A 70,984-nucleotide genomic window follows, 5' to 3' on the forward strand; every position below is an offset into this window, starting at 1 on the left:
GGTTCCGGGTGCCTGCCGAGGGTTTATGATTCCTCTGGGAAATGAGGCATAGTGGAGACTGTGGTGTCTTTATAATATATGGTTTATTTCCACCTATATACAACCTGAGCCTACAATGGACGGGCTCACAGTGTAAACACCCCAAAAGGGCCTTGTTTCTCCCATAGCTGCAACCTTGGATTCAAACAGAAATCAAACATTGCTCTCGAATATTGCTCTCCCTCTCTTTCTCCATATTGCTTCTTTCCTTGCTAGGTCACATCACTGCTCCTGTTACCTCTAAACTCTGGTTTTATCTGTTGAGGGAGGGCATATTTGCTGTCTCACACCGAGCCCCTTAAACACCCTTAATGTCTCATCGCCCACCCAGGCTATCACCTGCCAGTGAGAACTGTTTGACAGCAGAAGTTGGGGACTCTCCTTCCTTTAAGGTTTTAAGCAGGGGTAGGATGGCCATCTGTCATCTATGCTTTAGCTGAGATTTCTGCATTGCAGGGGGTTGGACTAGATGACCCTTGGGGTTCCTTCCAACTCTATGATTCTATGAGCTCACCAGGAGGCTAGCCTGGCTATTCCAAGAGTTAGGAATTTTGATTAAATTCTAACACCTGCTGGATCCAGTGATTAGAGTGGGCTGGCACCCAGGTTAAGACCCCAAACAATATTTTAAAGTTCCCTGAGAAAAAAAATTAGAAAAGGACGCTAATATATATTTCTCCTGGGCAGCGAATCTGCAAACATCTCTAAAGCATATTCAAGGATCAGAATAGGTGCTCCTGAATACAAAGTGAGCAGGAACTTCTGTCCAGAATATTTTTTTTTCTTCCCACAAGAGAGTAAAGATTTCTCCTAATTGGACTGTTTTGTTCAAATAATCCTCTCTTGCCACTAATCACACCCTGAGCCATTAAGTGGAAATTACCGTCAAGACAACTTTGACAGAGAATAAAAAGGAATGGGGGAATCTACAGGTAAAGGCAAGTAGACCAGTTCGGTTTCCATCACGCTGCTACCACCTGCCAGAAAACCTTTTGGATGAGTACCTGATATCATATCTGACTCACAGGCTGAATCAAATGAGGGTTATTTTCTGCCCATCATCAATCAGCAGAGTAAAAACACAAAAAGAATAAAATACATGGGTTATTTTTTAAAAAACAACCACAACAACAAAGTACACAGAGCTAAAATCTTATGATGAGTTTTGTAAACTGGCCAAGAAAGTTCATCAAACTAAGATGGATTGATCATTCCCTCTAACAGCCAACTCCAGTGGCTGAGTGCCTATCAGTCTGGAATCATATGGTTCCCCTTGAAAATAAGGTTGCTTTTAGAGACATGTGTATAGCAGGGGTGGCTCACCTGTGATCTTCCAGATATTGCTGGATTCTCATTATCCCTGACAATTGGTCTGACTGGGGCTGATGGGAGTTAATCTAAGCAGCTGTACTTCATGTTCATTTATTTCATTTCATTTACAGTGGTACCTCGGGTTACAGACGCTTCAGGTTACAGACTCCACTAACCCAGAAATAGTACCTCAGGTTAAGAACTTTGCTTCAGGATGAGAACAGAAATCATGCAGCGGTGGCACAGCAGCAGTGGGAGGCCCCATTAGCTAAAGTGGTGCTTCAGGTTAAGAACAGTTTCAGGTTAAGAATGGACCTCCAGAACAAATTAAGTTCTAAACCTGAGGTACCACTGTATTAAATTCCTTCATCTGAGGATTCCCCCCCCCCGGGGGGGTTACAATATAAAAAAGGGGGAAAGTACATAACATAGTCACAAACAGAAACAATAACCCCCACAGCATTTCATTAGCAGTAACTGGGAATTGCAATGGCTGTTTTGTGTGAGCCACCCTCAAACATAGAGCTGCAATCTTAGGTCTTGGATTGTGCTGTTGCACAAGCAGAATTTAAAAGATATTGCCCACTGAATTCACCTTTCTGGGTCAGCAGAAACAGAGGAAAGCCTTTCTCCTTCAGACAAGATTATCTCTTTGTTCCTGAGGTAGCCGTTACTGATTACAGTAGAGGAACCTAAACTTGGATCCTGCCCTAGCACCAAGATCCTAACATGAGATCTTGAAATGACACTAGATGGATTCATTCTGCAGCTCCACTCCCCTGGCTTCTAACCAAGTAGGTCAAAGTTTTCTACATTCCTCATTACCCATATAACATGAGTGAGAGCCATTCATATCCTTCAAAGTGCCAAAATATATGAAATCTAAGTACCACAATGCAATTGGGTTGTGCCTTGGTGTACAACTGGGCAGGAGACAGAGCAGACTTCCTTCTCACTGCAGTTCAAGTTCTGAAGCAGAGGTGGGGGGGGTGTTGAAACAGGGACGTTAGCAATCCTACTGCCTAGCAAATGAATGTCCTTGTCCATCTCTGTGGCATTTAGCAACTGAGCCTGGAAATAGTACATGATGGAGAAAGCAAGGAAAAAGTTTGCAGACCAGCAACCCAAGATTGATTTCTCTGCATCTGCATTATCAATGGCATAAGCATTTCGTGCAGCCAAGTCACACAGCTTGTGCAATCATTTGCAAATTTGATGTCTCTATCTATCTATCATCTATCTATCTATCTATCTATCTATCATCTCCTGATCTAGCGGTTTATTTAGGGCTTTGTAAAGAAGAAGTCATCCTTCCACTCCTTGAAGCGAGGCCTTGAGGCCCCTCATCTTCAAACCAAGCAGGGCCTGGCATCCAAAAACGTCTTCACAAAGTCACCCCGGATGAGTCACTGAGATCTGCTTTGATGATTCATCGGGGGCCTCCTGGGACAATGGCACAAGAGGCATCTTGGGGAGGCCTGGAAGGAGAGGGCTCCTTCCTACGTAGATACAAACCCCATATTGCATCATCTGGAAAAACCACACGGAAGACGGCTCTCTGTGTGCGGACTCTCAAGTAGGGGGCCACCCCCCAAAAGAAGGAAGGAAGGAAGCGAGCGAGCCCTGAGGTGACTGGATGCTGATCCGTCTCCATCACGCCTTGGGGTGGCCTGTGCGGGTGGGGTCTTCTCATGTGACTCACATGATAAATACCAGGGAGCAATTAGGCTGAGGCAGAGGAAGCTCTCTGGCCCTCCCCACCGCCAGGAATATAAAGTGGAGAGGCTTGGCTTGGTGTGCATTCATTGAGCCCCACACCCAGGAAAGCAGCAGCGTCCTCTCTCAGTAAGTGCCCTCTCCCTGCTTCAGCGTTGGCTCCTTGCCTTAGGCATCACTTGCATCCAGGTTCCTGCATCTCTCCACAGCATCCAGCGGGAGGACCAGCCGCCTTTGCTTTCTTTTCATCTCGTCTAGGCTGAGATGCGCTGGCAAGGAGGGGAAAGCCTGTATTCAACACACGCCCACCCCTCACTTTTCTCTCTCTCTGTCTCTGTCTCTTTGCTACAGCTTCTCAGAACTTTTCAGCAGCCGTAGGGCGAGAGGAGGGGACGACGGTCCGGGCTTTTCCTCGACGGCATCCTCTCCACCTCCTGCCGTCCCCACCAAGGGTTCCTCGGGTTGCTCCTCGACGTGGAGGAAAGCGGGCGGCGGCGACGATGAAATTCCTGGCGGTTTTGACCGTGCTGTTCCTAGTCTCGGCTCAAGCCTTTGCGGAAGAGCTGGGAGACAACGAGGAGCTGAATTACTGGTCGGACTGGTCCGATGGCGACCAAAACAAGGTGAGCGAAAGATGCTTTTCAAGCCCCGACGGCTAAGTCCGGTGGTGGCTTTTTTTTTTTCGACGGTGGCGCACGGGCGGTGGGGCGTTACTGGGATCGTGCTGGTTTTTGCTGTTGAGTTTGAACTGGTTCTAAAACCAGAGATCACGTCTGGGGAAAGTCCTGGACTTCACGGGTGCACAGCGATTTTCTCCGGGGGGTGTCTGTGTGTGTGTTTATTAGACAGTGAGAGGGAGGCAAATCCACAGGGTTGGTTTTTTCTCAAAACCCTCGTCTGCCAATGCAACTTGCCAACATGTTTCTCCCCAGCAAAGGAATTCACAGCGTCGTCGGAGAAACTGCGGTTCTGTGGATGCCCCGTTAAAGATTAGAAGCAAAGGAGACCGAGAGAGAAAGATGTATTTTTTTTCATCGCTAGCTATACTCAGAGCAGATCCCTTAAAAGTAACGGGCATGGCTCCCGTATGTACATTAATTTCAACGGATCTACTCTGAGTAGGGCTTAGTTGGACGCCACCCAGTGCTCTTGCTTCTTATTTCTTCTTTCATATTAAAGCTGCCGTCCTTTCCTTGCAAATGGTCAAGCCCCGATGAACGCAGGTGGGGTTTATGCATCGGACAGCGCCGCAAAACTGCAATCCGATGCACGCTTAATCTGAGAGTAAATCCGAGCCAAGGGGGCGGGAGTTTACTTCGGAGTTAGGCGTGTTTTAGATCGGGCTGGCTGCGCAGCCAGAGCTGAGAAAATGGGAAAATTTTATTCGTTTCGGACACCGAAGATGCAGTGTGTTTTATAAGAACTCCTATACCATCCTAGTGGAACTTAACTTCTGAGCGGATTGCACTGGAAAGCGGGGCGCAGGGGTCATTTGGAGTTTGATCCTTAAAAATTCCCATTTCTTTCCCTGCCAGACCCCACCAGGGATGATAGATAACAAAGTTAAGAGGCTACTTCTTTGAGATTTGAACTTCCTTCCTCATCCTCCCAAGACTGGTTACATTAGCTCATGGGGCAAAAGTGTCACACAGGTTCCAGGTATAGGGTAGAGGGATAGAAATACATCAGGTTACAGATGCTTCAGGTTACAGGCACTTCAGGTTACAGACTCCACTAACCCAGAAATAGTACCCCGGTTTAAGAACTTTAACTCAGGTTAAGAACTTTACCTCAGGATGAGAACAGAAATCGTGCGGTGGCGGTGCGGCAGCAGCAGGAGGTCCCACTAGCTAAAGTGGTGTCTCAGGTTAAGAACAGTTTCAGGTTAAGAACAGACCTCCAGAACGAATTAAGTTCTTAACCAGAGGTACCACTATAGAGAAAAGTCAGCTCTAAAGCGCTCCTGTACTGTGGAATAACATTTCTGTCAAGCTCCACAGGTGCCCACTATCTTTACCTTCTAGAAAGATGCATTTGCTCCAACAGCCTTTCCCAGCCAGATAGGTGGGTCTTTGCCCTTAGTGTCTATTTTGCATTGCATTACTTTTGTACTAAATGTATTGGTTGGTTGTGTGTTTGTGTTTCGCTGTTTTTTGCTGCTTTTATTGTGCATCACCTTGGGGCGATTGCTTGGAAGGCAAATAATAAATTATTATTGAGAAGAATAACAACAGCTCTGCCGGGTAGTGCCTGAATATAGGGATAAGAATCTGTGGGTCTCCCAGGTGGTATTCAGTTTGCTTATCTGCAAGCCACCTGCATGCCAAGGTTAGAGTGCATTCCCCACATTCAGGGTTGCCTGCAACAGCAGGATGTGGGAAAACACAGTATCTAGACCAGGGTAGACAGAGGTTGCTGAACTCCAAATCCCACCATCCTCAATCATTGGTCTTCTGGCTGGAGCTGATGGGAGTTGGAGTCCCAACAGGATCTGTAGGGCACCACATTGACTATTCCTGATCTAGACTATGCCGGTAGCACGGTGCCCATAAAATGGAAAGATGCTTCGGAGCCTATGAAACATGTGTCCTCCTGCAACAGTTCCTGGTCTTGCTTCCAACTTTGCACCAGAAAATATGAAGCAGGAGGCTTCTGGGCAGACATGCATCCAAATTATTTAAAGACTCCAAGGTCCTTTCCATCCTTTCAGGTCAATTCCACCCATGCCCTGCTCTGTTTCAGATTGGAGTGGTGGCAGTGGTGGTTTTCTCTTGCTGTCATTTCTCCCTTCTTTTTTCCAGTACTGGATACAACATCAGTCTTTGGGGGTCTTTAAGGGTGATGGGAGGCAATGACAAGGATTCTTCTCTATCTGCATACTGATGGGCAGCTATTCACTAACGCACTAACACAAACAACAGCAAAGTGCTCCTGAACTGTAATGCAAATTATAATGGGATGAGAAATAGGGAGTGATTACCAGTGGGCACAGGATAAAAGAGGAAAATATCAAGGGCAAGCTATATCTTTCTTAATAAATACAGTATGTAGGCTGAGCTGCAACTGTCTGTTTCTCTGAACTATGTTGTTTTACCTTGTCATACTGGAGTTCTGTGAAAACTTCCATAGCAATGGAATTTTCAAATCTTTTTTGGCATGTGTATACAGGATTCCAGTAGGGTTCAATACCATAAAATCAATCATCAAAAAGCTGCATCTAACAATTAAGTTAGTGTTGGATAACATCCATGAATCCTCACTGTGTGTTATCCCCATTCTGAGTAAACATAAGGAAGGCTACCTTACATTCGTCTGCATGCCATTCCCTACTAACAACCAACTCATTAATAAACTTAGATCAAATTGTCTGATAGCAGGGGCAGTGCAAAAGAACATGCGCAACTGATTCTATTTGTCTCTGCCCACAGTAACAATGGATATAGCCAATAGGTGCAATGGGGTCTTAAGTTTGCTCTGCAGCGCTGCTCTCCAAAGGCATGCTTCTTAAGCAAATAATGTGAGATTGTGTGAGATTTTGTCAGTTTCAAGACTTCCTCTGCAGTTTGCTCAAATAATACAGTTTTAGAATGTGAAATTGGGTGCATCCGTACCACATATCACTCCAGAGTTCCCCACCCTGCAAAACGCAATGAGGTGGGATCTGGACTGAACACCAGGGTTTGCTTGCTATTTGTTCCCCAGTAGTTTAGAACAGGGAAATTGAGTCTCTTTTACCTCCCTACAATGGGGGGGAGGGAGGGTTAGAAACCTAGCTCAGTTGGTAGAGCATGGGTTGTGGGTTCGAGCCCCACATTGGGCAAAAGATTCCTGTGTTGCAGGAGGCTGGACTAGATGACTCTCGTGGCCCCTTCCAACTCTACAATTCTATGATTCTATGTGACTTTCCAGGCATTGTTGTACTACTACTCCCGTCATCTCTGACCCTTGCCCATGCTGGCTGGAGTTGGAGTCCAGCAACATCTGGAGAGCCACAGATTCCTCACCCGTGGAATAAGACCATCTTCTGCTAGTTGGTTAGGTTGCTTGGGCTTGACAGGGAAGATGGCACCAACACAGAATTTAAGACTCAGAATCATACTTCAGTTTAGTGTCATACATGCTAGTCTCTAATTTTTGTTAGACTCTGACCTCTTAGTGATGGGGTTTTTTTTAGTGCTGATGAGGAAATGCTAGGGATTCTGCTACACCTTGAGTAAATGCCTGCTAATTTCAGGGCAGCAAAAGTACATCATTATTACATAGTCATCAAAAATAATGATGAGTAAAGATAAAGATTAAAAGTTGCTTGGGGGGGGGGGAGGAGTAAAAGGTCATCTCCCAAAGATTTGGAGAGATGGAGCTCCTAGAGAGACATAGCATCCATTGTCCATTTTCACAGGATCCTTAATCCTCAATTATCTTTTTCCTAAACTAGCCAACACACATTCAAATGTTATCATATTTAAAGTGAGCTTACACACCAAGTGATTGCTGAAACAACCACCACAGACCAGATACAACAGCTTTCATATCATACCCCACAAAACCTTAAGTATGGGACTCAAAAGAATCAGCTGATAGACATCAAGTGACAGTTGACTGAGGGATGAGAAATCAAGCAATGTGCATGTATGGAGCCGGCTTCATCCTGACCAAAAGCCACCTGGGTTGATTAGAAATGGTTGGGCAGCACAACTGAGCAGAAATAGATTGTTGTTAGGTCTTGTTCTGAACCACTAACAACACCTTGTGATGTCTGAAGGCTTAAAGAAGAAGTTTTAAGTTAATTTGAAGCAAGAGACAGTCTACCTATTCCTTCGGTTCTCTCTGTCTCAACATCCACTTTTAAAATTTGGTGGATGATCAAAACTGATCATGGACTTTAGAATTTTATACTAGCTGCAGCATTCAACTTTCTGAGAATCTTGAATTTTAAGAAATTCTCTGTCTAGTCTGGTTGGTTGGTTGGTTGGTTGGTTGGTTGGTTGGTTGGTTGGTTTGTTTGTTTGTTTATATCCCACCATTTCTCCCAAAGGACCACAGTCTACACTGACAGACAGACAGGTTTTCAATATAACCTCAGCAGTTAGTGGGTGCCTAAGGGTTTGACACATTACCAGTGGCTGGAGGAAGAAAGTCTTTGTTGTTGTGCCCCTCTCCGTAAAAGAATTAACAAGTGTGACTTGCCATGAAGTGTTGCAGTGTGCTGTGTGTCAGGGCTGGCCTGCATCACCAGGCAGAGTGAGCTGGCTGCCTGGAAAGTGGGAAGCAGTGGCAAGATGTTGGAAAACAGAGCTGTGCATCCTGCACAGCTTGCCCAGTTGCCCCTCACCTGTCCTGCTCAGGTGCTGTTAGAAGGTGTGGTTCCATTGCCAGTGCTGAATAAGCTTCAGTCGCCAATATGTTTGCCTTTGGTACATGGAAAGGGAAGGGATGCTATTGTCTCATTTGCCTCAGGTAGCAAAACACCATGTGGATGAGCCCTGTGCTCACAGTTCTGGTCAGCCAGCCATGCCATTTCCCCTCGCTGTTCCATTCCATTCCCTCCCCTCTCCAACATTTGTTGGTTTTTCTGTTTGTTTTCCTCCCAAATCAGTCAGCATACCAAGATGCTAATATTCAATCCACACTGGACTACTTTTGGAGCTTCTCATAATCTGAAAATCGTGGGGTTCCCCAGAGCCTGCTGTTACCTCCCTCTTGTGTACGGGTGGTACTATTTTGGCCACATGAACAGCGGCACTCTCCCCTGAACTTTGGGAATAGAGGGAGTCGTGCTAAAATAAGCAACTTGTTTTTAATAAATTAAAAAATAGCGACATTGGGATCATTGTGGCACAGAATGCTGTGTTGGTGTTGGTGTTGGTTTTATTTATTTATTTATTTATTTAAGTGTTAATACATGCCTAACCACTGCGTATGAGAAGTAACGCAAATCTAAATTGTGGCTTGAGTGCCGCATGTGAGTCACACCTTCGTTCCAGCACTTCCTTTGAATTGATTGATTTGGGGAACATCTGGATTAATTGTGAAAAAAGCTCCTCTGTGCGTGTCTAGAGTGCCTCTCCCAAAACCCCGAGCAGCAATATATTTTGGTTTCAGGCTAGAAAACACGCTACGTCCAGCATGCTCCTACTTTTTAAAAACCGAAGACCCAGCAGGGATGGTTTTGTGTATATTTGGTGTTCAGTGGTGAGCCTTGTTGCATGTGAGCTCACACAGAAGAACATAGGAAGCTGCCTCGTTTAGACTAGAGCATCTCAAAGTGGGGTGGGGGGGTGCTTCAGAGTTTGATTCAGTGCCATGGGAGTTGTTATGTAGTCTCCCCCATGCTGTTTAAAATCTATATGAAGCCTCTGGGAGCTGCCATCAGGAAATCTGGAGTGCATTGCCATCAATATACAGGTGACACCCAGCATTATCTATCTGCTCCAACTGAACGAAGAGAGAAAGTTGAGGTGTTAGACCAATGCTTGCAGGCAGTGATGGGTCAGATATGGGCCAGCAAACTGAAGCTGAATCTTGAAAAGACAGAGGTGTTACGTGTTATAAGTTCTGAGTCCTTACATTTGGGAAGTGGCCTGCCCTGGAAGGGGCAAGTTTGCAGTTTGGGGTATACTTTTCTGAATTCAACAGTGTCACTGAAGCCTCAGGTGGCCTCAGTGCCTTTTTCCAGCTCTGGTTGGTTCGCCAGCTACAGCCCCCTTTGGATAGAAATGACTGGACTGCAGGACTCTATGGTCTGGTAACTTCCAAACTGGATCATTGTAATGTGCTCTACGTGGGGCTGTTCTTGAAAGATGACTTGGAAACTTCAATGGGTCCAAAATTCAGCAGCTGGATTACTGGCTGGTATACCCTTCAGATTTCATATAACACTATTTTGAAAACAGTTGCACTGGTTGCCAGTTCCTTTTCAGGCCCAGTTCAAGGGGTCCACATTAACTGAGACGACTCAGGTCTCAAATGCCTGGAAAATGGCCTCCTTTCCTGCAGACCCTCTCAGGTGCTAAAATCAGCAGAGGGAGCCCTCTTGGTGGTGGGGTGGTGGCCCTAGAGAGGGCATTCTCTGGGGCTGCCCCTAAATTGTGGGGCTGCCTCCCCACAGCGCTGTATCTGGCACCTCTTTAGATTTTGGTAAACACTGAAGATGCACCTCTTTACCTCTGGGTTTTGACACTTGAAATGCATATTTTTGGGACCACTTTATTTCTGTATTTTAAAGTTAATTTAAACTGTTTTTAATATTGTGTTTTACCTGCCCTTGGGACCCTGAGGTGAAGGACTGGTAATGAATAGTAATCATCATCGTCATAGTAATGTCTACAATGGTTGACAGCACCTTTCTAGAGTTCGAGTTCCTAGCAACCCTTAAACTACAGGGACCAGAATTCTTCAAAGGAAAGAATGTACTTTTAACGTGCTTTTATGTGCACAAGTCTTGACTGCCAACAACTTCCATCCAGGAAACATGTTTTCTGTATCATCCATTGTATGTTGGGCTCAGCTTTTGGCCCAGCATAACCAAACTTCCTAAATATAAAACAGTGGTGGCTTTTATGTGTCCCGTGTGACAGTGGATCAAGTTTAAATCCACATGACATGGGAATATGAAAGCTCCATTGCTTACCACACCCATTTAATTTCCCTTCCATGTCAACTCTCACATTTGCACCTGCCACAAACAGTGCCAGAAAGGTTCAAAAGCACACATAAGCTTCTCATGTGAAAGCTCCTCAAGAGACCTATTAGCACATCCCTTAATGAATGCATCCCCATAGGGCCAAACCACATGTGACTCACCTGATGTTCTAAAGCAAATTTAAAGTGTGCTGCAAATTTAAAGCAATGCAATGCTGTGTGGTGATAAGGATAATGATGCTAATAGTTGGATATTTTCATGAGATTCTAAATTTAGCTGAAACACTGGAGCACTGGAGGAAATTGCATCTTACACTTCCAAACATATACATTCCTCTGATCTAAATTGTCCATCCTTGTTCTTATGTTTGCCTCTTCACGCCTGTTTCAAAATGCTCATCACAGATCTTCAGCATCAGGTGTAGTTTGCCCCTAGTTTGGGGATTTTCTGACTTTGTATTTCCACTGCCCCCTTGTGGCCTCCTTGTGACAGAACATAGGGTAACTCGATTCCAGATTGGATTTTGATTGGAGTTCTGTCTGGATTCTGTTTGGTTCATAATCTGGCCTTAGAGGAAAAGACATTTTCCTTTGCAACAGGATCATTTCTCCCTGGAGACTTTGGGAAAAGGCAGACAAGAAAAGTGAGGAAACCAAGGCACCATATGCTGAGTGATACTTAATACGTCCAGACTGAAGGGCTTCTTTTTTTGTTCACCCAACATTGCGCTGTCAGTATCGCACACCGAGTGCTCCGCTAATGATACAATATCTCTGTTTCAGGAGGAGTTGCCTTTACCCTTCGAGCACTTCCTCCAGAGAATTGCCAGGCGACCAAGACCTCAGCAATTCTACGGCTTAATGGGCAAACGAGATTCTGGTGAGAACCCTTTTCCGAACTCACTCTTTCATGCAGCTCACTTGATTTATATGCAAGATGATTTCAGCTAAAACTGTCGGCTCTTTTACCGGAATTGTTTAAACTTCCCTTTCTTTGGAATCAGTTTAAAATTAAAAGCCATCGCAACTAACATTTAGCAGTTGGACACAATGCGTTTAGCAAAACACCAAAACGTTTACATTCCCGTCCTGAAAAGTCCCATGGAAATAAACCCCCCTGCTGCATGCAATCAAAGTATTTTCTAGTGCTGGGCTGAATAATTTCACCCAGGGATTCTTCATCATTTGGAAATATGGGGTTAATCTTGGAGGAGGGAGGAAACTCCAAATAGCATTGGGGTCTCTGCAGTAGCAGGACCACCTCACCTCCTCTACTGGCAGACAGGGATGCCCAATGAAACCTAACTGCCTCTAAACCTAACCTAACCACCAAAACCTAACCGTTGCTACACAAGTTGAGGGTTAGGGTTGCAGCCTCACTGTGCGTAATATCAGGGCAGGCCATTGTGAGGAGCCTCAAACTCAGATGCTGAATGCAGCCCTCCAACTCAGGCCACACCCCTCCCCCAGGCCACACACCCTCACCAGCCACACCCCTCACCAGCCCTGCTTCCCGTCTTTCTTGAGAGTTTTTGCATGACTAAAATATGTCTTTGAGCTCTGAGAATGCCCTTTTCTTGCCTGAATGGACAGAGAGGGGTACATACAAAGTATCTAACTGTATAAAGGTTAAATATGCATTTCTTCTTCTTCATTTTTAAAGAAATGAATTGTTATTGGTTTTTAAACAAATACAAGAACCGTTAAACACTTTCCCAGCAGTACATCTAATGGTGTATGTTCTATCCATTTACTCTAGGCAGAAACTTACACATTCAATGTTCAAACATATAACTTAACGTGACCTCTCCACTGAGAATATTGAGCTGTTGGAATAACAAGGTCTTGATTTTGATCATTAATATGGTTAAAGAAAGGGGCCCATGTTTCTTGGAAGGTGTCTCTGTTTGTTATGTCTTTAATTGTCCCCCTGTGTCTGGTGAGACGCTCAGACACTGCTGTATCCCAGATATTACTTTCTCATATGTTCAGGGGTATTTCAGTCTTGTTCTTCCATTGTTGAGCTATCGCTAACCAATATACATTTCTTCTTCCATCCACTCATGTCTCTGCCCCGCTCCACCACTTACATACAGCCTCTGGGAGTTACTGGGAGTCCTCAGGTAAAAAGATCTCTCCCCACCCACCAATGCACACACACACAGAGAGACAGAGAGAGAGAGTAGTTGCAACAATACCAGTGAATCTGCTAAATTACACTGCATATAAAACCAGTAGTTAACAAAATCCATTCCATTTTATTGCTGTATTTTGCATCCGGAACATCCCTCGCAGAGGGATTTAGTGGGGAAGTTGGGGAATGCATAAAGGCATGTTCTTTTTTTAAAAAAGGAAGCTCATGCAGGAAGCAATCCTGGCGTATTGTGCCTGTATTGAAAAGTGTTTCGTGGCCATGAATTATTCAGAAAATAATCAGTGCATTAACTGCAATGTAACGCTACTGAGCTGGTGCTAAATGCTTTTGTTCTTTTCATGAACGCGACACAATGAAATGCCATCTCTACTACTTCAGCTAATTTCTTTCTTTCTTTTATTGTTTTCCAGGATACAGCCCTCTCTCCCATAAAAGTAAGTTAATGCTGGTTTTGCTGGAAATAATGCTGATTCCCTCCCCTACAATAATTCCCCAGTGAGCTGTTTCCGGCTGATTTCAATGCAACTGATATCCAGGACTGCAAGTTTATACCTGTTTCTTATTGCTTTCAAACCAGAAACAGGGAAATGCTGATGTACATTCTGGGGCTTCATGTGAACAAAAGCTGCTCTGTGATTGTCTGTACAGGGGACTTCGTATAATTGCAAACAATATAATTCATGGATAATTTTTGCCAACTGGAGGGAATCAGGTGATCACTGCGTGGCTCCAATCTGACTCTTAAGTGGGAGTCAGCACTTCTGAACACAGTGACACTTACTTCTAAGTAAACACACATAGGGTTGCTCTGAATTTCCATTGTGGCAACAGCTTGCTTACTCAGAAGTAAGTCGAAATGAAGTGGGGTTTACTCCCAAGTAAGAGGGGTGACAGTCCAGCTTTGGTTCCCCTGAAGGCAACATGAATTCATACTAACTTTTGATTTCAATGGGACCTAGCCAGGACTATCTACTATTGATAGGGGCACAAATGTGCCCCAGTGTGTCATTGGATCACGGCCACTTTGTGAAAGTAATAACAGTATCACTTATAGTCAGGGCTGGTTATAGTAGGGCTGCCATATGTCCAGAATTTCCCTGACATAGTCGGGATTCATCTGTCAAAAATGGCTTCCGTGCAGAATTTTGAAAAGTGGCTACAATATCCAGGAAAACCTGGGGGGGGGGAGGGAAGGCAGCCCATATAGGAAGTGTTGGTTTTTTGGTGATTTCTGTAAAAAAAAAGAAAAAAAAAGGTAAAAACCTCATTCGGAGATTTTGCAAAACAAAAGAAAAAAAAACCCTCAGCATCTTTGCCCCCCCCCCCCCCCAGTGTTCGGATTTTCACTTTTTGAAATCTGGCAACCCTAGCTTATGGTTATGCACAAAGGGCATGCATAGGCCCTCCAGAAGCTGTTGGACTACAATTCCCAGCATCCTTGGCCACTGGCCATGCTGGCCGGGGGTGATGGGACTTGGAGTCCATCAACATCTGGAGGGCTATACACACAGACCCAGCTTAGCTGTGCAGCTAGGGCAGGCATAGGCATAGGCATAGGCCCTCCAGATGTTTTGAGACTACAACTCCCCTCATCCCTAGCTAACAGGACCAGTGGTCAGGGATGATGGGAGTTGTAGTCCCAAAACATCTGGAGGGCCGATTTTGCCTATGCCTGAGCTAGGGTGACCAGATGCAAAGAAAAGGGACAGGGCTCTAGCACCTTTAATAGTTATGTAGAAGAGGGAATTTTCCCAGATGTGGTTTGCATGACAAGGTACACCTGCTGAAGTTCAGGCTTCTATGCACAACTATTTAAGGTTCAGGAGCCCTGCCCACTTATGTACCTGACCACCCAACATGCAGCATTACTGACATTATTTCACCAGCACTCAGAAAGTTGTGGCTTTAACTCTGGGAACAGTAGCAAAACTTTAAATGTGCAAATCTACCCAGAGGTGAGAGTAAAACCAGGCCTCCTGACCTAGGCTCCTATGGTTGCTTTTTTCTTCTTCTTAAATCAATTTGGTTTAAGGTGCAATCGTAAACAGATTTACCTAGTAAAAGTCCAATTGAATTCAGTGAGACTAACTCCTGAGCTGAGGTGTAGGAAGGTCAGGTGGTACCCAGTGCGGAAAATTTCTTGTCACCCCCCTACACATTGATTTTTATTTTTATTTTTGCAGGAAAAAATTGTTTTACATTATTTCATATTTTCTTACAAAGGAATAATAATACTAATAATAATAAACTTTTATTTATATCCCACCCTCCATGGCCGAAGTCGGGCTCAGGGCGGCTAACATCAGATACATAGCACTGGTATAAAATCAAACAATAACTAAATTACCTCCTAAAAACATGTCAAAATAAAATTAAAGTCTAATTAGATGGCTTTCCGCAGGGTTAGGGTTGGGAACAGTAAGTGCTCCACTGAATTGAAATTTCAGCCTTCATGACATAGGAAAACAGCCAAGTAAACAGCTATTTTCGTGGAGGAGGGTCAATATATTAACTGATATGCATGAAATTTCTTTTTTAAAAAAATAATTTTTATTAACTGGCCAATTACATCAAATTAAATCACATCGCATAAATTCCAAATTACAAAGCCAAATTTTTAAATTTTGTTGGGGGAACCCATACTTCAAGATCCAAATGGGTATTCAGATCCTCTTCTTATTACTGCGTTAATGTCCAAATCAGTCCCTATATGCATGAAATTTCATATATAGCTATATAATCCCTAATGTAGTAAGATAAGACTTTTGGAGCAGGCATTTTAAAAAAAAATAATAATATTATGAACCACCCTAGTAGGGCAGTAATTGTTCCTTGCTAATTTGTCACCCCCCTCCATGATGGAACCTGGGGGAACATCTTGCAACCATAAATGATTGTTACAATTGTTAACAATTGTTAAATGCAAACTGCACCAATAGTGATTTTGGGTCAAACAGTACAACTTTGCACATGTCTACTCAGAAGTAAGCCCCACTGTGGTCAATGGGACTTACTCCCAAGTAAGGGTTTATAGTATTACAGCCTAAATCTAATTCCAGCACTAGCTTGAACGTGTCATTTGATTTAGGTTGTTCCATGCGATACATTATATATAAGCCTAGGCAACAAAAACTGCAGGTTGCATTTTGTTAGAGAAAAAGCATATCAACAGAGAGAGATATTTTCCCCAAAATTGTCCAAAGCCATACAAATCCAAATGCTTTGATTTCAATAAGACCAATGCTAAGAGGTTTTTTTTGGGGGGGGGGGGGAGTTGTATTTTGCCACAAATTAATAAGACTCCTAGCCATCCGGGCCGGTGGCTATATTAAATCACCAGGATTACCCATTTGAATGACAATTAAAACTCTTCCAGCCAAAACTCATCTAGCTGTACTTAGTGGCTGCTTTCAAAATTATAGTGTGCTGAGCAAGGCTGTCTCAGCTTGGGAGACAAATCTTTTATATACGCAGATGTCTGGCTTCTGAAAGCTTTGCCATTTGTTTTGTCTTGATCAATAGTTTTAACTAGACAAAACTCTTTCCAAAGGGGGAATTTATAGCTGCCACTCAGTTTTGGGGAATTAAAGAAGGGGGAAGTCTTTGGTCAAGTTAGCCTATTGCAGCTCTCTTCTTTCTGTAAGCAGTGGAGCCCAGGTGAGCCTTTACAATGTATGTTCCCTTTGGGAGGAAAAAGAAATAGAGACTTATGGTGAGTAGATGCCAGAGCTTTGATCTAATCCAGCATCATTCTTCTAAAGCTTAGAAAGGAAGAAGGGGGCAGTGGCATGAAAGAAACACAAAGGAAAAACAGATAAGTTGAAAGAAACAGATAGAGCAATAGCTGGCAAGCAGAAGGGACAGGAGAGGATACAGGTAACATCAGGAAGAGTGTGTGGAGGGGGGAGTGAAAGATTCTGCCAGCATCTTCTACTTTGGGCTGGGAAAGTTGTCTGTGATGCACCTTGATTGCACATTTCTAGTAACCGGTCCTTTCTATAGCACTTCTCGGTGCACAGCCGGTGTAATGTACCTGCTACCCTCCAGAAATTACTTAACTACGACTCTCAATATTCTTGCAAAAGTGTCTTGTACTTCAAGATAGTTTAGTCAGTAGAACATGAGACTCTTGATCTTAGGGACATGGGTTAGAGCCCAACGTTGGGCAAAAAGATTACTGCATTGCAGGAGGTTGGACTAGATGGCCCTTGTGGTCCCTTCCAACTTGACAGATTCTATTATTTATCCTTGCAACAATTCAATAAGAACAGCTATCCTGGGGGTCACAATTTGCCCAGGGCCCTGCAGTAAGCTTTGCAGTAAGCCCTGGTGCAAAGTCAAACTCAGTGCTCCGACCAGTTAGTGTGACTCTCTAAAATTCACTTTCCCTACATGCACCAAAGGATGTTAGCCTCGTCCTAAAAAAAGTATTTTTGCAAGGCAACATTTTCTTACAGAACTTAGTAAATGCACTCTAAAATGTGTCATCACCCCCTATTTGAGCTGATTGGACTGGGACTCTTGGCTACAAAAACCAAGGAACTGTAACTGAAGCTAAGCCCCAAGAAACCTCAAGGTATTTTAAAAGAAAGAATTAAGCCATGATTCTTCCCAACACATGTTCCATCATTAAAGACAGCTCAAGAACAACTGTAGCTTTCAAACGAGGCTGGTAGCTCAGTGACCACTATTTAACTGCTAATCCAAGCCCATATTGAATGAATAAACACTGGCAATTATTTGAGTAGGACACAGAAGTAATAGATGAGGGGTACTCTTGTCTTTTCTTAAACTAAGACCTAGTGAGGTGCCACATTTAATCATTTGCAGTTTGTTTCTACTGTGTATTCACCATGAACACGCATTGCCATAAGAGAGAGAGAGAAAGCTGTATTTCAAATGTACTTAAACACCCCCAAATATATTTTTCAGGACATAAAACAGATTCATTTGTTGGACTCATGGGCAAAAGATCTTTAGATTCTGGTATGTATAAACTACAGCGAAGCCTGCAAGCGCAACCTCTCTTACCTACTATTTTAAATAGTAATAATAATAAGTATGTTCATAACATATCCATCTTCACATAAGAAGTTGCCTCCCGCCATTGGCTCATCTTGCACCTGGAACCTGAGACTTTGTGCATGCCAAACCTGAGCTCTGCCATTGAGTTTCAGTGCCTTCCTCAGTCAAACAGCTCTTGGCTGAAGTAACAACCAGTTGCATATTTTTGGGTGGCAAAACTGCTTCGTGGAGGGGAAAGGCACCATGCCATATCTCTCCAGCCAAACCTATCTTCACATTAAGCTGTCATTCGGTTGCTGATGGTTTATCAAGGCTTCATTTACCCACTGAAAATGTGATGTCTGTTAGTGGGTCCACAAGACATGTAATTACTGAATAACAGGGAAAAAAGAGACCATGGTTAGTTTAAATGTGCTCTATAGACTATTGAAAGGTTTTAAAGGAACACCCTCTGCTATTTTCTAAAGTGGCATAGGAAACCAAACTGCCTAACATGTTTAGCAATTATTTAAGCTTGCGTTGCAAACTATTTTTCTGAAATTCCAATTGTGGGTTGCTTTATTTCCAACCCAGTAGCGTTCATCACTGCAATATTATGTCGGTACTCTGTTTAGTTTTACAAATTGCTATGAATCATGAGCAATTGAGTGTAGGGTTTATCTCTGGGTAGAGTAGCCATTAGATACTAAGGCACTTGCAAATACCAATTGACAGATTCAAGCTCGAGTTGAGATTCTGTTCCTATTGTGATCTGAAAATACAAGAAGTGCAAATAACCATGTTTTTAAAAAATATCTTATTACTTCAGAATTGCTGTAATGTATAGAATAATTTACAGCTAGTTGCCTAAAGTGAGCATGAACAATAGATATTCATCACCACACTTGGAAACTGAAATATTCTAGCCTGAAAGATTAAGTTCCGATTTCAATCATCTCAGTATTCATTGTTCTTCTCTTCTACTCTGGTGTCACCCACAGAGCCTGAGTGGCTGAAGACAATGAAATATATAGATCTGATTGCAGAAATGAAAGGACAGTAGGTCTTTCTTTGCTAGAGATATATACCAGAGTTTTATGTACAACCCCCCCCCCCCGATTGCATTTTGGTGTGCTGCAGAAAAACAAACCAAAAAATGGGAAGTCGTTTCTTTTTAAAGAGACATTTTCCACACTTTAGTTCAATCAAATGTTGACGCTAAAGTAGTACTGACATACCCTGTAATTTATTCACTTTAGAGCGGTCCTTTTAAATTCAGTGGGGCTGTTTCAAAGTGTCCGAGCAAGATTGTGACCTAGCTCCAAATTCACTGTGCAACACCAGAGCTCTGGGATTAGTCACCTACTGGAAATTATGTAACAGTAACCTGAAATTAAGAAGTCTCCTTTCTGAAAGATATTGTGTAGACATTAGAGATGACACCAGGGTTCCAGGCAGATGGACAGCTTTTGAGATATAAGGGAGTCAAGCAAGTCATTGCCTCCCAGTTTCCCAACTGGGAATATATTGTTTGTATAAACTACTGAGCATGCTCAATCCTTATTAGGTTTGTGTGTGTGTGTGTGTGAGGAAAGGGTAGCCTCATTTTGTTTTGCTCTTTTTAAAAAAAAGGTTTTGTACATCTGCCTTCCTTGGGGTTCACACAAGTATGTTGATACCTCGCTTCGCTTCTCCAGCGTCCAGTCCTGTCGACACTCAGCCACCTGAGTCTGCTGTTATATGGAATGACAGCACTGTGCAAACATCAGTAATCGCATAATATCATTTTCTTTGGGTGTGTCTTCCTTGTTAAATAAGCTCTCATTGAAAGGCTCTGCCTCTAGAAGAATTGAACCAAGTCTATGGGGACTAGGCCTGTTCCAGACCATCCAAGTGTCCCTATTTTCCAGGGACAGTCCCTGATTTAGAGAAGCCGTCCCGGTTTCTAATTTGATCCCAGAATGTCCACTTTTCCTTAGCATCCCTATTTTCATGGAAGAAATGTTGGAGGGGAGTAATCTGACCCCTGAGCCACCTGAAGGCAGCCCTGTATAGGGAAGTTTTTCAAAGCTCAGTTGGTTGAGCATGAGACTTTTAATCACAGGGTCGTGGGTTCGATCCCACGTTAGGCAAAAAGATCCCTACATTTCAGGGGGTTGGACTAGGTGATCCTTGTGGTCCCTTCCAACTCTACAATTCTATGATTCAAATGTTTAATGTTTTGTTATGTTTTATATATATGCTGGAAGCTACTCAGAGTAGTTACGGTAGGGCAACCAAATCAGATAGACAGGGTATATATAGTATAATTACTATTATGGGATAGGTTGTCCTGTTTTCATCAGAGAAAAAATGGAGGGTATGCTGTTCTAACTAAGAGGAAGGGCAGATAGAAACTCTGAATGCTTGTGTGGAGCTACTTTAAACTAAGTTACTGTGTGGGTCCATTTCATGCAGCAATGTCTTCCCTGACTGTAAGTATCCAGGTTCTCAGACAGAGGTCATTCCTATTGCCTACTATGTAATCCTTTATAAATGGAGATACATAGGATTGAATCTGGCAACTTTTGAAGGTATGCAAGTCAACTACTCTATTAGTGAGCTATGATCCCATGAACCTCTGAGCAGGCATTAGTCTAGACTGAGGTCTTGGCCTATTGTTCAGCAAACCTGGTGACATTCTGCTGCTTCCTTGTGCATTTAGGATTTCAGGACTTCTTTTTAGAGTAGATGACTGGTAGAATCCATCAAGCAGCCAGGATGATACCGGGTTAGGAACATATCTTGTACAGGAAGGGGTTGTTCACAAGTCTTTGGGGTGGTCAAAGTTCTGGAAGTGATTTTTGCTACTAATATGTGGTGCCCTTCCCTTTTCACAGGTAGCTAAGGTAATTTTTCAGCCTCTCTCGTCTCCTCAGTCTAGCCCCTCTGAGGCACCAGGGGAATGTAGCCGGACTCTGTCACACTGCCTCATATGCCACCAGTTCTCCCAAGTCTTTCAGCCAGCCAGACCGCCTAGGCTTTGTGAGTCAGAGACACACTCCAGCCTTCAGGCCTGCCCTGAGCATTGCCAGCTGACCCAACTGCATGGAGATCGTCAGCTGATGTCACAGGCAAATGAAGACTCAACCTGCCACACTGAAAGATCAATTTCTTACAAACGCGGAATGAGTATTATGCAGCGCATGTAGCAATGCCAGTTCCACAGATCAGAGTGGTCATATAAAGTATACAAAGCACTTCGTTTGCTACACCCCCTCTAATTCCAACCTCTTAACATAATGAAGAGCAAGTTTAAACTAGAGGCATCTTTTACTACAACTGCTTCCAGTTCTATATATGTAATCTGTCACAAGTGTGGATTAGAAAAGCCCCACTTGAAAAACCACTTTATCTCCAACTGTAAGAGCAAATGGGCGATTAAACTAAACCTTCAATGTACAGGCCCTGATGGAGCCCTGGTTCTTATCTTGCAGCAAATGCTGAAGGCAGGAGAATTCATGTTTAAGGGAAAATGTGCCGGTGTGGACCTTTCTCTGCTTCCTTGGTTCGACTGACATTTTAAAAATCCACCCCGTAATAGTGAAATTCAAATAGAAGGGGCAGAGAGAGCAGAGTAGTTGACTTCCACATTTAGCATGTTGCATGCTGTGTTTTTTCCTCCTTCTCCTTATTGGATGATGTGAATTTTCACAGCAGCTGATGATATAAAAAGCCGGTGTGAAGGGGTCTTAGCTGCTCTTCCAACACCATAGGCAGGGCCACCTTCCCTATGAAGCAGGGTGAGGCAGCCGCCTCGGGCAGCAGACCTGGGTGGAGGAGTGGCAGATCCACCTGCTGCCACCTCTGCTGCCTTCTCCTTCTCCACCACCATGCCTCCTCCTCTCATCCCAATGCTTCTCTCCACTTTCCCCTTTCATTCCAGTGTCGGTTTTCACTCCTCCCTCTCATCTCAACTGGCAGCAGAGGTGCCATTTTGTGGTTCACCTCAGGTGCCAAAATACCTTGGGCTGGCCTTGATCGTAGGGTATTGCAATGCTTCAGAATTTTTTGCTATCAGAAATGAGTGGCATCTCGTTTGACATCTAAGTTAACCAGTAAATGAGCAACTGTAGCCACAAATGAACAATTAAACACCTCACTTCATCCCAGCCCCAAAACAATACTGGCTACTGTGCCACGGGGCATTTCTTGAATAAATGAGTCAGTGATGTTAGTTATAATGTGTCTAAAGATGACGAATAAATTTGATTCTATTTGCATTTAAAGACAAACCTACCTAATTCACAAAGGGGCATATATTAGGAGAAATTCACATTTTTATGAGGACTGTTTAAAATCACAAACAGATATGGAAATCTGAAGAACTGAAGTGAAGATTGGGGGGGGGAGAGAAATTGAAATTGAGAGATTAGCCCATCCCTAATTAACTGCTTTCTTTCTGCTGCTTTCCTTAGTCTCTCTTATCTTTCCTCCTCAACATCCTGCACCAACAGTTCTTCAAAGGACTTCCACTTTCTTTCCTCACCATTCTGAGCCCCTCTTCTTTGCCAGCTTGTGTTCTAAAACCACTAGGAGCAGAAGACCAGGGGTGAAGACCCTGTAGGACCCTTGAGATGCTGTTGGATTCCAACTCCCATCAGCCTCAGTCAGCATGGCCAATAGTCAGGGATCATGGGAGTTGGAGGCCGACAGCATCTGGGGCCCACAGTTGGTATAGTAACCATGACTGATTTATAGGGAAATTAATGCACTGGCAAAGGCACACACTTCAGTTGGGATGCACAAACGCAACTTGAGACCTACAGAGGAAACATCAGACAGGTGGGGAATGCAAAGCACAGTACATTTCACACATTGAAACCAAAACTATACTGGAAGGAAGGACACTCTTGGCTGCAAAACACCTGATCGCAACAGCCATGTGCACAGCTTTTTCCTGGTCTTGATCAACTGCCAGGGAGATTTGGGGCCAGGGAGGATGTCATAAATTCGGATGCTTTACCATGTTAAAAGTTAACAAGAATCTGCACAGAAAATAAACATGTGAGAGACTCCTGCCTTCTGTCCTGACAAGCTAGGGAATGCGCAGGAACATTTAACTTGTGGGAACGTTCATTTGATCCTCCCACACATGTAATCTGATGTGGCTTAGCCCAGCAACAGGTACATGAGACGAGGCTACCAACTGGGCTTCTTATTTAGCAGCTTAACATGAGCAGCCCTCATCCTTAAAGATATGTGCCTGTCCAAAAGTTATTGTAGCGAATGCTGTCAGCACTACTGTGGAGGGAAGGGATGAAAGGAGAGGCAGAAAGGTAATGTGAAACCTTAGGATGCCACCATTTTCTCTGGTTTTACTTTTTGGTACTTTTGGGCACAGAGGTAGAAGGTCCTATAGACTTAACTCCATATTCGGAATTGACAAGGCAGGATCTTGTGACTACAGCATTCCTGACCAATGACTGCCTAGCCTCTGCTTCAATACCTCCATCAAAGGAGAGCCCACCCTTTCTCTTGTCAAACAGGTTCTTCTTATGTTCCTTTGTTCTCCTCTCCATGGTAAATATATGCAGCTCTTTCAACCATTTCTCATAAGCAGCCTCATACAGAGTCACAGTCAGTAATGTTCACACAGAGCAGTAGTGGTTTTGCCAGTCCTACCTAGAAGATGCTAGGGACTGAACGGGGGACCTTCTGTATGCAAATCAGATGTTCTGCTATGGACCCACAGTCCTTCTCCATCCTTCTTCAATGTCAATGGCTTCCTTAACATGTGTTACCCGAACTGTGCCTGGAAGTCCAAATGCAGGCTATAGTGGAATAAGCTTATGCTTCTAGACCAATTTACCATGATTCATACAATGTCCGATAGCTGAACGGCATTCAAATTAACATGTCATGCTTTGTTGTTGTTTTGTTTCCCTCCCAGGATCTTCTGAATGGAATGCAGCGCAGATGTACGAAAGGAGACGTAAATGAGACTTCGCTGTCCGTTATATGTTGAGATTTGTTTGTTTAAATGGCCAAGTTAGTGTAATATAGAAGAGCCATTGCAAGGAATTATTTATTTAAGACTGGTCTTTCTTTTTTTAACGTTGTAAATTTAATTAAAAAAACAAAACACAATTATTTCCCCCCACCCCTTCCTATTGTGGCATTGATACATACAGTAAAGTGGTATGCGAAAGATGGATTCTACTATGGCGACTCCGTATGGAATAAAGAAATCCGTGGTGTTTCACAACAAAGCACATTATTTGATATGTTCTGTGAAAGAAATGTTCACCAAATGTTTTAAAAAAGTGGTAAATAAATAAATAATAATAATAATAATAATAATAATAATAATAATAATAAACCTTTGTTAATTTATAGCAATTGTATCAGCTTCACTACCAACGCCAACTTGCTCTGGTGTCTAGTGCCTCGATTTGTGTTCATAGCCAAAAGGGGGGGAAATGTACTGTAATTTCTGTAGCTAAAATATATTTGTATCATTGCAGCATGGGTTTTTTTTGTTTGTTTGTTTTATGCACACACATATATTTTAAAAAGAGAGCTTTAAATGTGAATCTAGAAGTCTTTGTTTCATTATCTGGCATTTTACAGCAGTTAACACTTTAAATAAAAGAAAAATCTACTCTGGAGATTTTGCAACTTGCAGGGAATGATGTAATTATTTCAAACAGAAAGGCACTGGATGTAAACACACACATACACAAAACAGAGTAGGCGTGCAGGCAGGATGGAGATGGACAAATTAGGTATTAGTTGTGTTTTCTACCTTCTCTTCACTCTAATCCAAGTCCGGGGTGGGGGAACCTATGACCCTACAGAGGTTGTTGGACTCCATTTCCCATGATCCCTGACCATTGACTTTGCTTGCTGGCATAGGAGTTGGAGTCCAAAAATATCTGGAGGGCCACAGATTCCACATCGCTGATCTAAGTAGCTAATAGCACTATCCTACACAGGTATACTCAGAAGTCGATCCCATTGTTTTCAATGAGAGTTAGTTCATAATCTCCATAGCACAATCAATGGGTCCAAAAGGGGGCCTGAGAATACACAGCTGGTGCCTATCCAATATGGGAGAAGCGTGTGTTAGGTGTTGGGGACTGTGGTGAGGAGGGCTGAACTGAGAAGGAATGGTGGGAGCAGCTAGGAGAAGAAACACTGGAAGAGAGAGGGTTAACAGATTCACAGTCTCTGGACAGTATTCCCACCCCATTCTCTGGAGAGCCCAGATAGTGTTAGAACAGAAAGCACAGAGGGTACAAACTCAGATTACAAGATGTACGAGTGACATAGATTAATAGGGATGGAGGTGGTTAAGCCTTAATTGGGAGCACCGTCATTCTAGGGAGACACTTTCTTTTGTCTCTCGACTTTCCTTTCGTTTGATCTGCTTATTTCATGCTTCCTCAACCTCGGCCCTCCAGATGTTTTGAGACCACAGTTCCCATCATCCCTGACCACTGGTCTTGCTAGCTAGGGATCATGGGAGTTGTAGGTCAAAAACATATGGAGGGCCGAGGTTGAGGAAGCCTGGCTTATTTACTGCCATGGGGGGAGGAAGCCAATGCTCTGAAGCCTGACAATAGGACACCGGTAGAGGTTGCCCCCAGCAAGTCAATGGGCAGAGATTGCTGTTAATATGTTAATAATAGGGCTGGAACAAGATAGCTCAAGAGCGCAGAGCCATGAGCTCTTCCCTCCAGTGAATAAGAGTTGCTAGATGTCCTTTTTATTAAATATTCATTGTGATGTTATTGGGGTGGTTCTACGCAATCGTATTTTCAATACCACTCACACCTGTAAGCATTTTGGGGCAGTTATACCATTCGTTTGCCATAGAAGTATGTGTGTCTCATAGTTCCTTGCTGGAATCCTGTAACCTTTCATACCGCAAATATTCCTGAGGAAGGGTATCATCACCATACGAAGCAGCTCCTAGGGGCACAGGTCCCTTCAGCCCCCCCCTAAAATATTTGAGCCCCTCCCCCAAGTTGACAGGCATTGCCATTCAAATGGTTTGCATGTGTCATGTGATGTGATTGATTCTGCGAAACAGAGTTTACCTGCTTCCCCCACAAAAAAGTATTTTATTCAGTTTGGCACTCCTGGTCATTATTCTGCTTTCATTCCACTACAGTGGTACCTCGGGTTACATACACTTCAGGTTACTTATGCTTCAGGTTACAGACTCCGCTAACCCAGAAATAGTGCTTCAGGTTAAGAACTTTGCTTCAGGATGAGAGCAGAAATTGTGCTCCGGCGGCGCAGCAGCAGCAGGAGGCCCCATTAGCTAAAGTGGTGCTTCAGGTTAAGAACAGTTTCAGGTTAAGAACGGACCTCCGGAATGAATTAAGTACTTAACCTGAGGTACCACTGTATAGCCCAAGAAAGCCCTTCCAGATTGCAATAATGCAGTAAAACTGGGGAAGCATTGCAGAATAACTAAAGCGGAGCAATGTGTGGATGGTCCAGTATAAATCCACAACTCATGAACTAGAATGGCAGCAATGATATGTTGCACAAAACACCAGCAAAAAACTCTGAACCCAACACCTGTCCTGGAGGGGCCCTTCGCATTGATTTTCCTTTAAAATAATGAGAGTTGAGAGCAGCTGTAGCTTCTCCTGTTCATCAGCCCTGTTACTTGCTAGTTGATCAGCATACCTGTAGAACTGGTGAAATCACTGAACAGGTTGAGAAGGGGGTGGGTTACTGCATAGGTGCCTGGGGAGGAATTGCTGCCAAGTCCTCACCTAAGTGTTATAAAAGAGGGTGGGAGGGAGGTATTTGACAACAGTTTAACAAACAAACTTGTTGCTTTCTATAGAGAGCACATAAGTACTGATGGAACATAGATGCACATTCCCTAACCTGGATTACTTCCAACATTCAGCTGTGAAAAGTTTTGCTTTTAATAATATAGGTTATTTTTGCACAAAGCGGGGGGTGGGGGGTGGAACTTCCAGAGAGCTACATGAGAGCTGAAGCAATTACCTATCCTCTCAAACCAGTGAAGTGGAAACATTTCAACGACTACGGGGGAAAAACAAGCAGATGTTTAAAAGACATTTTAGCGCGTGTCCTTCATGGGTACAGAGATTTATTCACTAAGTGCACGCATAGCTTTGGACTATTATGAATACTTGTTTGTTTTGTGTACCTCAATATAGATTCAAGGATGCTACAAATTTACAAGCAAAACTTCTTGCCATGATGGATTTTTAATGGAACATTCAGGAGCAAAGGTTGACTGTAGTTTGGGTAAGAATGTAGAGATAATGTCTGTACACTAATGCGCAAAGCATGGGTAATAAACAAGATGAGCTTGAGCTCTTGGTACAGCAAACTAAATATGACATAATAGGCATCACTGAAACCTGGTGGGATAAGTCCCACGACTGGAATGTAATAATGGAGGGTTACAATCTATTTCAGAGAAACAGACCAGACAAGAAAGGAGGAGGAGTGGCGTTATATGTCAGGGATGTGTATATCTGTGAAGAGATCCAAGATTTAGAACCTCAAAGCCAAAGTGAGAGCATTTGGGTCAAAATTAAGGGAGAGATGAATAACAGGGACCTCACTGTGGGAGTTTACTATAGATCCCCAAGCCAAACGGAGGACATAGATGATGCCTTCCTGGAATAGATGGCCAAGCATGCAAAAGGAAGGGAGATAGTAGTAATGGGGGACTTCAATTACCCGGATATTTGCTGGATGTCAAACTCAGCCAAGAGCATAAGGTAAAACAGATTCCTCACTGGCCTTGCAGACAACTTCGTTGTCCAGAAAGTGGGAGAAGCAACAAGAGGAACAGCCATTTTAGATCTGGTCCTAACCAATGTTGATGACCTGGTTAGTGGGGTAGAAGTGGAAGGATCATTAGGCGCGAGTGATCATGCTCTTCTGAAGTTTACTATACAGCGGAAAGGAGCAACCAAGCATACTAGGACTCAATTTCTTGACTTTAAGAAAACCGACTTCATAAAACTTAGGGAAGTGCTGGGTGAGATCCCATGGACAGTAATATTAAAAGGAAAGGGAGTTCATGATGGCTGGGAGTTTGTTAAGAGGGAGATAGTAAAAGCACAACTTCAGGCAATACCAATGAGACAGAAACATGGAAGGTACCTAAAGAAGCCAGGGTGGCTATCTAAAGAACTTTTAACTGAGTTAAGATTAAAAAAGGATGTGTACAAAAAATGGAAAAGGGGGGAAACCACCAAAGAGGAATTCAAACAAATAGCCAGCACGTGTAGACACAAAGTCAGAAAAGCTAAAGCACAGAATGAACTCAGGCTTGCTAGAGAGGTTAAAAGCAACAAAAAAGGCTTTTATGGGTATGTTCGTAGCAAAAGGAAGAACAAAGAAACAGTGGGATCACTCAGAGGAGAAGATGGTGAAATGCAAACAGGGGACACAGAAAGGGCTGAACTCCTCAATGCCTTCTTTGCCGCAGTCTTCTCCAATAAAGAAAACAATGCCCGACCTGAAGAATTTGGAGCAAATGATTCAGCAGAGGAAACACAGCCCAGAATAACTAAGAAGATGGTACAAGAATACTTGGCTAGTTTAGATGTATTCAAGTCTCCAGGGCCAGATGAACTGCATCCAAGAGTATTAAAAGAACTGGCAGATGTGATCTCAGAACCACTGGCAGTCATCTTTGAGAATTCCTGGAGAACAGGCGAAGTCCCGGCAGACTGGAGGAGGGCAAATGTTGTCCCTATTTTCAAAAAGGGGAAAAGAGAGGACCCAAATAATTACCACCCAGTCAGTCTGACATCAATACCAGGGAAGATTCTGGAGCAGATCATTAAGCAAACAGTCTGTGAGCACCTAGAAAGGAATGCTGTGATCACCAATAGTCAGCATGGATTTCTGAAAAATAAGTCATGTCAGACTAACCTGATCTCGTTTTTTGACAGAATTACAAGCCTGGTAGATGAAGGGAACGCAGTGGATGTAGCCTACCTTTCAGCAAGGCATTTGACAAGGTGCCCCATGATATTCTTGTAATGAAGCTGGTAAAATGCGGTCTTGACTATGCTACCACTCAGTGGATTTATAACTGGCTGACTGACCAAACCCAAAGGGTGCTCATCAATGGTTCCTCTTCATCCTGGAAAAGAGTGACTAGTGGGGTGCCATAGGGTTCTGTCTTGGGCCCGGTCTTATTCAACATCTTTATCAACAACTTGGATGATGGACTCAAGGGCATCCTGATCAAATTTGCAGATGACACCAAACTGGGAGGGGTGGCTAACACCCCAGAGGACAGGATCACACTTCAGAACGACCCTGACAGATTAGAGAACTGGGCCAAAACAAACAAGATGAATTTTAATAGGGAGAAATGTAAAGTATTGCACTTGGGCAAAAAAAAATGAGAGGCATAAATACAAGATGGGTGACACCTGGCTTGAGAGCAGTACATGTGAAAAGGATCTAGGAGTCTTGGTTGACCACAAACCTGACATGAGCCAACAGTGTGACGCGGCAGCTAAAAAAGCCAATGCAATTCTGGGCTGCATCAATTGGAGTATTGCATCTAGATCAAGGGAAGTAATAGTGCCACTGTATTCTGCTCTGGTCAGACCTCACCTGGAGTACTGTGTCCAGTTCTGGGCACCACAGTTCAAGAAGGACACTGACAAACTGGAACGTGTCCAGAGGAGGGCAACCAAAATGGTCAAAGGCCTGGAAACGATGCCTTATGAGGAACGGCTAAGGGAGCTGGGCATGTTTAGCCTGGAGAAGAGGAGGTTAAGGGGTGATATGATAGCCATGTTCAAATATATAAAAGGATGTCACATAGAGGAGGGAGAAAGGTTGTTTTCTGCTGCTCCAGAGAAGCGGACACGGAGCAATGGTTCCAAACTACAAGAAAGAAGATTCCACCTAAACATTAGGAAGAACTTCCTGACAGTAAGAGCTGTTTGACAGTGGAATTTGCTGCCAAGGAGTGTGGTGGAGTCTCCTTCTTTGGAGGTCTTTAAGCAGAGGCTTGACAACCATATGTCAGGAGTGCTCTGATGGTGTTTCCTGCAGGGGTGATGGTGTTTTGGCAGGGGGTTGGACTCGATGGCCCTTGTGGTCTCTTCCAACTCTATGATTCTATGATTCTATGATAAGAGTGCATTCCAGCTTTACAAACAGCTATCACAAATTGTACATCTTGCAGTCTTTTGTCCTACTGATTATATTCCCCCAGTAAATATTCACCTATATGCATCCTGTGGTGTGTTTCTGCCAGTGCTATTTTTTTCTAGAAAAAGGGGTATTGGAACTCAACATGGATGCCTCCTTTGTTCTCTTAGAATGGCAATGGCGCCCACTTGAGAGGTGCCAGAACTGGGTTCCTGTGAGTTAGGGCTGAAAAAGCCTTGGTTCCTACCCTGCCTAGTCTCTCCCTTCAAGATCCCCTAGTTTCCTAAATCCTTCATCATATTTAAGTGTAGAGATCAAGTCTCCCCTTCAATACACAACCTAAGGGAAGTGTATCTGAAAAAGTGTGCATGCACACGAAAGCTTATACAGTGGTACCTCAGGTTACATACACTTCAGGTTACATACGCTTCAGGTTACAGAAATTGTGCTTCAGATTAAGAACTTTGCTTCAGGATGAGAACAGAAATCGGGCTCCAGCGGCGCGGCAGCAGCGGGAGGCCCCATTAGCTAAAGTGGTGCTTCAGGTTAAGAATAGTTTCAGGTTAAGTACGGACCTCCGGAACGAATTAAGTACTTAACCTGAGGTACCACTGTACCAGAACAAACTTAGTTGGTCTATAAGATGCTACTGGGCAATTTTTTATTTTAATTTTTTTATTTCAACCTGAGGGAAGATGGTTGTCTAGCGGGGAAGCAGAACAATTCCTGTAGTATTTTATTACTTTGACAGGCCTCATCTTCCTGCCATTAACACCTAGATCACCTCTAACCCCCAGGCTAAGTGTAACTCCTGTGATTGGCTGCTCAGAGCCAACCTGTAAAAAGCAACCAACTTTTTCTATCACCAGTGTTCAGGGTTGTTTTGGTTTTTTGTCCCAGTTTTGTTAACACAAGAGCGTCCCTCCAGTTGGCAATTATGCAGTGACACTGGGGAGCCATTGCAGAACAGCTAATAAAGCAGAATGGTTTATGTGTGAATGGTTAGTGTAATAAACCCACTGCTACATGCAGTGTACAATTATTTCAGCAGAGACATGTTGCAGAATACAAACCTGGAGGGGCCCTTAGGCTATCATGTAACATGCACACAGAAGGAGCTCTCCAATTGTACTGTAGACGTTCCTGATCAATTATGCTCTTTGTTTCTCACCTGTGTGACTTGCCCTGGCATTTCTTCCACATTGCATTGCCAGCTTAGATTGCTTTATGTTCGCTGCTTCTCCATGATTGTTTTGTTCTAAGGAAAAAAGGATCTCATAAGGCCCCAGTTTAATGGAGGACTTTTAATTAAAGGTCATTTCTCAGCAGGCCTTTCTAAGTGGGTAAGAGTTTCATTCTTGCCTCTCCAATAACTCAGTTGCATGAGACAGGATTCAATTTGAGCCATTTATTGCCTTTTGTCTGTTCCCATCTCTCTCTCTCTCTCTCTCTCTCTCTCTCTCTCTCTCTCTCTCTCTCTCTCACACACACACACACACACACACACTTACATGCATGCAAAACTCAACTATTGCTACCCAGCTGTTTCTCCATGTGTCACAAGGACAACCACATTCTTTGCTGATAGGATATGATGTGATTGACACAGGTTGCTAATGTTCTCATACATTTTGAATATAGAGATCTGGGAATTAGTTTGCAAAGAATCCGAAACCATATTACACCATTATTTCACTGCATCTGGGTAGTTGCTACGGCTCAAAGGGAAGGATTGCAGCTCAACAGTAGAGCATCTATTGCAGATATTAATATTGCACAGTTTGAAGCAGTTGGATACATAAAAACTCTTGGAATAAAACATTGTCCAGACCCGTGAATATTATTCAAAGCTTTACTAACCATTCAACTTATTCAAAACAGGTACAAAACAATCAATGATACACCCAGAAAGTTATATAAAGCATATGCTTGTCCAAGCATAGGTTCTTCTTTTGAAATACCTAACATAAGTATGACCAGAGCAAAAATCTAAGCTCTGTCTCTCCCAATAGTTTGCATTCCAGTTTAAGGCTATGTGCTCCTGAAGAGATATAATTATCACATTCTTTGTTCTCTGTGACTTCCAGAGATAGACTAACAGGCAACTACATTCAAGATGAAGATTTGTAACTGAATAACCTTCACATGATCTAAAGATAAACACCTTGTGAGAGCTAGTGGAGAACAGCAACAGCTAATTATCACACTGTTAATTAATAACATGGAGATAGCTCAGTGAGACTTTTAATCTCAGGATTGTGGGTTCGAGCCCCATGTTGAGCTAAAGATTCATGCATATCATGGGGGTTGTACTAGATGATCCTTGTGGTCCCAACTCTACAATTCTATGATTCTATAATCAAACTGTTAAAAGCTCAGAGAGCTTCAGTATGCGTCAATGGAATTTTCCAGTGTTGGACACTTCAGCAATATACATACAGGCATTGTCCATTTCAGTGTGCAATGAAACAATTATACATAACAGCATCTGCTTTGCATGCAGACAGCCCTGGGTTCAATCCCTAGCATCTCCAGGTAGGGTGGGGAGAGACTCGTGCCTAAAACAGTGGAGGGACACTGGGCTCATCCACACATTCATTTGACTTGTATTTTGATTGTATTGCATCCTGATTAATTCCCCAAGGTCTGAGAGCTTTTCTCTTGCTACATGGCTACCCCTTGCATAAATGCAGACTTACCCGCAGAACTGAAACTCAGTTAAGCAAAATCTCTCTTCAGGTTTTCCACGCATCTGATAAGATCCAGTACAGCAGTTAAAATTGGATTTTTGCAAGGCACAGAACAACGAGAAAAGCTCTCCAGCCCAGAGGAATACTATCCCAAAAATGTGTCAAGTGAAAGGATAGAGGAGCCCAATATCGGTCAGTGTCAACATTATCAAACTAGATCAATGGTCTGACTCAGTAAAAAACAGCTTCCTATGTTTCATTTATCATGCAAAACAAGTTTGTGTCTTCGGGATGGCTCAGTTGGTAGAGCATGAGACTCTTAATCTCATGGTTGTGGGTTCAAGCCCCACATTGAGCAAAAAGACACTTGTGGTCCCTTCCAACTCTACATTTCTATGATCTTATATTACTTAGAAATTGGAACATGACATCATTTAAGCCATCCACACCCCACCCACTCCCACCCTCCCTCAGCAGTACTTTCCCCAGTATCTTTTGAAGATCTTTCCATTCCACATTGATTTTTAGACTCTGGGCAATGAATGACTCAGTCAGCTTTCCTCTGAAATGTTCGCATGCGCTTGAATGCTCACCAAACACATTCCTCACTCACTGTTCTCTCTCGCCCTTCTGTTAACATGGGTAACATCATGATTTCATTGTGCATGTGTGTTTGATATTTTGCGAAGACCTGCAGGAGGGGGGGCGAATTGAAAAAGTTTCACACCCTGCTGACATTCCTTCTTCCACTATCATCTACAGAGACAGCACCATCTGTTAACTACTGACAGGTAACCTCACCCCCAGCTGTGTCAATTCACATCCCTGGGCACCTGCAAAATGGAGAAGGCAGCGGGGAGCTAAGTGACAAGGAAACGTAGGGGCTGTGTCCAGGAGAGGAGAGGGCTGAAGGAGTCAGGAGCCGAATTGTCAGGAATTAAATAGACAAATCATGCTCAAAAGCTTTGAGTCTTGTCACACCTTGCTCTGCCAACCCAGCACCTTTCAGTTGAGGCCAGATAGGTCCTCTCCCTACTGAACTTCTGGCGTCTACTGAGGAACTTTACCCAAAAAACAAAAGCAAAACAAAACCCCACAGGCATTTTGATTGACGTTTTTGTATTGTATCTTTTAAACCGCTTCGAGTCTAGCTAAGCACACATAAATTGTTTAAATAAATAAATATAAATTACGCTCTTCTAAGGGTAAGGAAGACACAGAACATTTATACGCCATTTGGTGGGGTTTCATTTCTGACATGTCGAATGCAGATATACAAAGCTCTCTTTCCCCCACGAAATTGCAAAACTTGGCTTTCATGGTGTGCTTTGCAGCTTTTATTTTTCTACCTTATCAACTCTGTTTCTTCAGAAAATGCAACCCCTGCACTGCTCTTGCATTTTGTAGCTTTGATTAGGTTTCCTTTTTTTGTTTGTCTGTACATGTGATTTCACATTTTAAAACAACAACACACAGAGACTCTCCAAGTGTCTCTATTTTCCAGGGACATCCCTGATTTATTATCTTTTTATATATGTTGGAAGCTGCCCACAGTGGCTGGAGCAACCCAGTAAGATGTGTGGGGTATAAATAGTAAAATTATCATTATGGAAGGGGACGTCCCTATTTTCACTGGAGAAATGTTGGAGGGCATGCACACATGCAAAATAAAAATAAAACATGCAAATACTACCACTTCAATACATCTTTACATTCCAAATGCATGCAAACACGGATTCTTTAAGCCTTTCGATGGAAAGGAGAAAAACCTCATTGGTACTCAAAGAACTAGTACTTCCATTTCAGAAATAACATGGCTGCCACTTCTCCCAAAGAATCCTGGGAACTTTGGCTTACTCTATCACTCTTAAGAAATGAGTTTCTTCTGGGGAAAGTTCTTTCAATGTGCCTTAAATGCATAGTGTGTGTGTAGCTTCTTACCCAGCTTCTCCCCGCCCCCGCCTCCCCAAGAGAAGAAAAACCTCCAGAACCATAAAAACAGAAGTTGCTTAAGGAGGTAAAGCAGAACAGCAAAAGTGCCCTCTTGAAAGATGCAGAAAGCCTCCTTTCTTTTCTTTTTTGTCTCTCTCGTACTAATGCTGTCATTGTATGTGGAAAGCTTTTTGCTTCTTTCGAACAGCCAAGGCCATTTGAACAGAGAAAGGTGTTAACTGCCAGTTCTTGAAAATGTCCTGGCCTTCCACATTATTATAACTGTAAGGACAGAACTGCCATTTTCTCTCAAAAAGCTCCAAGGTTAATTTGTTGCATAAGCTAAAAAAAACCAACATTTAAACTAACAGGAACTTTTCACAGGATGAGCTAGGCAAACAACAACGCTGTGAGTGTAGGGAAAGGTGTTTCATTAGGGTGAGGTACAAAGGGATGAGCTTTGCTGACAATCGCCCAGGATGAACCCCGAAGTCTTTAGTTGAGGCCGAAGGAAAACAAAACCCGGAAATAGTAATCTCCTAAACCTACTTCTTTCCATCTTATCTGCTGTGCACCCTCTGCCATGGGAGTCTACGGTAATTTTTCCAGGGGTAAGTAAAAGGGCTTCAAATAAATGAGAATACATAACTGAAAGGTATTGAAAAGCTTTTAATGTTGGATGTTTTACTATGTTTTTATATGTGCTGTAAGCCACCCAGAGTGACTGGGGAAATCCAGCCAGATGGGTGGGGTATAAATAATAAAATTATTATTGTTGTTATAAAGAACAGGCAAGTTTCTCTCAAAACAAAGGAGGAGAATGGCGCCAACTTGAAGAGGATTAGACAAATTCACAGAGGACAAGGCTATCAACAGCTACTGGTGATGAATGCTATGGCCTACCTCCACTGTTGGAGACAGTATGCCTCTGAATAAAAAGAGATGAGGATGGCGCTGTGGTATAAATCACTGAGCCTCTTGCGCTTGCCAATCAGAAAGTTGGCAGTTTGAATCCTGGCAACGAAGTGAGCTCCCGTTGCTCTGTCCCACCTCCTGGCAATCCAGCAGTTTCAAAGCACACCAGTTCCAGTAGATAAATAGGTACCACTGTGGCGGGAAGGTAAACGGTGTTTCCGTGTGCTCTGGTTTCCATCACGGTGTTCTGTTGCGCCAGAAGTGGCTTAGTCATGCTGGCCACATGACCCTGAAAGCTGTCTGTGGACAAATGCCAGCTCCCTCGGCCTGAAAGCGAAATGAGCGCCACACCCCATAGTTATCTTTGACTTAACTGTCCAGGGGTCCTTTACCTTTTGCCTCTGAATACCAGCTGTTTGGAATCACAGGTGGGCAGACTGCTTTTGAGCTCATATCTTGCTTGAAGACTTCCCATGAGCATCTGGTTGTCCACTGTGAGAACAGGAGGGGCCATTAACCTGGTCCAGGAGGTTAGTCCTATATACTAACATTTTGCCTCGCATCTCAGGTTCCACAAATTCTAGAAACGTGATCTTCATTAACAAAGGGGAACCGGGGGTTGTGGTTCATCAAATGAACCACACTCCAGACCCTGGACGCTCACGTTGTCCTACCTCCTCCTCTTTCAATAGACCGATTTCCCCCCATTACCCCAAATGTTGTTCAGTGGTCCTTTCAGAACCTCCCTCCCACTTAACATTCCACACTCCAAACCTCTTCCCCCCAAAAAGCACCAACCGTGGTTCATTGTAACCTGTGCCCTATTTCCCCCTGCCCCACATCTTGCTTTCTGAGAGCAGGATATCAAATGAACTATCTTCCTCTTCCTTTCTTTCCATGCTTCTTCATCTACCTTTCTGGTTTTGCTTTTTTCAAGAATTCAAGGCAATGCAGAGCGGGGGGGGGGGGGGAGGACCGCAACAACTCAATATAGTAAAGTAATAAGACTGTAAGATCTCCCTAGTTTCCATTATCAGGGATTACTTATTTAAATTATTTTCATCACTGAATAATGATGTAGAATAATAACACCGACTCATCACCCTTTGCAAAATATCTCTGGCACAAGGCATATAGTCTTGCATAATAATTGCGCCCCCACAGTTAATTGAATAAGCTTTTCTTTTTCGGCTTGGTTTTTTAAAAATATCCCATATTGCACATAGCATTTGTACAATACCTAAGATATCTCCCCCCTTTGTTAAAGGCGGGGCTATCATCTAACTCAGAGGCTAGCGAGATTTGGTTTGGTGTGGTTAAAAATATGAACAAAATTGGTTCTCTAAACCCAATGTTTCATTTTAAAACAAGAAAAGCAAGGTATGATGGAACAGATACTGCCACTTGCAGGTGAAAAGAAAAAATTGTGTGCAACGGGGGGGGGGGGCGAGAAGAGAGGAAATGAAATGTTCTGTATGATTTGCAAAGGAGGATTTCTCAAGCTAAAGTGTGCTAGAACAACGCACTTGGCATCTTCACAGTACCCAGAGACACTGCCCAAAAAATCCTCCCTCACTGGCCCAAGCAGTAGACTAGACCAAATACTAGCAGGTTCAGAACAGACTACTGTAGACTTTTTTCTCACACTTCCAGTTAATAGTAAAAGAGCACAGCATGCAGTGAGGTGCAGGGGGGGTTGCTCAGGCAAATATTTTAAAAATAAGCATGTATGCAACTCCAGCGGTTTGGGGGCCCACAAAGTTTCTCCAAGATATGCTGTTGTTGATAGAACCCTCTCTTTTTTTGCACATGTTCCTAGGTCTGAAACTCTTTCCTCTGAAATGATGCAACATTTGTTAGCAAGGCTAACAAATAGCAATTAAGGAAGAGCATTCTCTTTATCATCACACGGCTAGGGATAGCAGGAGAAATCCGACTTGAGTTTGCATTTCGAGGCAAAACTGATTCATTCCAAAACAATACCCAAATCAAAACACAGCTATCCTTCAAAATTTGCACATCTCTGAATTTTGCAGAGCAGTTCTCCAGTCAAGTCGTGTGTGCAAAAATGCATATACTAGGGTAAAGTGAAGATATAAATTCATATATTAGGAAAAAATAATATATATTAAAATGTGTTGTATTAAGAGAAAATGTTTTGAAAAAATGTATTTATTAGGAGAAATCTGTAGAAAGACACGGGTGAATTTTCATTAGGACTTCTTATTTTATCTTTAAATTCACCAACTGAAGCAGAAATGTGGAGAACTGACCTGAAGACTGGAAAAATGACAGAAACGAAAACTGACAATTTGCCAAACCCTATTGTACATGTTTCAATTTGCTGGAAGCCGCCCAGAGTGGGTGAGGCAAACCAGTCAGATGGGTGGCATATAAATAATGAATTTATTTTTATTTTTATTACATACAGAAAATACTTTGTTTTAATTTGTATTTTCTGTTCATATTAGTCTTATCTGATGGCAGCCTTGCAAAGACAGTAGGCCTAAATGAAGTTAGAGTATGAATGTATTAAATAAATGAAACTAGCCACTACTTTGAATGCAGACTTATACTGTAAATTATACAGCTGTGCAAATTTTCTTGTAACCAAGGTTGTACAAATGCCACTCTTTAAATATTATCCGAAAGTTCTAGGGTGCCACCTTGTGGTTTCAAAATTGCGTTTAAATCAGGAAAAGACAGAATACTATCTAGAGAAAATCATCCGTTTAAAAAAAGAGGGTGGGGGGAAACTCTTATTTTATTAACGAGAATTGAATTCAATTGTTTCTAAACATTTTAATAAAAATATGCTATGGCTTGTTTGCCAGCTTGTGTAAAACTGTCCTCAAACTCTTAATGTTTAGGGTGCTTATATTAGACTGTGAATGCTTTTGTACAATAATTACCTATTATTATTATTATTATTATTATTATTATTATTATTATTATTGCCACCAGAACTTGGAAATCTGCAAAAAGAAAAAAAACATGGTATTTTTTGTACTGAAGTTACAATGGTTATTGCTAAGGGAAAACATAACCATCTGATTCTAACTGATAAGGAGTACAACTCTTTCCATTTCTATTAAGTAACAAACCCCCCAGAGCTCATTGCAGCTTACTCCCAGTTAAGTAGGTATAGGATGGCAGCCTGATTCTTCAGGCGTTCCTGAAACAAGAGTCTTTGGGCCTTCTGGATGTTGTTGAGCAACCAGGACTGTAGGCTTGGCCCCGTGACCGTGGGTGCCTGGGGCCGTGGGTGCCATGCAGCGTGCATAGGGATGTGGGTGGCGCTGTGGTCTAAACCACTGAGCCTCTTGGGCTTGCTGATCAGAAAGTCGGCAGTTCAAATCTGCGCGGCGGGGTGAGCTCGCGCTCCCAGCTTCTACCAACCCAGCAGTTCAAAAGCACGCCAGTGCAAGTAGATAAATAGGTACCACTGTGGCAGGAAGGTAAACAGTGTTCCCATGAGCTCTGGTTTGTCATGGTGTCATGTTGCACCAGAAGTGGTTTAGTCATGCTGACCACATGACCCGGAAAGCTGTCTGTGGACAAACGCCAGCTCCCTCGGCCTGAAAGCGAGATGAGCGCCACACCCCATAGTTATCTTTGACTTAACTGTCCAGGGGTCCTTTACCTTTTTTTACCTTTGCAACGTGCGTGGCCTCAACACTGAAATTTGTGGGTGCCTGGTCCCTTCATGGGGAATTTTGTGGGTGCTCGGGCACCCAGGGCCCCAGCACCTATGACTCCCAACTCCCATCATCTCTATGGTGGCAGCCCTTGGTTCCTACCGATGCAGGGCAACCATCAACCTGATGCCCAGTTCTCTCACCACATCACCCCACCCAGCTCCATCCCCATCTTGGTGATGGGGTCACCATCAGAGTGCTACTCTTGCCAGTTGTTGAAATGGTATGGAAGACAATGCAATACCCACAAGGTTGACCAGAACAGCCACAATGATTCCTTCAATCTCAGCAGGTGGGGGTGGGGATGCTATCGCAGTCATACAAGTCGCTGCTGGAAGCTGCTCTTGTATGTAGAGGATCATGTTACATCTTTCCAGGGGTTTAACAAGCATACAGAGATGCCGATGGCTTGGGACACACATGAACTAGACCTGAATACAAAGCAACACCTCTTCCTTGCCTGCCCTTATTTATCTCTCTTTGCAAATACTTGATCAAGGAAAGCAAAACCAGCAACAAAATCACCATCAGGTTGAGCCCAACCCTAAACGACCTCGGCCCAGTATACCTGAAGGATTGTCTCCACCCCCAACGTTCAGCCCAGACACTGAAGTTCAGCTGCTAGGGCCTTCTGGGAGTTCCCTCACTGCAAGAAGCGAAGCCACAGGGAACAAGGCAGAGAGTGTTCTCAGTGGTGGTGGCGCCCGCCTTGTAAAACACCCTCCCATCAAATGTCAAGGAAATAAACAGCTACAGTGGTACCTCGGGTTAAGTACTTAATTTGTTCCGGAGGTCCGTTCTTAACCTGAAACTGTTCTTAACCTGAAGCACCACTTTAGCTAATGGGGCCTCCCACTGCTGCCGTGCCGCCAGAGCACGATTTCTGTTCTCATCCTGAAGCAAAGTTCTTAACCCGAGGTACTATTTCTGGGTTAGAAGAGTCTGTAACCTGAAGCGTATGTAACCTGAAGTGTATGTAACTGGAGGTACCACTGTATCTGACTTTTAGAAGACATCTGAAGGCAGCCCTGTTTAGGGAAGTTTTTAATGTTTGATGTTTTATCATGTTTTTAATATTCTGTTGGAAGTCACCCAGAGTGGCTGGGGAAACCCAGCCAGATGGGCAGGGAATAAATAATAAACTATTATTATATTTTGCTGGCTGGGCCAGAGCAGAAAATGATCCCTGCCCCCCATCCAATTCCAAATCAAGGTACGTTAATACCCAATGACAATCAAGTTATTTCCGCCACAGAGGCAGAATCAATCCACAAGGGCCTCTTCCCAGGAGTAAGAAAAGCAGTCAGTGAGTGATCCCACAGGTTTTAATAATTACTTTGGAGTGTATTAGCTGTAAAATGCAGCTTAAGCATAAACAGAAACTGTCATTTAAACTGTGCTGTCATTTAAATCAGTAGTACAGTCCCATTTTATCCCAATTTGCACATTGCTTTATTTTTTTTAAAAAATGCTTTGGGTTTTTTGCTTTCTCTTTTAGGCTAAGGACAATTATAGGCTCACAAGCCACCACCCACAGAGCAACTTCAAAACAGGTTAGAAACGTCTATTCTTTCGTAGCCGATTTGTAATGTTTCAAAGTGCGAGCAGATGGATCTGTGGCCTTGATCCACTTCGGCATCCAGTAGTGAGGGAGCCAATCGGAGCGGCCTGGAAAATGCTTCTCGAAGATCTGGCGGTAGTAATAGCCTTCTTTTGTTTTAGGGGGGTTGAAGGGGAATTTCTCCGCTGCCTTCTCCAGCAGAAGATCATCAACCTATGGGCACAAAAGGGAAAGAAAATTGAAACCGTGAGAACTGCAAACATAAGTCCCAGTTTTTGACTAGCTATCCAAGTTTACAACTCCCCCTGCCCAAATCAGTCCATGTCTTCCTGACAGATCTGTTAGAAATTTTGGGAAATCTGCTTGTTTGAAATGCATTTGGACACCTCTGAAGATACTGAGGGATGCATGAGGGATTCCCAAGATCAAGGAGCAGGCTTTGGCCTATGTCTGGATACAACAGGACACCAAGATGGTGGCTTGGAACTTTCAAAACTGCACTGAACTTTTGGTGTATTAGAACTCCCGAGTAACACTGGGTATGAGAGGCTGCCGGTACAAAAGTTACTTGCCAGCAAAGCAAGACCCGATCGATTTTCACTTGTGAAAAGGATGAGGAACCTGTGGCCCTCCAGAGACTGCTGAAGCCCAACTCCCATCATCTCTGAACATTGCAATGATCGGTTTTGGAGGCCAACAACTACTCAAAGTCCACAGGTTCCCCACCCGATTTAAATTCTTTAACACAACAGGCCATGGAGTTTGTTTCGCAAGCCAGCACTGCAGCTGAGCGAAGCATCCTTGGGTGTAATCTCACAGCTACCACTTCACTTATTACAAGTGATTGGCACATCTGCATTTTCATTCACAAGTGTAAGAGTGCTAGTTTAGCAGTTTTCAAGTAAACATGGGGGTTTGAAGCTGGGTTCAAATCCCTCCTCAGTTGTAGAGCTCTCAGCAAGTGATTTGGGCCAGTTGCTATATCCCAGACTAAGTACCTCACACAGTTGTTGCAAGGATAAAATGGGAGAGGGAAGAGAACTTGGTTTTTCATTATTAGGAAGTCAGCGTGGTGTGCAATGTACAAAGTGTTATACAGGCATCACCACCCCAATTTACACACATTCAATTCACACGTGTTTCTTAGTACAAAAAGTACTGGTCTGATGTGTAGAGATCTTTCCTATTCTACTGAGTTCAAGAGTGTTCTGGAAGGTTTCTTTCGATGTGTAAGAAACAGGCAGAAGGTTTCTGATGTTTGGGTTATTCCTTCTGGGAAGCTGAGTACAGATGGTTTAAACTGGTTCTGTTATCCTTTCTGTCAAGGTCATACTGACTATAATAGTCAGGCCAGGAGGAGCCTGGGATTCTCACTTTCTCTTTCTATCTCTTTGTTCTGGTGTAGTGTTCGGTAGAATATAGTGTTAAGGTTTAGTCTTATTATAAGTTATAACAATAATATTTATTATTATTATTATTTATTTGTACCCCGTCCATCTGGCTGGGTTTCCCCAGCCACTCTGGGCGGCTTCCAACAAAGATAAAAAAAATACATTAAAACATCAGTCATTAAAAACTCCCCTAAATAGGGCTGCCTTCAGATGTCTTCTAAACATCAGATAGTTGTTTATCTCTTTGACATCTGACAGGATGGTGTTCTACAGGGCGGGCGCCACTTCCTTACTGTAAGTTTAAATTCAGTCTGCTGCAACTAGATTTCTTATGGACTCTGCCAATCCTGAATGTATTGGATTTGTGAACATTATGCTCAATTGCCTTCAGTAGCAGTAAAGCTCTGCTGGATGAAGTACAATTGCCTCTGGTCTATTTTTTGGCTCCAGAACCACTAACCCCTCGAAGTGGGGGGAGAGACCTGAAGCATCTCAGCAAAGAAGAGAAGAAGAAGAGTTTGGATTTGATATCCCGCTTTATCACTACCTGAAGGAGTCTCAAAGCAGCTAACATTCTCCTTTCCCTTCCTCCCCCACAAAACACTGTGTGAGGTGAGTGAGGCTGAGAGACTTCAGAGAAGTGTGACTGTCCCAAGGTCACCCAGCAGCTGCATGTGGAGGAGCGGGGAATCGAACCTGGTTCACCAGATTATGAGTCTACCATTCTTAACCACTACACCACACTGCCCCTCCAGCTTGTGAGAAGACCCTCTCCGGAGCCGAAAGAGGGTGTCTCCTTCAGGCTCCACAGAGGGTCTCCTCGCGAGCTGTAGGCACAGCGAGGTGTTCCCCATTTATGTGGATTTCACTTATGCATGCATGGGGGCATAACATAACCCCCACATAAATGGAGAGTCACCTGTATAAATATGTGAACTCACCTGAAAGACACACACAAAAAGCAACTTCTATAAGTTTCAGACTTGTAGAAGACTATAAAAGATGTAACAGTGTACCTGAGTATCAATATAGTCTTGGAGGATTGAGAACCATGATTTCTTGACAGAAGTTAAGCCATCGCTGAAGGCTTCTTTGGGTCTCCAGAGTATCTCTTTAGGCAATAAGTTGGTATCTTCAAAGGCCTCTCTTAAAAGGTGTTTCTCAATTCCATTCTGTTAAGAGATACCACAAATATCAGCCACCAAAAGACTGACATTAAAATATAAAAAAGATTTAGACTAGAAACACAATCCGTTGTTTCAGAAGCAGCTCCGTTAGACAGTGCCAGACACAACACAGCATTTTAAGAATGAAGTTAGAGAGGTAAATGCCAAAGTCAATCATACGGTTTGGTGTATTAAGCTGGAATTCTAAATAGATCTCCCAGGTGAGACTCAACCTTTCATCAATGTGCCAACTGGTGATCATAGCCTAAGCCTGAACTTCTAAACATGCTTAATAAGGAAGGCGCCTCGCTGAATTTAATAGGGCTAACCTCTCAATAAACCTGTCTGGGATTACAGTATAAATTTCCTAGCCGGGTTATATGTGCATAGTTTACCTTTGGTGTTCTGAGTTCTGCTGGCAAAGACAGGTAATAAGCAGTGAACTGGTGGTCCAAAAATGGAACTCTCATTTCCAGACTGAAAAAGAGAAAACATCAATAGCTGCTTATTAAACTTATAAGTAGATGTTGTTTTTGTACGAGAATATATCTAAGAGACTTACAGTAACAACTAAGAAATCCTAAAGCCATTTGTAGTCAGACACTTGCACAGAGCTCTAAATGCAATATTTTTCCTTGTGCGACGTCTATACATTTCAAAAGCTTCTCACTGTGCTAGGCTATAAACAGTGCCACCTACCGGACAACAGGCTCTCTCGTCTCTTTCTTGAAAAAACCCCAAACCACCATAGAGAATCAGTGTTAAAGAATTGATTTCAATTTAACTTTAAATAGGGACCGTAGTTTGTTTTTAGTTCTTCCTGGAGACTCGTTGCGGATTACTGAAAAACTAAAAGGTACCCCAAGTTTGACGTCTACCATAGAAGCAATGGCAATGCATTTTTACTTTTGTCCCATTGACACTGCAATATAGCGTTACAAAGCAGACCTACCCATGGGCAGCAGTTGTCCTGTCCGCACGGAGGACATCGAAGAGGTAGAGTTCTCGGAGGAGCCTCTCGCTTTCCTCTGCAGCTTCTTCTGGGGTGGGTGCCTGCATCAAGGACATAGGAGAAAGATGGCCTTCCTGGGCAAGGAACTTGGGCTAACACGTGCAAACGTAAATCAGCAGAGGACACAGGGCTGCAGCATCCATTTAAAACTCATGGCATCCACCAAAGAATCCTGGAAACTGTAACTTACCCTGCACAGAGCTACAATTCCCAGCACCCTTAACAGACTACAGTCCCCAGAATTCTTTGGGGGAAAGTCACGTGCTTTAAATGGATGCTATGGATGTGACGTCGGTAGCACAGAAGTTGCCTTGTATGCAGAAAGCTCCAGTTCCAATCCCTGGCATTTTCAGGCAGAGCTAGGAGAGCACTAGGCAGAGAGCTGCTGTCAGTCCATGTACACCTGTGTTTTCCCAAACTTGGGTCTCCAGCTGTTTCTGGACTACAACTCCCATCATCCCTAGCAGGGCCTTCTCTGCAGTGGCTCCCCGTCTGTGGAATGCTCTCCCCAGGGAAGTTCACCTGGCGCCTTCATTATACACCTTCAGGTGTACTCTGGTTTCACCTCAGATCGTACAGATCTTTCGCCTTTTGCTCTCTTATTGTGGTGTGTTCATCTGCAGGCAAGAATGAGCATTATTTGAGAAACACAACAAGCATTTTACCTTATGAAAATAGATGTATCCTTGCGTCAACTCATCTGAGCCTTCTCCTGAGAAAATGACGGCGCTGTCCGTTTTCTCCCGTATGTATTTGGAGACCAGATACATGCCTAGTCATGGAGAGACCATTTCAAAAAACAACTTTGTTTGTTTTCCCAAACTACATCCTTAGGCCAAGGCTTCCCCTACCATGCCACTTAAGCAGTATCGTCTGAAGAAAGGCGTTTCAGAGATAAAGACAGGCGCTCGTATCTTTGTAAGCTTCACTTTATAGCAGGAATGGAAGGCCCATTCTGGAGGGGTGACATCAGGTGACTGACAGGTGGGAAACCCCGCCCATGTGTCAAAATGGGCCTGTAAGGATGGATCTGCTTCAACAGCACCTTCCTCTCAGGGGAAGAAGGGGGGAAAATATGTATCTTACCCACTGAAGCTCGTACAGTTGTAATGTCGTAGGTTTCCAAGGAAAGTATAACGTCTTCTAGTACCTGAATACCTTCTTCAGAATTAAAAATGACCTCATGATGTTCACTCCCAATGTAAGCTGCTACCTGTTAATAAGAATTTATATTAAGTGACCTGCGAAGTGGCTCAACTGGGATTCAAGGCCAAAGTTAAGCTGCATCTAGAATGAAGAAGCAGCTTATGGTTAGGCAAGGCAGCACAGTCGTACCTCGGAAGTTGAATGGAATCCGTTCCGGAAGTCCGTTAGGCTTCCAAAATGTTTGGAAACCAAGGCACACCTTCTGATTGGCTGCAGGAAGCTCCTGCAGCCAATCAGAAGCCACAGAAGCTGCGCCGGATGTTCGGATTCCAAAGAACATTCGCAAACCGGTTTGCAGCATTCTGGAGCCAAAACGTTTGAGGCGCAATGTGTTTGACTTCTGAGATACAACTGTATATACACCAATCTATTTATTTCTTTTTAAAAAAATCTACACCCCCAAATAATCTCAAGTCCAGGTCAAGAAAAGCTGAATTCTACTATTTTCCTTTTGCAAACCAACCTATTTAATTATGTACAATATAATTTGCTCCTGCTAGTTATGGGGTAGAACAATGAGTTATGCAAAGCACTGGTGCAAAAAGAAAAGCCCTGCAGGATCCAACCAAAAGGCCTTTGTAGTCCAGCATCCCAGGGTGGCCACCTGTATATTTCTGAGACGCTCACAGGCAGGGCATTAAAGCCGCCTTCCTGCGAATGTCATTCAGCGGTATCTTCTGAAGATGGAGGTTTCATGTTTAATTGGGTAGCCTCCACAAATATGTCTAATCCTCATTTTAAAAAAGACCATTACTGCATCTTGTAGCAGTGAGTTCCATCAATTAAATTATGCATTGTGTGAAGAAGCTCTCTGTTTTGCCTGTCCTGAATCTAACTGTACGAAGGCATGAACAACTTAGGCTCAGGATACCTTAACAACCACCTTACTCTCCTATGTCCCAGGTCTATCATTGAAATCATCTGGGGCAGCACTATGAGTGAATCACCCATAGATCAGAAGCCCAGCTCATGTCAACAACGAATCATGCCTTCAGTGTAGTGGGCTACAAACTTGCTCATTTAAAAATGTCTAGATTCTCAACATGAGGTATCCTGTGTCAGTATCATCTACTACACATTTTGGAAAGATGTTTGTTTGCTGTGTGTTTAGGCACACTTCCAAACATATTGTAACCAAAATTTCAATATGGATCCTGAGATAAAGGAGCAAGTTTTCACCTATGTTTGAGTACGACCGCACACCATTTTGAATCACAATGGCAGACCAAACCTTTCAAAGCTGTGCTGGTTTTAACCAGGGATTTCAAAACTGCACTAATTTATTGGTTTCTTTGATCAGTGTCAGGTATGAGGTTGCTGGTTCTCTATAGAGTGTGATACAGGTGAATGTGGAGCGTGTGCCTTCTGAACTAAAATAGTACTATACCTTTCTGGCAGCCAGCAGGTCAGGAGCATCTTCCATGCCAATTGCAAAGGTTTGTAATGGGTAGCGAGTGTTTCCTTCTTTCATCAGTTTGATTAGCATTGAAGCAACCAAGCTAGAATCCAGGCCGCCTGTCAAAACATCATTAGCAGTTATGCCTAACCAGGAACATGTAGCTTTCTGTGCTGTATCCCGCCACCTGCCAGTCAGAATTACTTGCCAAGAAAAAGTGTTGCCTGCATTTTATGGTCTGGTTTAATGGTTTCCATTAAATTGTTTCTATATTGGGGGGATGGGAACCCATGCACCTACAGTAAGGTTGTGGCTGTATTAGTGAAAGGCAATGGTAATCATAAAACACATTATTTTTTACCTGACAAGAGACAGCCAATTCTTCTGTGAGCCATCAAACGTTTTCTGACAGCATTTTCAAACAAAAGCCGAATGTTGCTTTTAACTGTTTCAACATCAAAACCTATCAAGAGAAAAAAAGATTCATTTATTAATACTCCACCTTTTAACCAAGAAGCTGGTGGTGGCATGTAAGTATTCCTCACCCTCTGTTTTTAATTTTCTTACAAGGTAGGTTAAGATGAAAGATAGCCACTGGCCCAAGGTGAGCTTTCATGGCTGAGCCATGGTCTCCCTGATCGTGGACCAAGACCTTATCCATGACACCATCCTGGCTCTCCATACCAGTGATGTGGCTCTCAAGAAGTTGTTGGGATCCAACTCCAATCAGCCTCAGACGTGGCCAATGGTCAAGGATTACGAGACTTGTAATCCAACAACATTTGGAGGGTGAGGTGTTTCCAAGCCGCAGTTCCCTGGGTTTGCACGTCACAGGGAACTATGGCTTGTTTAAAGCAGAACCTTCCAAGTATTTGAACCCAGCACTCTACCCACACATTGGCTTTTCGAAATCAGACTGTTTAGACAGAACATAAAGTTCTCCATCAGAAACACATAATTTAATCATGGTTTGATAATTCGTAGTCTATTCCCCATCAGCAATGTACGAAGCCTCAAGGCATCATATCCCTAGAACAGTAAATTTGCACCTTTACTAAGGCAGAAAGAAGACTATTTTAGATTTGCTGTTACCCGAGGGGAGATTTTGTACAGCGCTGTAGGCAGCATGCAGAGGTTCATCTTTAGGGCTGTGAAATTTCACCACTTCCACTGATGCAACCTTGCCATTTGGCTTTAAATCCAACACTTCATAGTGTCCTGGAGGGAAAGGGTCCACTCTGGGATCAAGGGACATGCTGTGCTTCAAGTTGATAAGACCTAAATATGTAACAAAACATTGTGGGGTACAGGGGGAGAGAAGGCAGAAATGGTGTTAGCTTTTGCCCATGTAACATAAAATATGCACTGTCAAAGCATCAGAAATTATAAGACATGTAGCAAATCTAACCCTGGGCCAGCACAAGGTTAGGAAAAAGATATATAGGGAGACAGTAGCTTTCAACCTTTGCAAATAGAGGAGCCACCTACAAGACCAAACTGCAACACACACACCCTATATATATATCTATATCTATATCATCGAAATCTACGAAAGCATCTATATCATCTATATCTATATCTATATCTATATCTATATCTATATCTATATCTATATCTATATCTATATCTGTCTGTCTGTCTGTCTAATATAACATGAAAAAGAGTGTGTGACTATGGGAATTGTAATCCATAACACCTGGAAGGCACCAGGGTACTGAAAGCTACTATTCCACATATACCCCTTTCTCTTCCTTTAGCATGGCCAGATGCAGATGACTTATATCTACAGTCATACCTCGGGTTGAAGTAGCTTTGGGTTGAGCGTTTTCGGGTTCTGCTCTGTGACAACCCAGAAGTAACAGAATGTGTTACTTCCGGGTTTTGTCGCTCGCGCATGCGCAGACGTTCAAAATGACGTCAGTGCATGCGCGGAAGCGGCGAATCGCGACCCGCACAGATGCGAGTTGCGTTCGCTTCAGGATGCGAACGGGGCTCTGAACGGATCCCGTTCGCATCCAGAGGTACCACTGTATTTTGAACAGTTTACGAAGGGGAAAACGTGCAAAGCAAAAGGAGGGCACACAAATTTTTTTTGTCTATCAATAAAGGAGACAAGTACACATATCAGTGCGATGACTCTAGTAAATGCAAACGTCTTTCTCTCTCGCCTGACCTCAAATCTAATCAAACCCTGCACACATCCAACCTGCTGAGAGCCCTGCTGGAGAAAGTCCATGCCGGAGGCACGATCACTGCCAGTAAGTGAATCAGCACTCATTAGTCAAGGCTTGTGGCCCTCTCAGTGTTGCTACGTTCCAACTCCCATCGTTCCTGACCACTGGCCATGTTGACTGGGGGCTGATGGGGTCTGACAGCATCTTCCCCATCCCCAGGAGTTAGAGCACCTCACTACACTTTTGTAGACGGTACCCTCTGAACTCGCCATCTTTGCAGAGAAACAGAATCCAGTGACGCACAAGCTGAGATGCATTGGTCCCTCAGTATACTAGATACCTCTGTCTCATGTTCTATTAAAAAAAACCAAAACCCTCCACTTTCTTCACATGACCCAAACCTGGAGGAGTTATTTCCCCAAATATTTGTGGTTCAGCCCTTGCCTAGATGGTGCCAATTCAAGTCGGCATGGCTTCCCTTTCGTCTTTGTTGTTTTCATACTCTGATCAACCGGAGCTCCACGAGAGGCACACAGATCCCTTTGTCCCAACAATAGTTCCATGCAATGCAGGGCTCAGGGGTATTTACAATGGCCCAGCCTCCACTCATTGTGTTTCCTCTGGTTGCTTGCTTGCAACAAGAGGCACCTTGTTATCCATATGAGCCAGGGGGCTGATCCCCCAGAGTCCCCAGTAACAGCCCCCTCTCCTTCTATTGCCCTGGTTTAGAGGACAGCCTCCTCAACAGGCACAGCTTGCTGAAGAAGAGCTGCTCTCTGCTTTACCTGCATTAGAATAGCTAACCCTTGTGCTTCAGAGTTTCTCTTTCTCCCTTCAGCTCTGATGCAGATACCCCTGCTGCTTCTCAGCAAGGAAATGTAACACATTCTAGCTTCCCTCTCTAAACCGGCCCTGCCGTGCAGCCTCCCTCCTCAATGAATTCCTCCTGCCTCTACTGCCCCTTCGGTTTAAGCAGACAATGGCTGGGCCAGCTTGACAAATGCCCATGCAAACTTATCTCTTATTTTTTTAACAACCTGCATACTAACAAATCTTGCTTGTTCACAATAAACTGTACACTCTTTGATTATTATTATTATTATTTATATCCCGCTCTCCCCAGCCAAAGCTAGGCTCAGAGCGGCTAACAACAGTAAAATAATACAGCATTCTAAAATCAATTCATTATAAAATCAGTTCAAATCAAATTGATGGCAACCATTGGGCTAGAGCTCTGTGAAGAATTACCAAAGGGGGGAGGGTCAGGCTGTGCCCTGGCCAAAGGCCAAGTGGAACAGCTCTGTCTTGCAGGCCCTGTGGAAAGATGTCCAGTCCCGCAGGGCCCTAGTCTCTTGTGACAGAGCGTTCCACCAGATTGGAGCCACAGCCGAGAAAGCCCTGGCTCTGGTCGAGGCCAGCCTAACCTCCCTGTGGCCCGGGATCTCCAAGATGTTTTGTTTGAAGACCATAAGGTCTTCCGTGGGACATACCAGGAGGCATATTTTCCTCTTATTAGTACTAGAAGCTCGATTCAGTTTGCTACAGGTGTAACGCTCAAGCACAGAGAGATCTCTATAGTACCAGGGTAGGGAAAGTTTTAGCCTTCAAGATGTTGCTGAACTACAACTCCCATCTGCCTCAGCAAGTGTGGCCAAAGGCCAGGGATGATGAAAGTTGTAGTTCAGCAACATATGGAGGGCCGAAGGTTCCCCACACCTGCCGTAGAGTATAGACAAACTTATCTCCAGCTTCTGCAGTGTGTGTGTGCATGGATACTGTGTGTGCTAGGCTAGTACAGGCAAGAGGAGGCTTCTGAGTAACTCCTTATCTCTGTCTAGACGCATCCCACTATGCTGAGTGAATAAGTGCAACCGTGTAGGGGTGGTGCTGGACAGAGAAATGGGTCTTCCGTTATTTATACTACTTAGTGTGAAAATGCATACACACCATAAAGAATTTGAGGAATGGGGGCAGAGGGAGACAGAGCGAAAACTGGTCTGGAAGCCATTACACCCATCTTAAACTTGATCACATCCTACATATTTCTATCATGGGATAAAACAAACAGAAAGCTAAGGTGTGCACCAAAACAAGGCACCAAATAATTACTGCAAGTACTGCTGAAAGCTGTCACAAATTTGGTCAAAGCAAGGTGTCAAGTAGACACTACTTCATTCAGGGCAAACATACTTTCATAAAAGTGAGATGAAGCAACATCTTTCATAAAGAGAAGAGATTAAACAATTAGGTTTATTGTGGCAGGATCAAGTTGCAGCAATATCTGTACCACATGAAGGCAATTTCAAAAGAGATTCAGAGTTTGAGGTTACCTTTGGCCTCGGAGCAGACGCCCAGGAATCCATCATCTGTCAGGACCTTGAACAACGGTCTGACTCCGTATGTATCTCTTCCCAGAAACACTTTTCTATTTGCTGTGTCAAGCAAAATGAATGCAAACACACCATCTAGCAGGGAGGCTGTTTGCTCTATTCCTCCCTTGTTGTAAAGATGAAGGATTACTTCTCCATCGACCAAGGTCTGGTAATCAAATTCAAACTTCTTCTGCAGCTACAAAAGAGAAAGAAATGAGTTTTTTTAAGAATGAAACCAATGCATATTGTCAGGCACACATGAAAGGAAGGCATTTTTACACCATAAAAGGGAAATAATTATACATTAACGTTCAAATGCCGTAGATTAGTTTTGTCAATAAGTGCTGGAAAGATGTGCAGTTGTCTCTTCAGAATGCAACTAAACCATCTGAATGACTCAAAAAGTAAACTAAGGTAGGCTGCTGTCTCAGAATATCCAATCTCATGAATTAAGCTTGGGATAAAGTTTTTTCCCCTCATCCTACACCTTTCACGACAAAATGCTTTGAATGCGTTCAGAGAAGTGCACTCGTGAAGGTTAAAAAGGAGGGATCCTATCAAATATTTCTACTGAGCATTTTAAACACGGAGCCAAAGCAAAAAATATTTTGTAGCACAAACTTATATATTTATTATTATATTTGTATGCCACCTTGCTTCCAAGAAACTCAAAACAGCAAATATGGTTCTTCCGCCCCATGCCATTCCATTTTGCTCTCATAATAACCCAGTTACTGAGAGACAATAACTGGCCCAACGCCAACTACTGAGCTTCATGACTAAGTGGGGATTTAAACTCTGGTTTCCCAAGTCCAAGTCCAACACCCTAACTGCTGCATCACATGAATGATGCTTCTGTACTAACGCTTTACAGTTACTTAAAATGGCCAGCCCAAATTCCCAAATGGGGGGGGTGTTGTTTATAAACAATTTTTATTTATATGCTGCATTTCGGCTCAAGTCCTTCCAAAGCAGCTTACAAAAACTCGTTAAAACAACAAATAAATATTTTGAACATGCAAAGCTAGCTCTAAAGAGATCATTGAAGCAAGCGTTGAGGTGGTTGTTGTCGTTTACCTTTTTGAAGTTATAGATTTCTCCATTGTAACATAGCCACAAGTAAGGGAATTTCTTCACCCGTATGGGTTGCATCCCATAGAGCTGGTCAACAATTGCAAGACGGTGGAAGCCAAAACAGCAGTTGGTGAATCCATTGACGTTCTCAAACCGAAACGCATCTGGACCTCTGTGGGCTATTTTCATTGCACAAAGACATTGAGCGGAGAGGCATTCGTCACTTCCGAAAAGGGCCCAAATGCCACACATGGTGGTATCTGCTCAAGGCTGTTGGGGAAAAGTAGCAAAGTTCCTGAGTTCAGTTACAAGCCAATGATCTCCAGAGCAAGGTGGGTAGCACAATGTTCTGCCCAGTGACTGCACTGCCTTCTAGACAAGCTTCCAGGTGCTTTGTGCCGGTGATGGGGAGCACCAAAGGCAAGGGGGCAGAACAATAAATGTACATTTAACCTTTGTTAAATTTCTACACACACACACCCTTCTTTGTCCTTCATCCAGGAAAGCAAGATTCATGGACACTTGCCAGCTAAGCCAACAGGAAACACTTGGAGGGTCTGAAAGTATTACACAACTATTCACACTATCCAGAGTTTTACTCTTCATACAATGAAGGGTGATAGCCAACATTTACTCATACTCAGAACAGACCCATGCAAAGTATGACTAACACTATGTATATCACTTTGTAACTCCAGTCTGGGAGTATGTTCCACTGAAGTCAATGGATTTTACTTCTGGAGCAGTTGTAAGTTTTACTCAGAGCAGGCCCACTGAAATTAATGAACGTTACTAACTTAGGTCCATTACTTTCAACTCTGAATAAATTGAATACCACCCACTCTATGTTTATAGGATTGCACTGTTAAAAGGACTATCACACTGGCACTCATCTTAAATAAATAATAATAATTATGCTAAGGACTTGGTCAGCAGTGAATGACAAGATTTGGAATAAGTCTTAATTTCTGAAGACAAGAAAGGCTAACATATGGGGAGTGGAGAAGACATGAGAGTATCCCTAGGGCAGACTTCTACGGTCTTACACTTTATACTCTTTTCCCAAACTACAGAGAAAAGATTCTAGTCATTTTGCAGTTCGGCACATATTACTCATAGAAGTTGAGAAGGGGGCTCTTCCTGATGTTGTTTGACTACAACTCCCATCAGCCTCAGCCACCCAGGGATGATTGCAGCTGTCCTCCAACAACATATGGAGGACCACAAGTTAGTTATAACTCAAGGGTAGCTATCAGAAGAGAATGTCTAACATAATCAAGGGGGGGGGGGACACTCCTTTTTCTTTTTGCTTGGCAACATACGCAAGTACCTGTAAGAACTGCATGACAACCAGACATTCAACAGGTGCAGCAAAACGAAATAGTCCCAAATGTTGCAACCTTTCCTGTCAAGCGGCTTGGTTGTCCTTTTCTGAACCTTTGCCAACTCCGCAAGGGAGCAGAGGGGACCACAGACCGTACACATAATTGCTAACGTGCTCACATCACAGATCGGTATAACGGCATTTATGACACGCCCCACAAACTCGTTTCCTGACGATCCCTAAGCATAGAACCTGCCTCTCACCAATAGCTACCACACACTCCGTCTGAATGCTGGATCTCGCCCTGCCACCCACCTGAGCTCTTTTTGCAGAAAGTGTGCCGGCGTGGGGCGAGAATAGCAACGAAGGACCAGGTACAAAGCCGGACTCCAAGAAAGTCTCCCCTCGTCGCTTCGCCCGTTACCTGTCGGTGATCCTGCACCGGGAAATGAAATGACAGCTCCGCAGCAAGGCAGAAGAGATTGCACCCACCGGCCAGCTCCGCCGCTCAACCTCGTGCTGCCCGCTTAGGACTTAAACGGGAAGGAGGCAAGCGGAAGCCGCCCGCTGCCTGCGCCGGCCTCGTGTAACACACAGGCGGATTTCATCAGCCCCGCGCTACGCTCCGCCTCCTGCTTGGGCTTCCCGGTCCCGATGGGCGGAGGCGATGCAGATCAGTCTGGGCGGGTTGGCTAGCGGCGTGTCAAGGGGGTGGCCGCCCGCTATTGCTATTACCTGTAGCTTTTTCGTCCTGCTCTTCTCACGAGGCTGTGTATATATCCGGTCTACCACCACCACCACCCAGCTTTGTCACCCCGCACAACGACCCTGAGAGGTTGGCAGTGCCGGATTTGCGTATAAGCTAAACAAGCTATAGCTTAGGGCCCCACTCTCTTGGGCGCCCCCCAAAAATTGTAAAGGAAAAAAACGGGATGTACATTTCCAAAATATAAGATAAAAAACAAATAAAATAAAACTTATCCTATGAGATGTACGTAATGGGCCCTACCTGCTAGCCTGCTCCCTAAAATATCACTGGTTTGCTCATTTCTATATATAGGGTGCCTACATTCTTCTTAATTGTGTTTCAGTTCAACAATTACTTTGATAAAATACCAGTACATATTTTGTTATGTGCAAATGGCTTTAGATACCTATTAGGTCCATAAATTACCATATAGCATATATTCAACACAAAAAACAGTGACAATTTGTTGTTGACAAAGGACAGCTGGACATATAAAGGGCCTCTTCAGGAGCTTAGGGCCTCATCAAACCTAAACCCGGCCCTGGAGGTTGGTCAGGGAGAGAAAGTCATGGATACTGATTTCTTGCAGCTATTTCCATCCCATGTCGACCCTGCGAGGCAGGGAGTGGGAGAGAGAGAATAATAACTGGTGTTTATTTAATGTTTACAGTTACTGAGCTCCCACCTTTGGGGATCCAAATCCTTCCACTGTTTTTAAAACGGGAAAAAGCAATGTTGGCATATTAAGATGTCACCAGGCTCCTTCCCCAAGGGCACCTGGTGGTTGAATGAGTAGGCAGCTGGAGCAGGGTGGGACTGGCTTTGCCTGTGATTCTCTTTCTCCGAATCCTTCTCAAAGAGCAGCTGGTGGTAGGTGGCCCTATCCCCACCGCCCCCCAGCAGCAACCAGCTCACGTATTCTTCTTAATCTGCCTCCCACTGGCATAAGGCACCCAGCTGGCTTCACTGGCTAAGTAGTGGGTTTGAACCCAGATTTTAATTTAGGCCAACACACCTGCTTGCTATGTACGTAACTTCATGGCTGTGATTATTATTGAAATGTTTTGTTTATAGCACTGTACACCCCGAGACCACATTCACACAACCCCCCTGCAAATTCAATCCCTCCCATCTCAGTTGCTACCAAGCCCCAACCTCTGCTGATTGTCTCCAATCACAGTTCCATTTTAGCTACACATAGTCGATAGTCATTATCTCATCTATCCTAAGCTATTACTATCTTGCAGTAAGTTAATTTTGTATTGTGCGGCTACTTACTGCCAATCAATTTTAGTGGATGACCCTACATTCTAGTATTTTGAGAGAACTCAGTTTACATACGCTGCCCATACAAACCACGGGGAGTCATCACAAAACACAGAGCAAAATTTAAAGTTCAGCAGAACTCTTCATCAAACTAGATTTTATAGACAGGAAGCAGGGGGAGAGGGGAGAGGGGAGAGAATGAGAAGAACCTTTTTTGGGGGGTGCGCTGAATGTAGCCGTGAGATTTACACAGCTACTCTTTGAACGCTTCTAGGCATCTTGTTTATTGAGCATTCATCCCAGTTTGTTTACAGGCAGGTTATACTTATTGTTGTGTATTGAGTCAAAGGATTTTATATCTGTATTATTATTGTCTGTAATTGCATTAGGGTAAAGTAACTGCCTTTTGGGTTCCAGAGGGTACAGCTACTATTGGTTCATTTAAGCTGCTGTATTTGGATCCTCTGTCTTATTGGTTGCCTCCAAAAGGCAGGACTGTGATTGCCTGATATTGTTCCCTCCAAAATGTATCCTTTCTAGCTAGTTCCCTGTCCCTATAAATGTAGCTCTCCCCTCCTCAAGTCTCAGTCTTGTTGCTTTAATAAAGAAGTGTTACTAGAGAACTGTCTCCAGCATGTTATGTCAAGAGAGCTGAAATCACAAACCCCACGTCACAACAACTGGCGACGAGGATGGGATCCGGAATGCTGAGGAGCGGTTAAACGCAGCCCTGCCTCAAGAGTCCGGATTGAAGCTAAGAACAAGACTCACTGGCCAGCTGAGAAGACGACCCTGCCCACAGGACAATGGAGAGTCCAAGGGTATTGGAGCCCTTCCAGCCATCAGGGCCCCACACGTGGGAAGACTACGTCGAACGCTTCGAGTTCTTCGCAGTGGCTCAAGGGATCACCGATGGCAGCAAAAGAAGGGCCACATTCCTGAGCTACTGTGGGCCTGAGATCTTCACGCTGGCCAAGGCATTGCTTGCCCCAGCGGAGCTAAGTGAGACATCTCTCAAAGATATTCTTGCCTGCCTAACAAGCCATTTAGCGCCTACTGAGACCAAGATGGCCCGGCGGATGGAGGCCATCTTGGCAGCAACGTGCTGGGGAGTCTGTATCTGCAGCAGCGTGCTGGGGAGTCTGTATCTGCATTTCTAGCTGAACTGCGGAAGCTCGCTCAGCACTGCAACTTCCAAGATCTGGAAGAGACTCTCCTGGATCGGTTTATCGGTGGTCTGAGCAGCAAGAAAGCCAGAAGACGCATCGTGGCTAAAGAAGAGGTTACCCTTGCTTCAGCCTTGAAGGAGGCCACCGCCACGGAGAATTATGAAAGAGAGGAGCTTGATGCCAGTCGCAGGGCCCCTAAGCCACAGATAGAAGTTGCGCATGCCATGGACGAGCTAGAGGCTACTCCGAGCCAGAGCCCAGTCCGTGGGGTCGAGTCAGTGCGTCAGGCCTGCACAGTGCACAAAGATCACTGAGGCAGGTGCCCTGGTTGTGGCGGAAACCATGAGCGGAAGAGTTGTCGTTTCCGGGATGCTATGTGCCGGACGTGCGGAAAGACAGGTCACATCGCCAGGGTCTGTAGATCGGCGGCGTTGGAAGCGACAGGAGCACCTAGACTGGAGCATCGCAAATCGCCCACAGCAAACCATGTTCTAAAGGACTGCCACTACGTAACGGAGATCAACGGGAGGGTCGTGCAGTTTCCAGCGCAAGGCAAGGCACACGTCAAGGTGAAGATTGAGGGTCAGCTGTGCGACATGGAGGTGGACTCCAGATCTGGATTCACTATCGTGTCGGACCAGACCGCGAGGACATTCTTCCCCAGGGGTAAGTTGCCCCCTCTGGAGCCCTTCCCGGCAACTTTGCAGTCATACTCAGCGGGCCGCATCCATGTCATGGGAATGTGTGCTGTGAGAGTACAGTTCCGGGACAAACAGGCGGTACTCAAACTGGTGATTGCGAAGGGCAGTCGCCCCAGTCTCCTGGGCACTGACTGGTTCCCCGCCCTGGGACTGAGTATATCAGGGCTTAATTCAATCCAAACCTGCCCTGAGATGAGCGAGGCATTATGCAAAGAATTTGCTGGTCTCTTTAATGGAAAACTGGGCTGTTATAAAGGGCCCCCAGTTGACTTCGAATTGGACCCTGGGGTGGCCCCAATCCGACTCAAACCAAGGCGAGTGCCATTTGCACTGCAACCCAAAATCGAAGCAGAGCTGGATAAATTGGTCAAGCAGGGAGTTCTCTCACCCGTGGACTCAGCTAAGTGGGAGACTCCAATCGTCACGCCCCTTAAAGCAAATGGGGAAGTCAGGATCTGTGCTGATTACAAATGTACTATCAATAAGGCACTCAGGGGAAACTCATACCCCATTCCAGTCGTATCACATCTGTTGGCTAAACTGGCTGGGGGCAAGGTGTTCGCCAAAATTGACCTGGCACAAGCTTACCAACAGCTGCCAGTAACCCCACAATCAGCGGAAGCACAGACTATTGTCACACATAAAGGGGCGTTCAGAGTTAACAGATTACAATTTGGAGTTTGTGTGGCCCCAGGGATTTTTCAAGGGCTCATGGAACGCCTATTAAGCGGTCTGCCGGGGGTCTTGCCATTTTTTGACGACGTTTTGATTGCTGGAAAAGACCCACAGGAACTGGTTGCGCGTGTCCGTGCAGTGTTGCTCAAGTTCAAGGAGGCGGGGTTGCAACTAAAAAAGGAAAAATGCAGTTTTGGGGTGCCAACTGTGGAATTCTTGGGGTTTAAAATTGATGCATCAGGCATCCACCCCACAGATGCTAAGGTTAAGGCCATCATCGAGGCACCACGACCACAGAACAAGACGGAGTTGCAGTCATTCCTGGGACTTATTAACTTTTATCATTCGTTCTTACCCCAGAAAGCTTCGGTAGCTGAACCATTACATAGACTGTTGCAGAAAAAGAATGTGTGGCGATGGGGGCAGGAGCAGCAGAAGGCTTTTGACTCCTTGCGAGGAATGCTGAGTAGCAAGAGCGTCCTGGCTCATTATGATGAATCGAAGCCGCTGGTCCTGGCATGTGATGCCTCTCAATACGGCCTGGGGGCGGTGCTGAGTCATAGGGAACCGGATGGGTCGGAAAAGCCCATCTCTTTCTATTCCCGTACGTTGTCGCCCACGGAGCGCAACTATGCTCAAATTGACAAAGAGGCGCTTGCAATTGTGGCAGGAATCAAAAAGTTCCATGATTATGTGTACGGTCGCCATTTCTCCATTGAAACGGACCACAAACCACTGTTGGGGTTGTTCAACCCGAACAAACAAACGCCACAAATTCTCTCCCCCAGAATGTTGCGTTGGTCTATATTCCTGAACGGGTTCCAGTACACCTTGACCCATGTGCCGGGGAAACGGTTGTGCCACGCTGATGCGCTGAGTCGATTGCCCCTTCCTGGCGGGAGCAATGAGGATCCTGCTCCAGCGGAGCACATAATGATGCTGGAAACACTTCTGGGGGCTCCTGTAACGGCTACTGATATTGCTGAGAAAACGAGGAAAGATGCTGTTCTCTCCCGTGTGCTCACTTGGGTGGGGAGGGGGTGGCCAGGTGGTCCGCATGAAGACAAATTCAGGCCTTATGCGACAAGGCAGCACGAGTTATCCATGCATAAGGGTTGTCTCCTGTGGGGAGATAGGGTGATCATCCCAGCACCACTGAGAAACAGGGTTCTTGAGACGCTTCACATGGGACACCCGGGAATGGTCAGGATGAAGTCGCTAGCCCGATGTTATGTGTGGTGGCCTGGAATGGACCAGAACATAGAACAATGGGTACGAACATGCAAGGCATGCCAAGAGGTGCGGCCAGAAGTGGCCAGAGCACCAGTTCACTGGTGGGAGCAGTCCAGATCTCCCTGGAGACGGCTGCACTTAGATTTTGCTGGGCCATTCCAGGGGAAGGTCTTTTTGGTTATCGTCGATGCATATTCCAAATGGTTAGAAGTGGCGATGGCCCCTAGCATGGCATCAGCTGCCGTAATCAAGGTGTTGAGGCAGCTGTTTGCAACCCACGGGTTACCTGAGACCATTGTATCAGATAATGGGGCAGCTTTTGTATCCCAAGAATTCAGGGCATTCTTGGCTGATAACTTCATAAGAGGGGTCACATCCGCGCCCTTTCACCCATCCTCCAATGGGCAGGCGGAGCGCATGGTAAGAACAGCCAAAGAATCCATTGCGTGCTTAATGGAGGATAACTGGTCAGCTCGCATCGCGCGAATGTTATTTTTGCAGCATGCGACGCCGTGTACTGCGACGGGCAAGTCGCCAGCTGAGCTCCTCTTGGGTAGAAGATTGGTAACGGTGCTGGATTATGTCCACCCGGATAAAATGCCAAACCGTAATTCAAGAGCAAACCCCCAGGCTGAGACTGAGACAACAAGGTATTTCGCCCCTGAAGATCTGGTCTGGGTGAGGAACTATTCACGAGGTTCGCGGTGGGTGGCTGGTGTGGTCACCCGGACTAGTGGACCTGTGTCCTATTATGTGACCTTGGAAAATGGGCAAGTTTGGAAGAGACATATAGATCAGCTGAGGCGCCGGGCGCTCAGCAGGGAGGAGTCTGATAATTCATCCCTGGCTAACGATGCAGAGCTGCAAGACCAGAGTGAAAATGGCCCAGAGGTGCAATCACCAGGGGCTTCAGCAAATGAACCAGGGTCTGCTAGTCCTCAGGATGACGAGGTACAGGTAGGGGACCCTGAGATGTCTGGGACTCCATCTGTTCCTGACGAAACCCCTATAGCAGCCCCCCTACCACAGGTGACACCCAATCCAGAACTGGCAACACCTGTTGTCAGGAGATCAAGTAGAAGTTGTAGGACCCCACAGTACCTGAGAGATTACGTCTGCTGTGCTCACTAGGGGGGGAGGGGTGTTGTGTATTGAGTCAAAAGATTTTATATCTGTATTATTATTGTCTGTAATTGCATTAGGGTAAAGTAACTGCCTTTTGGGTTCCAGAGGGTACAGCTACTATTGGTTCATTTAAGCTGCTGTATTTGGATCCTCTGTCTTATTGGTTGCCTCCAAAAGGCAGGACTGTGATTGCCTGATATTGTTCCCTCCAAAATGTATCCTTTCTAGCTAGTTCCCTGTCCCTATAAATGTAGCTCTCCCCTCAAGTCTCAGTCTTGTTGCTTTAATAAAGAAGTGTTACTAGAGAACTGTCTCCAGCATGTTATGTCAAGAGAGCTGAAATCACAAATCCCACGTCACAACACTTATAGTACACCATTCTGCCAAAAATTGTTATCCTACGCTTTCCAGTGCATTTCCCCATCACTTTTCTTACCTCAAAAGTCCTTTCTACAAATCCATTTTAATTGTTCAATCTGAATTTGAAAACTTTAGGCCAGGGACAAAATAATCAGTACCCTTTTTTGTCACAAGGTAGAGCTGTTGCTTTGCCATCCAAATCAACTCAGCTTCAGCTGAATGAAAAAAAGCTATTGTGTGCGAACATTTACAAAACACTTACAAAAATGAGCTGTATTTAGCAATATCCTTCAATAAGAAGCTTGCCAGAATTAGGTCAGTTTTTCCAGGCAGTTTTGAATCTGAGGTCCAAACTACATGTTACATTTAGTAGCATATACTCAGACACCACATTACAGTATATTTGACATAATAATCAAGTATTTACAAATACCAAATATTAAGACACAATAAATGGGAATATTTCTTCTTAGTGCCTTATAGGTGTGTACTGAAATAGATGAGGCATAGGTTTCAGCTAAGCAAAGTGATACCTACGGATTAATTCAACATGTTCGCATCCTCTGAAAATGTGTTTGTAATGGAGTATCTGCTTCAAACATTGAGATAGTATTAAAACCTTTGCTGTGCACATTCAACACAATTCTTCATTCCAAGTCAGAGCCCAACTCAGCTTTCACATCCCCATTTTCAAAGGGGAAAGAAAAGGAAATGGGTGTTACTGGAAATTCAGTCCTGTTGAATTCAATGGGATTTATTTTTCAGTACACAGGGCATACACTCCAGCTACACTGCATAACTCTCCCTGGGAGAAGGCATGGCCTAGAATGGTGCAGAGGAATAGTATCAAAAGAGCATTGCTAAACGATACTGGAAAAGATAAAAGATCTGAAATAGTATACCAAGATACTCAGGAGCAGCCTATATGTTACTGGAGTCCAATTCAAGATGTTAGCGTATAAAGCCCTGAACAACTTGGGACTTAGATATCTGATGGAGTGTTTCTCTCCACATCAGCCAGCCTGGACCCTGAAAACAACCAGAGGCAGGCCAGGGCGTGGGGTGGGGGTTGCAGTGCTGTTGGCAACTGTCACTCATTGTGCTGGAATGCCAGATGGGTTTTTCTCTGTGACAGCAACCTAACTTTGGCAATATTCTCCTCTAGAGTCATGGATGTTAACATCATTGCTGGAAAAATGAATAAGCGTTTCATGAACTATAATTTCAGTCAAGCCTTTCATTCAAGCCTTTATCTTTCACAAAGATATTTTTATGATTTGAACTCATGCTGAGTTGAACTCCAGGAAGGGCTACCAGGATATTAGACCTTGCTCTACAGAGCAGGCTGGAGCCTAACAATGATTCTTCCTCATTTGCCCGAAAAACAAACAGGATCTAGATAAAGTAATAAAAAAGCTGTTTGAAAGTGGCACCAGAGGTTAATTAAACAGATGAAGCCAAACACACTGCTAAATACACTTCTATTTTACCATAAGCTTGCAGTTACTTCCTGCTTTGCGCATAAACAGAACTTCAAGGCTCACTGGACTATTCCAGTTTTCCAAATACTTTTATCCTCATCACACTGAGGTAAGTTTTGCCTGACCCTGCACTGCCTGCAGTGTGTCCATTTAAAAACAGATGTAGCCGTGGAGGGGTGTGTGTGATGAATCCTCACACCTGACATTGTGGGTGAGTGTATAACAAGATTGCAATCACCACTACATTCAAGGGGGCCGGGCACATGCAGTGTGGAAAAGGCATGGACCACCTAATCAAGGATTTTCAAACATCCTTCTGGACAGCAGGATCGAGAACCAATTTAGACTGAAAGCAGCATGTTGATGAGGATAAATTATTCCAGATGAATAAAAACTACATTTGTGTGCTACAAACAGGTTAGTGTGTACGCAGCTGTTATCTGACTCTAATACCATTGACATCACTTATCTTAAATCAGCTGTGACATTCTTGCCTAGGAACATTTCCTTTTGAAACATTTTGTGTGTGCTAACTGAGTAATTATGCAAAAAATGGTTGGTTGGTTTTGCATATGACTTGATGGCTATCAGGTTTAGATGAACCTAGACATTTCTGGTGTGGGCTCCATAAAGCCTATACTGTATGAGGGAAATAACTGTGTGTATTTAATAATATCTGGGTATCCTGCCACTTATTTCACTAACACAATATAAGAGATAAAATAAATGCAGTGGCCAGTCTCAAAGAAGTGTGTTGGTGGTTGTAGTTGAGTTCACTCTATCCAAACGTCAGACTGTTAAGGGCCATTTTAAAATGCACAGAAGGTGAAAACATTACGCATGACAGACAAACTGTTGTCTACCTCCATGGGCGTAGCCAGGATTTTTGTTAGTGGGGGCACTTGGGGGGGGGGACTTTTGTTTGGAGGGCAGAACCTATGTGATTGGTCACTTAGTTGTTTTACTTGATCTGCCGCCGCCTTGACTACACCCATGTCTTCCTCCCTAACAGTAGACCTCTTTCTCTCTCTCTCTCTTTCTCTCTCTCTCTCTCCTTTCTTTTAATCATCCTAAGCATCCCCTTGGTACATGTATGTAGTACGATGTGGTGCGCCTGCATGGAAAACTGTTTGATAAACTAACTTGAGTGCCCATGTCCCTGGGGCTGTTCATGCATTCTACAAGCATAGCTGTTTCTGGCTGCTACAGGAAATGCTACTTATATCTGAGCCTGAAGAGGTAATGCAACTTCTGTTGCATGGCAGCACACACTGTGCTGACCTGTATTATGGGGTAAACTTCATGCCCCGAGTTTTAACAGGGGCACAGAACCTCAGATATGTACTGATTTTGATGGGGGGCTATGCCCTTGACAGGGCCACATTGAACCCCAGGATTGAATTTCCTCACCCCTGCTCTGCCAAATTAATCTTATAATTTATATTCTATCTTTTGCAACAGCCCTATAAACACACAGGGAGTGCCCTGCCCCCAGGGCAAAGAGCAAAAAGCAAATGGGCATGCTTATTGTTCCCCAAAGCAAGCTGGCTTTTGGGGATGAAATGCCGGGCCGAGGCTATGGTTGCCTAGTAAGAACTTTTTATTATTTGTTTGCTTGTTTAGTCAAAGGGCGCGCCTCCCTTAAGCGACAACTCCTCGGGCTGCAGCTGAGTCACGAGGAAATGAAGCCCTCGGGGATTAAAGGGTATTTCCACCCAGAAGCTGCCAGTTATCCATCCCCGGAAAACGGCCCTGGAGAGGGAAAGCAACTGCCGGAACCGGGCTGCTGCTGCTCCTCCTCCCTCAGCTCTGTCACCAGGTGGGCGGGAAGCGAGGCCGGCCAGGCGCCGCCCCATCGCAGGGCCGCGGGCCGGGCTGGTTGGCTCCGTCCTCGGGCCTCATGAGGCAGCTGGCTCCGGGGCGGGCCGGCCTAGGCCCTCCTCCTCCTCCTCCCTCAGGTCGGGCGGCCCGAGGGTAGCAGGATGGGCGTCGAGTAGGCGCCGGCCTGCTCAGAGGAGCCCTCGCGCGATGGCCGTGACAGGGCCTCGCTCCCGAGCGCCGCTGCCGCCGCCTGGAAGCCTCTCGTGGCTCCGGGGCGCCTGAGAGGAGGACGAGGAGGAGGAGGAGGCGCCTTCTTCCACCGCCCCGCGCCGCCCACCTCGGCTGTCCTGGCCGAGGCCCGGGGCAAGGTGAGGGCAAGAGAGGGAGGTGGGCTCGCCCCGGAGGAGGCGGGGAGGGCGGCGTGGCGAGCCCCGAGGTCGGGGTCACAAGTGTCGTGTGGAAACCGTGTCGCGGGTGGCCGTTTCCCGGCCTGGTTCGACGCCGACGAAGCCTCCCAAGCAGCTTTTAGGGAGAGGTGTCAACTGCCCTTTTAGCCGGGGCGCCCTGGGGCCAGAAACATGGGCGTAGCCAGAGGGGTTTTTTGTTGGGGTGGACCTCAGATTTGTATTGATTTTTACTGTTTTTTTTTGGGGGGGGGGGCTTAGCTGTGCCCACGGGCAGAAGCTCAGAGCCCCCACTAAACGCAGCTGGGCTCCCCGCCCCCCCCCCAACGCAGCTGGGCTCGCTTACTACATCTTATAGTAGTGATGGATCCACACCGTCGCCATTGGAGGAAAGCGGGGCAGGGGCGGCTTTTCTGGGCTTTTCTGGGTTTCATCCCAGGATCCGCGGGCTCCCAGCCCCATACTTGGAAGCGGAGGATTCCATATAAGTGCTGGAAGGGAGAAATCATTTTATTTCAAAGAATTTATATGCACACTGCTTGATTGTGGCCTGTGGAAATAATAAAGTAATAAAAAAAAAAAAATTAGGAGAATTGGCAACCTTCAAAAACAGTGGGAAGCCACAGAAAAAACACACTTCGACTTTCTGAATTTCCGGGTAAGCCTGTCTAAACAAACATGTTTTTAGAAGGTGCCGAAAGGAGGACTGCGAAGGTGCCTGCCTGGTTATCATCACTAGGCAGGGAGTTCCAAAGTGTAGGTGCTGCCACCTTAAAACATGCGAGTTCTTACAGGTGTGGAACGGGGATTATGTGGCACCTGCAACAGTGCCAGTTCCGCAAATCAAAGTTCAGTGGGGGGCGGGAGCCGATCTTATAGGTTAACTACCTCTATACCAGCCTACTGCTTGAGCTTGCTGGAAGCTGAGTATTTCACAAGAGGAAGTGGGGAGGCAGCTTGGCAGGGTTGTAAAGGCCACCTCACGAGTGGCAGGCACTGGGCCTTGATAACACTAGATAACACTGTCTGAGGAAGCCAATTGTCAGAAACAGGAAGTTTCTGAAGTCTCTGCTGTGTCGAGGTGCTGCCCCGAGGGAGTATTTCTGTGAACATTTTGAAAAGCAGATGTTGCATGAGCTGCAACATAGGAGCAAATCCCATTTAAAGCAGAGGACATGGTACTTCTGCTTGCAAAGGATAGATCTGTTTGGCTGTAGTCCGAGGTACGTTTACCTGAGAGAAAGCCCCATTGAATGCAGTGAGACTTACTTTCGCTTAAACATGCACTAGATTTTCTCGTTAGATGGTTTCGTACCTCTCTGCTGCAGAAGTCTGAAAGACAAAAAGGGATGGTTTTTTTAAAAACCACCTGTGGTCCTACAGGAAGGTGGTTTTAAAATGTTTAAACTTTCCTGTAGTTTTTTTGTATCACACCATCTATGAAATGTATTCTTTTCTATAGCAGTTCTAGTCCTCCAGCACATATCTTTTTCTTGTGGAGTTTTAAATATTAGGGAATGCTTCCCCCCCCCCATATGTTAACCACTTCTCCCAGTATGGGAATATGTGGGAAGGAGGGAGCTGTGTAACTTGCACCAACTCTTAGAAAACGTGTTCCAGTTCTTTGCTGTTGCTGCTCCCAGGATAGGAGTGGGATAAAAAGTGTATAAACACTGGTGTATATATAAAAAAGAAAAGTGACATAGTATTGGTGAAACTGACAAAACCACCTACCTTTGTCAAGTTTCACTGCAGAACTGGAAAGGTGTATGGAAAGCAAATTACATGGTGGCAGGCTAAGAGATTAAGGTTAGGCTGAAAGTAATGAGTGACACTCTAACCACTATACCATACTGGTGCTCACACTATTCTCCCAGCATGCACACTTTGAATTTGTGCTGTTAGAAGATGAAACACACAATATATATTTTTCAGTGTAAGTTGTTGACTAATATTACTTGTCAGTCTTCAGATTTCTTGGATGCCTTTTATTACACACTTCCCCAATTTTAAAGCAAGTTTACAAATGGAAATTTTTAAACATGAAATTATGGATATGGCCGTTGTTGGTTATTACTTTATTGTTATACTTTCTTATGAAATGGCCAAGATTTATATTTTACTATGTTTAGAAAAACAAAATGTTTTTATACTAGTTCAAAACATAGTAAAATATTATCTTAAGTATGAGGCATCTTCAAAATGAGGTATAATCACAAACTAATTGCATGGAAAGAAACAGTATGTTCATATGGTCAGTGTTTTTCTGCATTTTTATCTTATGTTTTCAAGCATAACATAATTAGTGTTCTTTCTCTCTCTCTCGGCAGAAATCTCTTCAGGAAATGGCATCTCCTAAATCCTTAATGAATTTTTTGACCTTTACATTTGGATCAGCAATTGGATTTTTCTTATGTTATTTGCTATTTAGTTTAGTGTTGGAAGAACAAGTTAAAGTTGAGCCTCATCTCCTTTACAACAATCCTCATGGCCATCACTCAGATGATGATGATGAAAGCCATCAGCTGAAAGGACAAATGAATTTCAATGCAGATGCTGGGCAACATAAAGGTATATTTATGCAGCTGTACAGAGCATTACAGTTTAATTTTCTTTACAATATATAACCTTGTACTCCCCTCGAAAATGGATTGTACACATATCCCATGTTATAAGTATTCAAACTAAATAAATAATCCGTGTATCTTTCTAGGATACAGGCTTAAGTTTTCCCCTCAATTGTCTTGTAACATTAAAATGTTCTGAGTCCACAATTAAATGCTAAGAGAAACCAAATGCCTAAAGAAGCCAGCAGCTCATTATCACATCTACTTTGAAGTGAGTTAAATTGCATTAAATGTGGCTTATTCTCATGGAAGTGCGTATATGATTGTGTCTAAGCTTGTAAAGCTGAAAACTTGTTGCTGGTGGCTCTACCACCCCACCCCACCCCCCACTCCCCCCCAAAAACAACCCCATAGTGCTGATATCTGGGAATCTGATAATTTCTCCATCTTCTCAACTCTGGCACTCAGATATTGTAAAAGTGCCTGAGAACTTGAAATAGTTTTCTTATCTTGTTTAAAGGGGATGGAGAATATTTTAACATAATTTATCATTTAAAAGAAAGTGGATGTCATGATAAACTTTAACTGAGGTGATGTTCATTTGCAGAGTAGACAAGGTTAGTTCAAAGCTTTCAGCATACTTTTACAAATCTTTATTCCATTAGCCTTGCTCAGTATCACCCCTCCCTCAACATTCCAAGTTTGTAGAATCTTGCACCATAAAGACTGCTGGAGCAGCTGTCCCCTTATTGTGACTGCCAGAGCTATGGCAAAACTGTGTTTGTTTTGAGCTTTCTTTAGAAGTACAGTCTACACCTTTCTGATGTGCCGACTTAGGTATTGTATCTGTCATTTAGTTCAACATACTTTGTTTTTTGAGGGTGTAGCTCTAAAAAGTGGCATATAAGTATTTGGAAGTGCTTAAATATGTGGTGTTCTACTTGTGTGAGAATTCTAACATACTAATGGTATTTTGCAATTTTGCTTCCCCACATCCCAGATGAAAATAAAAATATTGCTGAAGAATTGTACCAGAAAGTAAGAATACTTTGTTGGGTGATGACTGGACCTCAAAATCTGGAAACGAAAGCCAAACATGTCAAAGCTACTTGGGCCCAGCATTGCAACAGAGTGCTATTTATGAGCTCTGAGGAGAACAAAGACTTCCCAACAGTGGGATTAAAAACCAAAGAAGGCAGGGATCAGTTGTACTGGAAAACCATCAAAGCTTTCCAGTATGTACACGATCACCATCTTGATGAAGCGGACTGGTTCATGAAGGCAGATGATGACACGTATGTTGCACTGGACAACTTGAGGTGGCTTCTTTCAAAACACAGTCCTGAAAAACCAATTTATTTTGGAAGGAAATTTAAGCCTTTTGTGAAACAGGGCTACATGAGTGGAGGCGCAGGTTATGTGCTCAGCAAAGAAGCTCTGAAGAGATTTGTGGATGCTTTTAAAACCAACAAATGTACTCATAGCTCTTCTATTGAAGACTTGGCATTAGGCAAATGCATGGAGAGTATTAATGTAGAAGCTGGAGATTCCAGGGATACAACTGGCAAAGAAACTTTTCATCCATTTGTTCCAGAGCACCACTTAATTAAGGGATACCTACCCAAAACTTTTTGGTACTGGAATTATAACTACTACCCTCCCATAGAGGTAAGATTTTTGCAGTGATTGGAGCTATTATAATATCTTTTCACAGTCTAAATAGGCCACTAGCAAATACCCTTTAACTTTGTCTATATATAGCTGCCATATACTGTCATGTTGTTGGCCCATCCAATTGAGAAATGTATTCTGATTGATTACTACACACACACACACTTGGATGTATCTGAGCCTTTCTATATTGAATCTATTTTTTCTAACACTTAAGCTTTATGGCTATCTTGCCAAATAAAACTGGGCAGGTGGGGGAAGAAAGAGTTTGAAATAGTCTTTTCTTATGTCCCCAAAGTGATTCTGCTATAGTTTGGTACTCTTATGACCAACTCTGAAACAAAGTACATTTCAAAAGAAAACTCTTTTTTTGCTTTTATGTAACAAAAAAACACATCCTGAGCACTGATTAAGTGACAAACCATAGGCCATATTAACACTTAAAATATATTTAAAACATTTATTTCTTTATCTTGCCTGTTCATCATGTTTTTTCTCTTTCACGGCAGGGTCCTGGCTGCTGCTCTGACCTGGCAGTTTCTTTTCATTATGTTGACGCCACCACTATGTATCAGCTGGAGTATTTGTTTTATCATCTCCGTCCTTATGGGTACCAGTTCAGGTACAATCCTGATGCTCCTAAGGATCAAGAAAAGCAAAATTTAAGTGATGCAGCAAAGGGTGATATAAAAGCCAAAGCTGAAATGGAAAAGCCTTTGAAATCCTCTAAATAATATGTTTGGTACTGCACTGAAGGCGCCTTATGGAATGCTGAACTAAAACATTTAGCTTACAGTGGAGCTAGATGGATTTCTTAAATAATTATAAGTGTTCCTTCATGTGGCTGCAGCCAGCAGATTCTTTTCTAATCATGCTGGTAGCAAGGTCGTTTCACATGCCATGAGGACTGCAAGGTCACGTCTATAAAACTTTGTAGTGAGGAATTAAATGTCTTTAATCTTGATTCAGTAATGTATGCACACAAATCTTATATTGAAACAAATATCTGTTTTCCACATTGACCCACAATATGCAGTATTCTTTAGTCGTTTTTATCATGAAGCAATGCTTTGTGTCAATTCTTGGACACCTTCAATTAATTACATTAGATACTGTTGCATTCTTTGCTAAAGGATTCAAATGTGGAGTATTTAAACAGAAGCTTATCCTGTCAAAGTTAGCAGTCAAGAAATAAGCCTCCTGCTTAGATGCCAAAGTTTAACATTTAGATCTAATTTTCGAAATGTTGGTGAATATGTTGGGTTTTTGTTTCATACATTGGAAGGAAGTCTGAGAGTGTTTGAGATGTGGCAGAAGGTTAGGTAGAAACTTGAATGAGAATCTTGAGTTCTGTAGTATTATAATGGGCACAGTTTCACTAGATAAATTAAAAACGTATCCACATATATTTATCATGCTTCATCCAGAAAGTTGATTACTATAAGAACTACTATGATAGTACTATAGGAAGCAGCAAACTGTCCACAGCTCCATTCTGGTTTAATGCTATTGATTCCTTTTTTAAAATAAAAAAAGAAAAGAAAAACCTTTCTTTGTTTATACAGCTGGACTTGTAACATAATGTGATGTTATGTTGCCTATTTAGAATGTTAAGTGTTTGTTAGTTTCCTTTAGGGTTAGATGGCTGTTATTATTTAGTTCAACTTTAATAGTATATTCCTATTTCTTGTGTGACATCCTTTTGGTCAGTCTAAAACATGATTTCCCCAGTGTGTTTCAGATGGTTGTGTTGTTGTGTTAGGCTGTTTTAAAACAGATCTTTATCCACACATGAAGGAGCTGTGTACTTTGTGC

The 70,984-nt window shown here is 43.8% G+C and overlaps 3 protein-coding genes across 5 annotated transcripts in view; 2 read left to right on the forward strand and 1 right to left on the reverse strand.

Annotated features, from left to right (window-relative positions):
- The first annotated feature begins 3,067 nt into the window (after positions 1-3,067).
- Positions 3,068-24,516, forward strand: TAC1 (tachykinin precursor 1). 2 transcript variants are annotated; one of them, XM_081834020.1, is made up of 6 exons: positions 3,068-3,195; positions 3,418-3,689; positions 11,491-11,587; positions 13,273-13,296; positions 17,795-17,848; positions 23,799-24,516. In XM_081834020.1, the coding sequence occupies exons 2-6, from the start codon at positions 3,567-3,569 to the stop codon at positions 23,846-23,848; spliced, it is 348 nt and encodes a 115-aa protein (XP_081690146.1). In that variant the 5' UTR covers positions 3,068-3,195; positions 3,418-3,566; the 3' UTR covers positions 23,849-24,516. The 2 variants fall into 2 exon arrangements, with proteins under 2 accessions (XP_081690146.1, XP_081690147.1); XM_081834021.1 differs by lacking the exon at positions 17,795-17,848.
- Positions 24,517-40,583: 16,067 nt separating this feature from the next.
- Positions 40,584-54,550, reverse strand: ASNS (asparagine synthetase (glutamine-hydrolyzing)). Of its 2 annotated transcripts, none has more exons than XM_081882134.1 (12): positions 54,264-54,550; positions 52,628-52,894; positions 51,509-51,746; positions 48,097-48,282; positions 47,366-47,467; positions 46,996-47,123; positions 45,489-45,615; positions 45,068-45,174; positions 44,343-44,443; positions 43,786-43,867; positions 43,241-43,396; positions 40,584-41,046 (listed from the first exon to the last, which is right to left on the reverse strand). In XM_081882134.1, the coding sequence occupies exons 2-12, from the start codon at positions 52,874-52,876 to the stop codon at positions 40,837-40,839; spliced, it is 1,686 nt and encodes a 561-aa protein (XP_081738260.1). In that variant the 5' UTR covers positions 52,877-52,894; positions 54,264-54,550; the 3' UTR covers positions 40,584-40,836. The 2 variants fall into 2 exon arrangements, with proteins under 2 accessions (XP_081738260.1, XP_081738259.1); XM_081882133.1 differs by having other exon boundaries at positions 54,373-54,549.
- A 9,994-nt stretch (positions 54,551-64,544) lies between these two features.
- Positions 64,545-70,984, forward strand: part of C1GALT1 (core 1 synthase, glycoprotein-N-acetylgalactosamine 3-beta-galactosyltransferase 1) — a 7,381-nt gene continuing 941 nt past the window's right edge. The window contains exons 1-4 of the mRNA XM_081834926.1: positions 64,545-64,895; positions 67,262-67,502; positions 68,499-69,166; positions 69,679-70,984. The exon at positions 69,679-70,984 is cut by the window's right edge and continues 941 nt beyond it. Coding sequence (XP_081691052.1) covers positions 67,277-67,502; positions 68,499-69,166; positions 69,679-69,903 — 1,119 coding nt within the window. The 5' untranslated portion in view covers positions 64,545-64,895; positions 67,262-67,276 and the 3' untranslated portion in view covers positions 69,904-70,984. The remainder of the gene's footprint in view (positions 64,896-67,261; positions 67,503-68,498; positions 69,167-69,678) is intronic.

This window comes from Podarcis erhardii (genome assembly GCF_964252035.2).
Source record: "Podarcis erhardii genome assembly, chromosome: 12".
NCBI classification, from domain to species: Eukaryota; Metazoa; Chordata; class Lepidosauria; order Squamata; family Lacertidae; genus Podarcis; species Podarcis erhardii.

Excerpts from the sequence above, each read along its gene's own strand:
- ASNS (XM_081882134.1), bottom strand. The coding sequence starts at position 52,876 with ATGTGTGGCATTTGGGCCCTTTTCGGAAGTGACGAATGCCTCTCCGCT. Across the intron at positions 48,283-51,508 it reads CGTCTGCTCCGAGGCCAAAG|GTCTTATCAACTTGAAGCAC; the intron begins GTAACCTCAAAC and ends TTACATATTTAG. Across the intron at positions 45,175-45,488 it reads AACTGTACGAGCTTCAGTGG|GCATGTATCTGGTCTCCAAA; the intron begins GTAAGATACATA and ends CTCCATGACTAG.
- TAC1 (XM_081834020.1), top strand. The coding sequence starts at position 3,567 with ATGAAATTCCTGGCGGTTTTGACCGTGCTGTTCCTAGTCTCGGCTCAA. Across the intron at positions 11,588-13,272 it reads AATGGGCAAACGAGATTCTG|GATACAGCCCTCTCTCCCAT; the intron begins GTGAGAACCCTT and ends ATTGTTTTCCAG. Across the intron at positions 17,849-23,798 it reads CAAAAGATCTTTAGATTCTG|GATCTTCTGAATGGAATGCA; the intron begins GTATGTATAAAC and ends TTTCCCTCCCAG.